The sequence below is a fragment of the Ailuropoda melanoleuca genome, chromosome 8 (genome assembly GCF_002007445.2).
Source record: "Ailuropoda melanoleuca isolate Jingjing chromosome 8, ASM200744v2, whole genome shotgun sequence".
Taxonomy (NCBI): Eukaryota; Metazoa; Chordata; class Mammalia; order Carnivora; family Ursidae; genus Ailuropoda; species Ailuropoda melanoleuca.
Genome location: NC_048225.1, coordinates 100,205,352 through 100,268,251, shown reverse-complemented (window position 1 = coordinate 100,268,251; position 62,900 = coordinate 100,205,352). Strand labels below are relative to the sequence as shown.

Below are 62,900 nucleotides of genomic sequence, written 5' to 3'. Positions count from 1 at the left end.
ATTAGAATGGTCTAACTCCCTTACCTGCTATTTGAACTGGCTGAGCCTCTGGAGGGACAGAAAACAAAAGAAGGGTGTTGAAATGCAAATAGATAGCTCTAAATTCCAGTCCCAGGCTGCCAAAATAAAGCCAAAGCTGAAATGGAGGGTCTCCACAGAGGTCTGTGGAAAGGCTCTCGAAAAATCTCACAAGATGAATTTCTTTTCGTGGATTGGAGTCCTCTGGTAGGTAAGAAAAACAAAAACAAAATAAAAACAAACAAAGGATTTCATACTTGGAATTTGCTCAGTGCCAGTTGAATGGCTAATTGTTTCTTATCCACCCCCCCCTCCGACTTTTTTTTCTGCCTGAATAGATAATCCTTACAAAACATCCATTCATTCTACAAGTGAAAATTTCAGGAATACTCGACACTGGCCTTGGCAAGACTAATGGACCGAGATTGAGTGATGGATTTGTGTGTGTTGTGGCTGACACACGTTTTGGTGTTTTGTATGCTAGTTTAAGAATATTTTAGCATTAGAAGATTTATGACATTTTAATTAATGAATACGATGAAGGCTTAAACTTGTAGATGATATTATAAGATGCATTATTTTTGTAGCTCATTTTTGAGCACAAACTTGATTGTTTTGTTGCTTTAAGAAAGGACCTGCTGATAATTAATATTAGCTTTCTTTTCTGTTCAGTGTGACCAGCTTAACTGATATGTAAACAACTTCTTTTTAAGGGAAATAAAATAAGGAGGCAATACAGCCTAGTGAAAAGGACTCACAATATCAGATTCTTAATTGCTAAATTAAATTTGGGCTCTTATTTGATTTCTGCTATGAACTGGCTGCGCAACTTTGAATAATTTATTGAGTTCCCCTTTAAAAAAGTATAAATTGGAATGAGAAATATGTGATAGTGAAAAAACATTCGTGAAAGCGTTTTAAAGTCCCACGAGGAAGCACAATCAGAAACCACAGTTGGGTTGGCCATTCACTGAAAATATCTGATCTTGTCGGTAAACCTAAATTTTAGTATATTAGTTTATTTTTTTAAGCCATTTAATTTAAGATGCTTAGGAACTCTTCAATTTGTTAATGGAAAGAAATGCCGTATACACTGGAAGGCTACATAGCAACTTTATTCTGGTAAAATAATCTCTTAAATCCTTGTATACACAGTCACTAACTGTTGGCTTTATAAGGTCAGCGCAAGCATACCAGCCCTGTGGCTGTTAGGAGCTCAGCGCGTCCAAGATAGCACTAACTCGAACAAACACACAAAACAGCAAATAGTTTAAACAGTGCCAGTTGATTCGTATGTAACCCAGTCTGAACAGAGGATTCTAAGGAAGATTCACCAGCAAAGTTACATTAGTTATGAAGATTGTTAGGTTGTATCGGTGGAGGTTAGCTATGCCTTATTAAAAAGCAAAGGTTAGAAAGTGGAATCTTGAATTCAGATACTCTTAAACTATTAAGGACTACAGCTGGCAGGCCAACTTTAATTTCTGACTGCTGACTACTTTTGAAGGTATTCCAGTTCCCAGGTCCTCAAAGAAGCGTAGTCTAGTGAAGTTAATTCTGCTGGGGTTAGCAGAAGGCTCCTGGTTTTAGGAACTAGGGATGCCAGGCTCCCCGGTTCTGAGTTCCAATATTGACTCTGTCCCTGAGTCACCCTGACCAGTCACCCACTGTCTTGTGTTTCCCTCTTTAGAGAAGAGCTAAGACTATTGACTTTTTTTTTTTTTAAGATTTTGTTTTTAAGAAATCCCTATACCCAACATGGCTCAAACTCATAACCCTGAGAGTCACATGCTCCACTGACCGAGCCAGCCAGGCGCCCCAGACTATATTGACTTTTTCAGAGGTTGCAAAACACATTATAAAAGGATAGGAAGGCACTAAACAAACACGTAATTATGAAATATCAGAGGGGGTGCATTTTAATAAAGGTAAGTGCATTCTTTTTTTTGAAAGATTTTATTTATTTGAGAGAGAGGGAGGGAGGGAGAGTAAGAGCAGGGGGAGGGGCAGCAGGAGAGGGAGACGCAGACTCCCTGCTGAGTAGGGAGCCTGATGACGTGGGGCTTGATCCCAGGACCTGGAGATCATGACCTGAGCTGAAGGCAGCCGCTTAACCACCTGAGCCACCCAGGCGCCCCTTTAAGATATTATTTTTAAATAATCTCTATACCAAGGTGGGGCTTGAACTCACAACCCTGAGATCAAGAGCTGCAAGGTCCACTGACTGAGCCAGCCAGGCGCCCCTACAAAGGTAAGTGCATTCTTTTGATAATTCGGAGTTGATAATCTTTATGCAAGAGTAGAGAGTTTGATGTCAAAATAGAGTTTTATGTTTGAAATCTTTTATTTGAGCATTGCAAATTTGGGTCCTTTTTGGCTCTGTTCATCTATGTTGCTTATTGAGAGGGAACTGTTAACAAGTTGCTTTACTGGAGGTGTTAATAGTTATCAGAGATCAGACCCCCAGGCTTTCTAGAAATGTATATTTAAATTTAGTAACCTGACTTTCAAAGAGGGAGACTAATATTCAAGTACGGGGCACTGTGCATGGGTTTCTATACATGTTGTAAACAAACGTCCAGAGTGAATTCTCTAGAGACCTTAAAAAAGTTGTTTGTTTTGAAGGAAATTGATTGAAGCACCCATCTTATTCCTCGCTTTCCCAGGACAGCTGTTCAGCACCAACTTGGGCTTTTTGAATTCTGTCTTCTTGTTGGACACCACTTAGATACTTAGATGCCTCATTAACATAGCAAACCTTTCAGAGATGGAACTCAATGTTTGTTGTTGTTGTTGTTGTTTTTAGATTTTATTTATTTGACAGAAAGAGAGAGAGAGAGAGAGAGAGAGAGACAGAGAGACAGCCAGCAAGAGAGGGAACACAAGCAAGGGGAGTGTGAGAGGAAGAAGCAGGCTCCCAGCAGAGCAGGGAGCCCGATACGGGGCTCAATCCCAGGACCCTGGGATCATGCTCTGAGCCGAAGGCAGACACTTAACGACTGAGCCACCCAGGTGCCCCTCAATGTTTGTTTTCTTAATGGTGCCTCTCATCATTAAAAAAACATGTATAGTTTTTAACTCTCATCCTTTCAGTCTTCTTTAGACTCTCTACCAATGTAGACAGTCCTGAATTCCTTTCAGTTTTTCCATCCGTGTCTAGCATCCCTCTTCTGATTCCCAGTAAAAACTGGACTAGATTCCCATCATCCAAAATGAACAGTTATTATTTTTGTCCTGTTTCATTTTTTTTAATGACATAAAACATTGGAGATAAGGTCGAGTTGTCCTGGAATACTAATTCCAGTTCCATTTTCTCCTTCTATCCTCACCTCACAGAGCCCCTGTTCAGTTTGATATATGCTTTAAAAATATTTTATATATATTTTACACATACAAATAATTAATAGGTAGTATTGTTTTATGAGTTTAAATATCTAAAAATGGTTCCATGTAAACCTATTGCTCTATGATTTGCTTACTTTCCTGGACATTCTTTTGACCATGTTTATATATATATATATATATATATATATATATATATATTATACATACGTCCTCATTATTTTTAATTTCCTGGTATTTTATGGTACAGATAATACCACATTTTATTAGTCAGTCCATTAGTGGATATGGATTGTTTTAAAATTTTCACTAACATAAACAATGCTTACATTATTTTTACCTATGTCAGATATAGGTATTAGTTTCTTAGGCTAGACCCAGGATGCAGAATTGCTACATTTTAAATATGCCCAATTTCACTTTGAAGAGATATCACCAAATGGATTTGCAGCTGTTTGAAAACTGTTCCGCAAATACAACACTTTTCAGACTTTCCATGACCCCAAGATTAAGACCTGAGCTGAGCTGAGATGCAGAGCTGGACGGTCAACCGACTGAGCCACCCAGGCACCCCCAGATTTATTTTTTAAAATTTATTTAAAACAACTTTCTTGTGATAAGAACTCTTAGGATCTTTTAAGCAACTTTCAAATACGCAATACAATATTGTTAACTATTGTCTCTATTCTGTACATCCCCATCAGGCTTCTTAATTTTCGCCAATTTTAGTGGTAACAAATGGTTTTCCCTTGGGTTTTCTAGCTTCGTTTCAGTTCATTATATTCACAATCCTTCCCTAAGGACAGCTCCTTTCCAAGTGCTCTCTCCACTCTCTACTCGATCCAAACTGTGGCCGGCCATACATCGCCAGGTCCTCTGCAAGCTGCCTGTCTAACCTCCTCTCTGTGTCTGGCTGCACCAAAGTGAGCTACTCACGATTTTCTCAAATTCGGCTTCTATTTTTTGCCTCAGCAACTTGATCACACACTTCTGCGTTACTTTACTGATTCAATAAATATTGAGTAAGTTCTTTACTTCCTGCCAGGTGCTGAGAATGTAAGAGTGAACAAGAAAGACAATATCTAGGCATGCATGGAGCTTACCATTTTTAGCTGAGGATGGGGAGTGGCAGAAAGAAACCAGTAAAAATATAAACAAGCTAATTTTTCATAGTTGTAGTTACTATAAAGAAAGCAAAGGGGCATCTGGGTGGCTCAGTCAGTTAAGCATCTGCCTTCAGCTCAGGTCATGATCCCAAGGTCCTGGGATCTAGCCCCGAGTTGGATCCCCTGCTCCCCTTGGGGTAGGGGGGTGGTCTGCGGCTCCCTGTCCCTCCGCCCCTCTCCCATTTGTGCTTCCCCCCCCCCAAAATAAATAAACAAAATCTTAAAAAAAAAAAAAAAGAAAGTAAAATGGAATGGTAATTTGACTTCCTATGGTGTTGTATGGGGAGGGTGGTGTCAGGGGATGTGGGCATATCCAGGTGGGGGCCTTGGAAGGGCAGGTGCTCAGGGAAGGCTTCTCCTGAGACCACCATGTGAAGCTCATTCACAGCCCAGGAGCGTTGCTAAGCTGGAGCAAATGTAGCTGCCTCTATGCAGGGATGGCCTAGGCGTCCTGAAGAGCAGGGCTGCCCTTGTGGCTGGGCGGTCGGGGCTAGGAGATTGGTAAATGCAATAGGAGACACAGACAGGCAGAGCTGTGCCTCTCAGAGTCTTGCTGGTGCTCTCTTCAACAGTAGTTTGTTATTTATTTATTTATTTATTTATTTAGTAAACTCTACCCCCAACATGAGGCTCAAACTCATGACCCTGAGATCAAGAGTCACGTGCTCTATCAGCTGAGCCAGCCAGCTGCCCCTGTAGTTTGTCCTTTAAAGCCACGATCAAATCCTCTTTTTATAACCATCCCTGAGCCTGCCAGCTGATCACAACCCTTCCGGTCCACCGTGGCAAGTGGTGGTGCCTCTTATGACACTGTATGTGGCACTTTGGGATCTTGGCATCTGTTCTTCTGAAGAGCTAATTTGCTTTCATTTGTCATTTTGTGTCTACCTTGTAAGGGGCAATATTTTATTTTATTTTAAGATTTTATTATTTTTTTAAGAATCTCTACACCCAACATGGGGCTCGAACCTACAACCCCGAGATCAAGCATCACAGGCTTTACTGGCTGAGCCAGCCAGGCACCCGCCAACACTCTATTTGAGAATGAAGCAAGTCGAGGGAGAAAAGGCACAATGCAGGAGAAGCCTATCACTTTGGAATGAACTGAGTTTCAGTGATGTATCCAAGCTAATTTTCACAGCGGCAAATAAGATTAATTTTCTTTAATAATTGGTAAGACCAGTTGTAGTTCCTAAAGTGACTTTTTTTACCCCACCCAGGTTTTTTTCTCAGAATAACAATTAGTTATTGCTATTAACAATTAATAGTCATTAACAGTCTTAGGTTTTTTTTACTTTTTAAAAAAGTCATCTTTACACCTAACATGGGGCTCAAACTCATGACCCCAAGATTGAGAGTCACGTGCTCTACTGACTGAGCTAGCCAGGCACCTCCCCAGCAATCTTGCTTTTGATGCTGGGCCCACTCTGAGCTTTAGCTTTTTATGAAGACGTGATGGTGTGTTCTGTGCAGTGGGGACCTTTCTCCAGCACTGCCAGCTGCTGAACGTGTGCTCGAGACTGTGATACGGGTTTTCATGTGGTTATATCCCTTTATCTTCAGTAGAATCTTTGAGTTGTGTGTTAGATTTATCTTCTAGATGAAAAAAACAGGTTCGTAGAGGTCATTTTTAGTCCCCATCTTATAGAATTAGCAAATAGTGAGGCGACATTTAACCACTTCTGTGTGAAGCTGTCATGCTTTAAATAATAATATAGCAAACACCAACCACTTGCTATTTCCAGACACAATCTTAACCACTGTGCTGTTCATCTCTTCTTCCTTCTCTCTTATTTTCTGCAAGCATGTATCAGACAGTGAGAGGCAATTCATGCCGTAGGTAAGAGATGGCCTCTCTCTCGAGCTAGATTGCCTGGGTCAAGGGCTTTTCTACCAGCTCACTGGCTATGTGGGCAAATTACTTAACGTCTCTATGGTTTGCTTTTCTTATTTTTAAGGGGGTAATAACCGTATTACCTCATTGGGTTATTGTAAGGATTCATAGGATAATGCAGAGAAAGGGATTAGAAGCAGCCTCCTGACCCCTGGAGCTAACATGGGCCTCCCTCAGGCACTCCACACCTCTGCCCTGCACCCTGCCTACTTCTCTCCGTGGTCTTCCCAGGTCGGATGGACTGCCTTATTTCCCTGATGGCAGTGCGAGCTCTCGGTGGGAGGGTCTGCTTTTTCAAATCTTAGGCTCCAGGGCAGTGCCTGGCCTGTAGTTGGCTCTCAGTGTGTATTTGTTGAATGGCCCCGTGTTTCCGATAACCCTGAACCACAGCTTCTGTGTTGAACAAAATAATTGCTACTCTGGTTTCCCGTCAATATGCCCTTTAAATTAGTGTTCCCTGAAACTCCATTTCCAGGGCTTCGAATACCTCAAATGACTCATGAATCTGTTCTTCTAGTTCTGACCATTTTTAAAATCTGTTCTCTCCAGCTAACTATTAATAAAAGAAAAGCCTGCATGCATCCCAGACTCAACATATTTAAAACCAAACTCACTGCTGTTTCTTTCAAGCACAGCTCCTCTTCTGGGTCCCTAGCCTGGTTGATGATGTGTATGCCTTCCCCTCGTCCACTTAGAGACCTTGGAGACCTCCTGTACTCTTCCCTCTCTTCCCACCAAAGTAGAGCCCAAAACCTGCCCAGGAGCCACCGCCAGAGGCCTGGAGCCAGTACTCAGCCACCTGACTCCAAAGCTCTCGCCTGAACCTGAGAACTTTCTCCCGTGAAGTCCCTCCTTTGACCTCAGGATCACGGCTTTAGTTTGGACTGGATCTGTTCCAGCATGTTACCACAGCCTTCCACCTGTGGAAGCTCCTTCTCCACCCTGTGGCAAGCATTATCTTTCTAAAATACAAAAGATATAAAATCAGTCCTACGACTTGGCTGCATTCAAACCACTGGTGCGGGACCCCTGGGTGGCTCAGTCGGTTAGGTGTCTCACCCTTGGTTTCGACTCAGGTCATGATCTGAGGGTCCTGGGATCGAGCCCCACATTGTCGGGCTCCCTTGCTCAGCAGGGAGTCTGCTTGTCTCCCTCTCTCAAATAAAAAAAGTAATTAATTAAAAACAACAACAACAACAACACTGGTGGTTCTTTTTGCATGTTTGAAAGTCTAAACTCCTCACATAGCATAAAATCGCCTTCTTGGTCTTTCCCGAGCTTACCTCCCCCTCCGTTGCCTCTACCCTCAGCTGCACCTTAGCCTCAAGGGCTCCTGCTAGACCAGGCAGGTTCTGCAAGTGCTGCTCTGGGCCTAGAACACCCTTTCTCCCCTTCGCTTAGTGAAGTCTTTTTTATCCTTCAACGTTTAGCTCATAAGCCACATCCTCTGTGAAGGCTTTCAAAGAGAGCCCCAGACAGCCCCTCCCACCAGTGTACCTCTCAGAGCCTTCTGAGCCCATAACTGGGGTGAACACATTTCTGAATCAAAAGTGCAAATGTGACAGTTCACACAGCAAAGCATGTGCTCCTGGAGACAATGGGACAGATAATTGAACAAAATCCAGAAGACCCTCATGGAGATTATTCCTTCTTTCTCTCTTCTACCCTGGGAGAGGGCCAGGGAGGCCCTTTTGCTGGCAGGGAGCTGTTCATATCTCTTTGTATCTGCCCAGCGCCTGGCACGGTGCCCAACTCAATCAGTGCTGGCTGAATGTACCAAGATTATACCAGGCCTGAGATTCTTTAAGAGTTGAACAGATACAAATCTCATGTGTAAATTCCCCCGAATAACCAACCAGCCAAACCAAACCAGTAAAAGCCATCATTCCTAGCTTGGCTTTATCATGAGAACGATTTACGGTCTCCTGGCCTCCGCGTCCTCATCTGTGAATTAGGGATAGTAGCGGCTACTTGTCGGGGCTGCTGTGAAGATTATGTGAGCGAACTGAAGGAAATCAGCAAGCACGAGGTCTGGCGAAGGAGTCTTTGTGTCAGGCGTAAAGATATGTGCAGCTCATCACTATAAACAGGAACTGGGAGGCAAGGTCATGTCCTAAAATAACTTTTTAAAGTTAGGATTTCATTGGGAATTTTAAAAGTTAAGACAATTTAGAATATTACTAATATTTACGAACAGCGAACAGCGTTAGCGTACGAAGATGCAGTCTCCTCAATTTTAAGGTGACCTTTGACTTTTCGCCCATACAATTTACAGTTGGGCGGGGGGGGGGGGGGGGGGGGGGGAGGTGTGATTCACCATTTGTTGCCCTGCACCTTGTTTGTCTGTTTTGTCTGCCCAAACCTAGCCATGCAAAGGAATCACTTGGGTGAGTGTTTTTACAGATTCCTGGGCCCTACCCCACACACCTACTGAATCATAATTAGGGGCAGGAAGGGGACTGCAAATCTACATTTATAAAAACCTCCCCTTGTGGTTTGATAATCTGCAAGTTTTGGGAACTACTAAAATATATGACACTAGAAAAGCAGAGTGCTCAAAATTCTCAATTTCTCAGCTTTATCGTCTTTATAATTTTAAAAAATGTGTGAACTATCAGCTTTCTTAATGCCTCTTTCACCTTCACCGTGGTCTGTTCATCCTGCCGGTGGAAAAACTGGCTCGGGTTAAACAATAGGAGAAAAAAAAAAAGGTGCAAACGTTACCAGCTTCCCCACCTTCTTAGCATCAGTGAGGTATTTCCCCCTTGTCCTACTGGGGCAATTTAAATGCTAATGTGTTAAGTACAACAATCTCTTTAGCAATCAGATAGAACTGTTTTTCTGCCAATTTTACTTCTCTTTATTTTATATTTGTTACTTCTTTCACTCATTCATTGGATAGAGAGGCATATGTTTAGAACCTTCTACCTTTCAAACCTTAAAAAAAAGAAAAGAAAATTCCATCCTGGTGTCTTCTTCTCTGCAGTACTTGCAAGACGAGAGGAACACATCCATCCTCTAAACCTGAGATCTGCAATTTGAATGTGCTGAGTCACCACCTCGTCTTTGCAGGGTCAAACATTTTGCACCTTGGAAAAGTACTGCAGAAAATCAAACTGTGAGCAGCTAGCTGGTATGTTGTTATTTAAATACGAATACGAAGACTGGGAAGGGGATAATGCATAAATACGTTGTAACTTATTAACTTTTAAACTTGTTTTCAGAGATTTCTAATAGTCTGGTAAATCCTCTTTCTGTTTGATAATTTGTTGGTGAAATTCTTTAAATATTTCTTCCTGTTCCTAGAAAGTGAAAATGAATATACACGATAAAGCAGTTGTCTTACAATGTTTAGAAAAAGGAAAAAAAAAAAAAAAAGGTCATTGCCTTTATTCTGAAGTTTTGCATGATTAAGCTTCTTGAATTAACTTTCTTTTAAAGAATTCATCATAAAAACCTAACCGTAATGAGCTGGATATCGAGAGCTGATGTCTAACTTTAGTTGAACTTTTAGGAAGTCTGTTTTCCTATTTGATCATGTAGTTTACGAATAGACAGTGAGGAGATGTTACTGCAACTGTATTAATAGGGGAAGTGGCAGGAAGCTAGAGTTTCCTTAGAATCAGAAAGTTTATAGAAGTCTTGCTGGGAATGTGGATTATAGATAAAGATAAAACTTGGAATAATTTATATTTAGAGTTGCTATTTTATTTTTATAATATAAAAGTGGTTCCCTTTAAAGTAAGTATTTGGGACTGAAGAGAATGCAAGCATTCCTTCAACAAGGAAGTCAGAAATTTCTGTTTACTAGTATTGACAAACACCCTAAGGTCATTTCACCAGATGGACATTGACTATAGAGCCAGGTAAGACGACTGTCCCCCAGAGTGTTTTGAGTCATCAGTGGGGAGCGGTAGCTTGAGCCCTTTGTGGATGGAACAGTGGGGACCAGTGTCCCCAAACCAGCACCTGCAGGGAAATAGCAAAATACTGACCTCTCAGCGTTCCCTTCCTCTGTGCTAAGTCCCTCCATCCCTCCTTAGAGTCACCTAGAAAGGACGAACTTTTATTTTTAACAGCTTAAAGCGGAGTATACTAAAACTTAGAGACTACATCATTCCCATCGCACTCCCAGTCAGTGGCCGAGGGAGAATTTGAGCCCGGGAGAAGGATTCTAATGCCCTGCTGTCCCTGTGGAGGGTGCCTCTTAGCTCATAAAAATGACTGCTCACCGGCAAGGAATGTTGAATATGGAAAGAACATCATCAGTTGGTTGGTCAGAGTTCTTGTTTTCTCTCAGAGAACAATTAAGGTGGGGGGGAGGTTGTGGGAGAAAGAGAAGAAAGGGCAGAAGGACTGCAGATAGCCCCCCGGAGCCCAGTCTGACTCAGAGCAAGATTCGAACTTAGTACAGCTTCCTGCTCAAAGCTGTGTGGCCCTAGCACGCACAGGTGTACGTGCAGACGTGTTGCGGTCTGTGTGTTTGTCTCCAGCTTGGATGGGTAGGCAGCATGCGGTCACTTGGCGGTGAAGGAACAGACAAACCCAAAACCCTAACGAAGCTTACTGCCTCTGGTTTGGCTCTCTGGAACTGGAAGTAGGCTGACATTCCACAGGTAGCGTGAGGGCCTGTGCTGGGCAGGCAAGGACGGGGAGCCTCTAGCATTCAGCAGGTGGTCTGAAGAATGGGTGCAGCGCAGGCGTCAGGCAGACAGGGCTCAGAGCCCTATGAACTCAGGAGGCCCTATGAACTCAGGAGGCCTCCTTTTCTTCACAGGACCCAGCATGGGACTTGAGGAGAGACTCCGCAAAGTGAATTTTTTTATTTTCACTTCCTCAGAGGCCCAGGTACAGCTAGTTCTGAGATGGAGTATCCCGGGAGACCATGTAGAGGTGTAGGGAGGCTCTGGGGTCAGGTGGCTTGTGTCTGAGCCTCAGCTCAGGTCAGGGCAATTCTCATGGAGAAGATGAGATGTGAGCATAGATTGGAAGCTGCCCAGTGAGTTAGCCAGGTGCGGATCTTGCTGGCAGAGGTTTCTGGGCAGAGAAAATAGCTAAGGCAAACAGAAAATTGCCTGCTGGCAAGATTTAGGAATACAAAGGAGTAGGGCGGGTGGAACGGAGTGAGGAGGGGGGAGTAATAGAAGGTGCAGTCAGAGGGGCACCTGGGTGGCTCCGTCCGTTAAGCATCCGCCTCTTGATTTCGGCTCAGGTCATGATCTCTGAGACATGGGACTGAACCCCTGGTGGGGCTCTGCGCCCAGAGGGAGTCTGCTTGGATATTCCCTCCCTCTGCCACTTTCCCTGCTCCGGTGCTCTCTTTCAAATAAATAAATACATTTTTTTTTTTTTTTTTTAAGGTGAGGTTGGAGAAGTAAGGGAGTCGGTGTTCGGTATTATCTTAAGGACTTTGAGTTTTACTATGAGAGAAATACGGTTTTGAGCAGAGGAGGACATGATGTGACAGGTTTTGAAAAGATCATTCTGATTGCCATCCTGAGAGTAGACATGTAGGGGCAAGTTGGAAGCAGGGAAACCAGTCAGTAGCCCTTGCGGTAATCCAGACAAGAGAGGGCAATGGCTCTGACCAGAGTTCGTGATGGTAGAGGGGATAAGAAGTGATCAGATTCTGGTTATATTTTGATGGTAGAAGCAATGGCATGGGGAAGGACATGGGGAAGGACATGCAGATGGAACAGATTTAGGGGGAAGACTAAGACTTCATATTTGTCCGTGTTGAGATGTTCACTTGATCTCCAAGTGGAGGTCAATAAGTGGAAGGAGAGCTATGATCTACTGACACATATTTGGAAATGATCAGCATATACATATTGAAAGCCCGGTGACCTAGGGAGATCCTAAAGGGAGCGCTGATAGAGAAGAGGAGGGGTCCAAGGACTGAGCTTTGGGGCACTCCAACATGGAGAGTTCTGGAAGAAGAGGAGGGATCAGCGATAGAGACTTGAGACAAGGCAACTAGGGAGGCCCTTTGGAATGTGGCATTCACCACGCAGATGGTAAGGAAAGAATTCTAGCTGAGGGAAAGGGCGAGAGCAAAGACCTAGGGCTGTGAAAACCTGATTTGGGAGTGAAGGCGAGGAGCTCAAGTGTGTGGCATGGGGAATTTGTGGGGGAGGAGTTTGGGAGAGACTACAGGTGAGGCTGGAAAATGGGCTTCCCCAACTTGTAATGGACTTGGACTCTCAAATTAAGACTTTGGTGGTTTATTTTGTGATGATGGTGGCTAGGGATTCATTGAGGCCTTCCTCTGATTTAGCATGTATCAGGCACTGCGGTAAGCACATTACATGCATCTCATCATTTCATCTTTATACCCACCCTTAAAGAAAGACAGTATTATTATCCTGTGAAGATGAAGAAACTGTCTCAGAGAGGTCAAAGATTTCACCCAAGGTTACCCCTGGAGTAGCTGCCTTTGACCCAGGCAGTCCCATTCCAGAGTCCATCCTTTTAACTACTAACCTGTCCTGTCCCCCAGAGGCCTGGCCCTTCTTAACTGGGTGTTAGAAAGTCAGAGGCTTGAGAGCTTGCATCTGTTTCTTTGGAGAAGATCTGGCTTCACTTTGTCTCTTGGAGGAGAGGCATGACATGCAAAAGTTCAAGGTAGATCTGGGGCGCCCATGAAGGATTTCAAGAAGGGCAGCGACTTGATCATAGTAGCATATCGTAGTATCCTGATCTAGTGGCAGTGCCGGGAGCAGAGCGGGTGAGGGTGCCTGGGGATACGGAGAGGAAGACAGACTTGGAGATGAGCTGTCTATGGGACTCCTGAGGGACCTGAGGGCTGGCTGAGCAGCACACTGCAGGCTGAGGGTCTAGGGCTCCGGGAGGCTGAGCTGCAGCTGTGGAGTTGAGAGCAACGCCATCGAAGGAAAGGAAATCACAATCTGGGTGAGGGAAGCAATTTTCAGGTGTTCATCGTTCATGTATACACCCTTTTCTCAAATGGATCCCCCTGAGAACAAGTCAGCCTCCCACTTTCAGGGAAAAGGCACATCTCTTGCCTTTCCAGCATCTTGCTATGAGGTGTTTGGGGAGTGTGTAAAAACCTGGGCTCCAAACAAAGGGGCCATTCTCAACACTGATGCAGGTGTAAGAAAGTGAGTGACTATGGAGGGGGGCGACACTTCCTTTTACAAATCAGGTGGTTCGAGCTGTTTGTTTTCAACACTTCTGGAGGGAGACCTAAATATAATTTTGATGATAGAATACAAAGTAATTGTGGGGCTCTGGCATGCCTGGACGTCAAAGATTTGAGTAACACTGCTGTAAGTAGAACACTTCCATTCCTTCGCTTGTGTATTTTACAGCGTTTCTCAGTGATTGTCTCAGTAAGAGGGAAGGTAGTAAGATGTAATTATACCAAACTGCTTCAGTGTAATAAGAAGGCATCCACAGACCCATGAACTAATAATTGGAAAATAAACCCAGTTCATCTCTATTAAGGGAAATCTTTCCAATAAAATTTTACTTTTTGTGTGTAAGAATTGTCAAACTTTGTAGGGGCGCCTGGGTGGCACAGCGGTTAAGCGGCTGCCTTTGGCTCAGGGCGTGATCCCGGTGTTGTGGGATCGAGCCCCACATCAGGATCCTCTGCTATGAGCCTGCTTCTTCCTCTCCCACTCCCCCTGCTTGTGTTCCCTCTCTCGCTGGCTGTCTCTCTCTGTGTGTCAAATAAATAAATAAAATCTTAAAAAAAAAATTGTCAAATTTTGTAATATACTTCTGCTGCTCTGATTGGTTTTGTACTACTAATAATTGGAAATTATTACTCAGTCCAGAATTTTTGTGTATATGGTGAATTATGGTCACAGAAACTTTATTTTCATTTTTATTTCTAAATTTTTTATTTAATTTTTAATATATGTATGTAGTTTGTGGATGAGATACATGAAAAGTTTATTGATGAAAAACTTTGAAACACAGATATAGGGGCAGCTGGGTGGCTCAGTCGGTTGGGCTTCTGACTCTCGCTTTTGGCTCAGGTCATGATCTCATGGGTCGTGGGATTGAGCCCGGCACAACGGAGCCTGCTTTGATATTGTCTCTCTCTGTTCCTCCCCCCATTCACTGGCATGCTGTCTCTCTCTCTCTCCCATAAATAAATAAATGAATCTTTAAAAAAAAAAAAGAAAAGAAAAGAAAGAAGAAACATAAAAAATCAGGTTTAAAATCTGTGGGTAACACAAATTTGTATGTGAATGTTTATAGCAGCATTGTTCATCATAGCCATAAAGAGAAACAACCCAAATGTCCACCATCTGATGAATAAACAGAAGGTAGCACATCCAGATGAGGGAATATTACTGGATAATAAAAAGGAATGAGTACTGACACGTGCTACAACATGAATGAACCCTGAAAACATTATGCTAAGTGAAGGAAGCCAGTCACAAAAGACCACATATTGTATGATTCCATTTGTATGAAATGCCCAGAGCAAGCAAACCTATAGACAAAGTCGATTAGTGGTTGCTTAGGGCTGTGGTAGGGCAGCGGGGAATGGGGAGTGATTGCCAATCCGTATGAGGTTTCTTTTTGGGGTGATGAAAATGTTTTAAAATGCATTGTGGTGATGATTGCACAACTCTGTGACCATGCCAAAAACCATTAAATTGTACACTTTCAGTGGCTGGATTATATGATATGTGATTGATACTTCAGTAAAGCTAATAAAAACATCTGTGTGGGGCGAATGGAATGGAAATAGGACTTAAAACAGGAAAAGGAATGATGCGCCATTTCTGATACTGAAGATGCCGTGCGTACACAGAACACCGTAAACTGGATTCTGTGCAACCTTTTGAACTTGGGTTAAAATTTGAATGTCAAATTAGACCTTGCATAGGGGTATTTAGATTTTATTTTAGGGGATTCATGAGCAAAAAAGTTTCAGCCCGGTCCATGAGATGTGCTAAGGAGAATGGTTAGCTTAAGACAACAGGACTACAGGAGAGAAATTAGGAACACCAACATTTAAGGAAAAATGGAGGCAAAACTAAGAGGTAGGAGGAGAACAGAGAGGACTGTTTCCAGGTGGAAGGAGTGGCAGGCATCACCTGGATTGGGCCAGTGAAGGACTCAGAGCCATCCGTTGGATCCAGCTGGCGATTATGAGGTCATTGACTTTGGCACCCTCCTTTTGAATAAAGGAACTGCAGTGCAGCACAGAGGCCGGTGGCTGGAAACAGAGTCGAGGGAGGCTAGAGAAGGGAGAGAGCAAGAGGGAGGAAGTGAGGACACGACTGCGGCTGCTCTTGGGTTGGAACACAGAGATAATGGGGCAGCGGTTTGCTAACTCTGGGGAGAAGTGGTGTAAAGGAGGTTGTTGCTACTGTAAAATGCAATCAGTTGGGGCATGTTTGGGGACAAAAGGTAAGAAGCTGGGGACTCAGAGAGTTAAGACTGGATGTGAACATCAGGCCTCTGTGGCTGAGGCCTGAGGCCCAGGGAGGCCAGGGGACGGCTCCTGGCTTACCTCAGCGTGGTGCCTCCCTCCTGCAGCCAGCTGGGCATGTCCTCACTCGGCGGCTCTGTGGGACCTCACCAAGTCCTAGCTCAGGCCGCGAGCCCCTATCTTGAGATACTCGGTGTCCTAAACCGCTTATCTCATGTGTAATGTTGCAGATGTTTAGGCCTCGAAGGGGTATGGGGTGGGTGTGGATCGACGGGCTTGCTCAATATTCTTTTGAATTTGACTGATTTGGGGAAAGAGTGGCTTCCAAATATCTTGGGTGGGAGTGAAAAAAGAGGTTTTAAGGTAAGAATGTTTAACTCACCTTCATTCGTGTGAACTCTGCTGAAGTTAAGAAACCTATCCTCCTTCAACGCTGGAGGAAATGGGTCACAGGGTGGGAGGCGAGGAGATGCCTTTTCCTTTTCTGTGTTTGGCCTAAGCCGGCGTGCACCAGCTGGGCCCCAGAATTCATGGTGGAATATGCAGCATCAGACCCGAGAGGGTCATGTGAAAATTCACAGTGAACAGGGTTTTTCCCCACTGGGTGCTTCATTGTCTCACCAGTTCACTTGAACCTGTTTCATTATTTTTACACCCTTACGAAACGCTCGCAGCAATAACTGCAACAGTAAAAAGAGAAGAAAGGAAGTATTTAGTAATATTAAGAGAGAGGCAAGTTGGGGACAATGCATCTTGCATTATTTGCTGCTGCAAAGGGAAGAAAAAGACTGAGCCAAGAGAATTTCTTACATTCCTCATGTATCTAGAGTGACACCGTCCCTGTGAAGGTCACAGCGGACGGACACAGTGAGGTCATGGTGGGGGGGGGCTGACTTTCTGCTCTAAACCTCCTTGATCTTTATATATTCTCTTTAGATGGCTTAATGTTAATGCTTGGAGAACTGAGGAATATGTTAGAAGGGGGCCAAAGGCCCATGTGATTCCAGGTGGATGTACCTGAAATTCCCTGGCACTCGGTGAACAATTTTCCAGGATATAGTTTGGTGGAAGCCTACTAGTCGTAATGGTAACAGGTATTAGCGGGAGAAATTATTTATCTCTGTTTTTGATCTCATACTTAATATTGCCATTGTGACCATTACAGTGTTTCGTGGCTGTTACCCCACCCCCGTGTGATAAGAGCACTGAGAACACAAAGATAAATGGCCCACAGCCTCGCTAAAGAGCCGTTCTTTCCAGGTGTCCATGGATCCGTGTCCTTGGGTGGAATTCAGGGGCTTTGGGAACTTGAATGGAGAAAAGATCACATTTTCAGTAACCTCTAACTGCAACGCAGCATTTCCCTTAGAGAGAAATGGTGATGGGAAGCACAGAGGTATCAGCCGCACCTGTGACTGTCACCAGGCGCACGCGTATTTTCATATTGTATCTCCTATCACAGCTGTTTGCCGCTCTCTTGAAATATTGCGTCTACATGTCACTACTTTGAAATAACGGCTGTTGTTCGGCCTACCACTGGATATCGTCATTTCACACCCCAGTAAAAAGGCACATGTGTTCTTACATCAAATACAGGTTTTGCTAGTTGGCCGCCCGTATTTCATAATATCGTTGACTGCATATGCCTGCGTATCTTACCTTATTCTGAGAAGGATTCACAAGGCTGCCAAAGGTGGCCGAGGTACCAAACGTCATTGAGAACCCCGTTAACTGTACAGTTTCGGGGGGAGCTGCGAAGCCTAAACATAAACGTCAGTCCAAAGTGGTGAATGGCAGCCAGGGATACACCCAGCAGCATAGGAACCCAAGGAGGGGATTGACTCAGCTTTGGAGATTCCTGAGCTGCATCTGGAATGAAGCCTGAAGAGGAGGAGAGAGAAGCGGGAGGTCACTTGCCGAGAGGGACCTGAAGGAGCACGGGGCCCCGAAGCCACCAGGCCTCTGTGGAAGTGAGGAGTACCGAGTGTGAAAAGCTTCCTTGCTGTGCTGAGTCCTGGGGGTTCAAGAATGAATCAGCGACAGTCTACATGGTCAGTAAGCTCACTTTTGGGAACAGTTTTTTGGGGGACAGGGTAGACAAGATTCAAGTTCCTTGAAAAGAATTCAGTGGTATAATACAGTTTGCAAAATCGGAATTTCGTGGTGTATCCTTCTGATACAATAAATGCAGATACGTGGTACGTTTTGACGTGTGCCTGCGTTGTGAAAACGTCACAGGCAAGAGAGGGAATATCTCTGTCACCCCTTCCCCTTAAAGTTTCCTAGAGCCCCTCCTGCCCTACCCCCACCCCCCTGCTCATCTGTCATGGAGAGTCATGGGCTTTTCCAGACTTTCATGTGAATAGAATCATACACAACGTACCCTTTTTGATCTAGCTTCTTTTATTCAGCGTAATGCTTTTGGGATTCATCCATGCTGTTTGTTACAAATCAATAGTTCATTCCTTTTTATTGCCGAGTCGTATTTATTATAGAAGTGTGGACTTTGAAAACGGGGGTGGGGGGGGAGTCAACCCTTGTGTTCATGATACAAAGTTTAAAGAGGGAGCGAGATTTCTAATGCTTATCAAATGGGAATATGGGTTAAAAATTGAGAAATGCTGCTCTGGAGTGTGGTCAGAGCGCATTCCAGCCCAAGGTTTTTCTTACCGTCGATGTTAAACTTGGGCACATTTGGAAATATTTTAGACCTGAAAGAAAGCATCGGGACATCAAAACGAGCACTACAGCTGAGCGGGCCTTTGCGGCCACAGGCTCACTGATGAAAAGATTTGTGGAGACTGCCTAATGAAGTGTTCAGAAAGCATTCTGTGTGTCATCTGTTTTCCTGACGACCTCCTCATTGGGTAGATAAGGGGCAAGAACTATTTTCCCGTGTTGCATAAATAGGAAATGAGGTATAGTGAGTTTGAGAGAATTATGACTCAAAATAGAAGTGAGTCAGGGGCAGATTGAGGACTGCGCACGACCTCGTCTGATCCCCTAATCCTAGCCTTGCTGGCAGGCTGGGCCTTTGGTTTTAAAGAAAATATGATGATTTCACTTTCACTTTTGCTCTTACGTGGGTTGTGATAGAATCTTTACATTGGAGGAGGTAAGGGTTTGTTTTCTGTTTTTTGTTTTCTCCTTTCTTTTTAAAACTTTCCCCTTTCCACTTGGTAGATGCCAACATCCAGGTTGACTGCTTTCAGTTGAATTCAACAACCAAATGCCTGTTTTGTGCAAGGCTCTTTTCCAGGCACCGAGGAAGCAGCAAGCTGGATAAATCCTGGAGGTTCCTCCAGCCGGTGGGACAAAAGAACCAAGTGAGAATTGAATGGTGTTTCTTACTGTCTTTTGGCTGATGGAAAGTTTGAGAATCTGATGAAAGTTATGAGTCCCCTCTCTCTCTCAAAAAAAAAAAAAAAAAAAGCACGTATGTGCGCACACACGCAGTTTTGCAATGATTTTGGAGTATTTGGAGATCTCCCTCCATCCCCCACCAAGTTTGTCCATAGAATGACCTTAGGGTGAGTATTTTGGGCATGAAATGTAATAGTAATGCCTTGAAGGAAGCACAAAGCCATAGTCACTGACTAGAAAGAGAGATTAGAGATAAGATCCAGGTGGGTCAGAGGGGCCGGTGGGGTTGGTAGGATAGGTATGTTTTGATAGACAGGCCTGTCTAGTTAGAGGTCAGGTATTAGTCTCTGGGAGGCAGCATTCCAGCAGACGAGAAAGTCTGAGAAAGGGAAGGAGGGTAGGAAGTAGGAAAACTCAAACAATCCGACAAGCTGAGTTTGGCAGGAGGAAGGTTACATGACGAGGAATCATCGGAATAATTAGAAACAATCACAGAAAGGCAGAGGTCATATTTTGAGTGACATTGGAAGCAAGGTGAGGATTCTCCCGCCCCTCCTCCCCCAGTAAAATATCTGTAATTCCTTTTATTTAGTTATTTTCTTAGGTAAGGGTTTTGGGGTATGATTAATACATACTCACTGTAACGAATTAAGGAATAACAAAAATCAGAAATTCTCATATAACTTGATCTCTGTTAATTGTTGGTATATTTTATTCTAGTTTCTGAACATCCTCATTCATCATCACTGTCCCAACTCAGACCCACCACCCTTGTTATAAAATAGTCCTGTAAATTTACCACAGTTTTTATAACTCTTCTCCATGTTTATGTTTATTTAAAGCATAATAAACATTTCATACAAATACTGTTCTTAATTTTTTAAATGATTTTTTTATTTATTTGAGAGAGAGAGAGGGAGCAGGAGCGAAGGTCAGTGGGAGAGGGAGAAGCAGACACCCTGCCGAGCAGGGAGCCGGATGCAGGGCTCCATCCCAGGAACCCGGGATCATGACCTGGCTCGAAGGCAGACGTTTAACTGAGTGAGCCACCCAGGCGCCTCTTATTGTTCTTAATTTTTTTTTTAAATTATTATTTCCTTAGGATAGATACACAGAGGAGGAATTATTGGTCAATGTGTATGACCTTCTTTGGAAGATAGTAGGCTTCTGTTAGTAAGCAGCTTTCTGAATGGTTATCTTACTTTCTTCTGCTTATTTTTTTCTTTCAGTATCCTTTGCTCCTAAGTCTGTTTCTTAAATACTGGAGTTCCCCAGAGCCCCACCCCTCCTGGGCCTTTCCTCACTGAATACATTCCCCTCTTGATTCTCATTCACAATAAGCATGTGTTGAATGCCTATCATGTACCAAGCATTGTGTTTAACATTATGACGTGTAATTTTCACCACAACCCTGTCACATAATGATTAATATCTTCATTTCACAGACAGGGAAACCAGAGAGGAAAATTACTTTCCCAAGGGCATAGCCCCAAAGGTTCTTGGGGAATGTTTCTACGTCCATCACCTGAAGTCTGCACCTTCAGCCCCCAGGTCTCTGCTGAGCTCCCGAGCAGCACATTCCTGGTGCACATTTCCATTTGGGGTTCCCACGGATGCTCTAGACTCAATATGTCAAAACTCAGCTTCTGGGGCGCCTGGGTGGCTCAGTCAGTTAACGTCTCTTGGTTTTGACTCAGGTCATGATCTCATGGGTCATGGGATCGGTTGTCCCATGGGGCTCCATGCCCAGCAGGGAGTCTGCTTTAAGGTTCTCTCGCTCTGCCCCTCTCCCACTGGCACACATGCAGGCACATGCTCGAGATCGCTCGCGCTCTCTCTCGCAAATAAAAAACCCTAAAAAAAAAAAAGCTCAGCTTCCAACCCTTATCTTCAAACCAGTTCCCTCATTGCATTAGTAAATCCCTAATCCACCCTTGACAGTTATCTGCTCTTACCTATCCCTAATCACCCCACCCTGGTTTGATGCATGAATTCAATGCTGATCACTGTATCCTCCCAACCAGAGAGAGATGATTTCAAGACATTTAGTGCAACTTACTCCTTGGTCTCCCTGCCTCCAGTTGACTTCCCTCTTGCTGTTCTCGCTCCTGGCAAGTTGAGCAAACTTACCATGTCATCTCCCCACCTTAAAAACTTTCAGTGGCTCCCCTCTACCTTCAAAATAAAACTCAAATTTCTTAGCATGACCTCTCACTGCGTGGGTTGCCATCACCTTTCCCTCTTCAGCACCACTCTTGTCTGCTGCTTTCCCATTTTTGTGCTCTGGATTCCAATTCCAGGGAATTACTTGAAGTCATAATGAATGGGATCCTGGCTCCATCCTTTCTCCTTGACCCTGTCAACTCCCATCCCCCACTTCTCCTGGCTGATTCCTTTTATCTCTCAAGATCTGGCTTTGGTGGTAGGAGCAGAAGGCCTTGGATCCCTTCTCTTTACTCACCCTCCCCACCGCCTCTAGCATGCCTGACTCCTTCACAGAGATTATCAGATTTTATTCTAATCCTCTGATTACTATTGTAGTTTTCCATTTCCTTGAGTAAGAATTTTGGGAGCAGAGGCTGAGTTATTTTATCGTCTTTGTCTTCCCATAGGCTCCATAGACGCTCAGTAAACGTTTGCTGAATAAACTGGTGTTTCCCCCAAGCCTCAGCGCACTTACTGGACCTCCAATAATGGTCCTGTCTGTCCTACAAGGCAAAGAGAACTGAGGCTTTGCAGATTTGACTTTATAAGAATGTCCCACGAAAGTCCCTGAATAAGAATTTGTTAGACAATAGTGTTTTGAACTGGAAAACTTGCCTGTTTTAGTCAGTTAGCTTTTGCTAATGAAGCTTCCCCACCCCCAATTTAGTGGCTTAAAACCACCATATGTATAGTTCGTGATTCTGTGGTCAGGCGATTCTGGTCTGGGCAGCTCAGCTGATCTCTTCTGGCCTCGCCGCATATCTAGAGGCCGCTGATGGCTGAGATGGTGGCCAGAGGCAGGAAGGCCCTGCTGATTTGTCTGGCGGTTGGCCAGGGAGCTGGGTGTGTCTCCAGGTTTCTTCTCCTGCAGACGAGCTCAGGTGCATCCACAGGGTGGTGTGAGGGCCCCAAATCCAGCAGGAGGGGAAACCCTTACACGGGAATGAAAGCCATTGCTTGCGTCACATTTTTTTCCCACAAGTCACAGGACCAATTCCGACACAAGGGCTGGGGACATAGATTTTACCTTTTGATGGGAAGTGTGATATCGCACTGCAAGGATATGGACGTAGGAGGGGAATTTGTGGTCATTTTTACAAACACCTCCCAGGTCCCCGAATATATCAATTCCACAGTATCTGATAGCTACGGAGCACTTGATAAAAATCTGGGTTGTTGGATAAATTAGTGGCCACATAGATACACATATGTATGGACTATGTTTATTTGGCAAATAGGGTCGAAGTGTGCCTAGGAAAAATTGAGTTCCAGTTCATTTTATTTTTGGATCCTTGATATTAATGTTATACAGAGTGCAAATAGTGCAGAGCTATTAATAAAATGTTAACGTCAATACCTCAAATGCATTTTTGGAAAAGGGAGTTATTGAAGAATATTGAATTCAATGTAGAGTTGAATTAATTAAAGATGATGGCCAAAAGCCTGATATTATTGGACTAGTGCCTGGTATGGATAAAAAGCTACAGGAAAGTTTGGTTTGCATTTTAGAAATATCTTGTGCATGAAGCCACTCCATATCTTTATGCCTCATTGTCATTTCCATGCAGAAAATCCACCTACTAGAATTATTTCAATTTCTAAAGTTGTTTTCTTTTTTGGTCAGGTTACAGCTCTCGCTGCCTGACATGATTACAGGCACACTTTGTCTTATTGTCCTTTGCTTGGTTGTGTTTTGCAGATGTTCTGTTTTTTTACAAATTGAAGGTTCTGGACTTCAGTGGGAGAAGTAAGTGCAGATGTGAAAATTAGCAAGAGAACTGGAATTAGCAGTGGAGCTGGAAGATGGGACTGAATTGTTCTGATGACACGATAAAACATGAACGGATGAGGGGTTGTTTCTTAAGAATGAGCAAAGAAAGTAGTTTTTTGAGATGGAATCTACTCCTGGTGAAGATGCCCTGAAGATTGTTGAAATGACAGCAAACGATTTAGAATTTACATGAACTTAGTTGAGAAAGCAGAAACAGGGCTTGAGAGGATGGACTCCAATTTTGAAAGAAGTGTTAGTGGGGGGAAAATGCAGTCAAACAGTATCACATGCTATTCAGAGAAATCATCATGAGTGGCGGAGTCAAACCATGTGGCAGACTTTACTGTCTTATTTTAAGAAATTGCCACGGCCACCCCACCTTCAGCACCCCCCACCCAGATCAGTCAGCAGCCACCCACACTGAGGCGAGACCCTCCACCAGCAAAAAGATGATGTCTCTCCAAAAGCTCAGATGATGGTGAGCATTTTTTAGTTAAGTATTTTTTAATCAAGGCTGTACATTTTTTAAACATAATGCTATTGCCTACTTAATAGAGCACTGTATGGGGTACACATGGCTTTTACATGTTGGAAGCAAAAAATATATATTTGACTCACTTTATTTGTAATATTTGCTTTATTGCAGGGCTCTAGACCCAAACTGCAGTATCTCTGAGGTATGCCTGTATCTTCCAGACGAGCAAGCTGGATTTGGGCTACAAAACAATGGAGGAAATAAGGAGTAAGGTGAATGGTGCTTATTATTCTTGCATACAAGCGTCCATCCATCCCACTAACACTGAGGAGACACCACTTATCCGTCAGTCATTGCAAGAGGAAGAAGAGTCAAACAAAATTCCCTGCCTCCAGAAGTCCAAAGTTGGTGTTGGAGAGAGAGATACTAAGTACAGTTTCAGAGACACATGCTAATAAAATCTCACCTGTTATGCAATGAAGCCGAGGTTTTTACTTCTTTTTTTTTTTTGGTCTCAGGAGTAGAATTTAGTGATTCATCACTTACATATAACACCCAAAACATTGGTTCTTAATGTAGCAGTGACAAAGCTAGCAAGTAACTCCAGAATTTTTATCAAGGACATCTACCCAGGTATTATTCCTGGAGATTTTTTTTTTAAAGATTGTATTTATTTATTTATTTGAGAGAGGGGGCGCGAGCTGGGAGAGGAGCAGAGGGAGAGGGACAAGCAGACTTCACGCTGAGTGTGGAGCCTGACAAAGGACTTGATCCCATGACCCTGAGAGCGTGAGCCAAAATCAAGAGTTGTATGCTTAACCACTGAGCCACCCAGGCACCCCTACCCCTGGAGATTGTTATTCATTAGGTCTTAGTGGTGCCATGGCATTTGCATTTTGAAAATACACAGGTGGTCTGGTTGGGGGGACTCATACTTAAGAAAAATGTTTTATAAAATGTTAGTGCACAGTTTAGGTATGAGAATGTTTTAATTAAGTTTGGAGAGGGATAGTGGCCACATCGTTTACTTCTTAGAATAGACCAGTGTCATCAATGCATGGGCATCATTATTACAAGGCAATGCACACTCTAGAAAACGTGTAAAATGTATAATTGTACAAAAAGAAAAAAAAAAACTAGTGATAACCCTCCCACCCAGGGATGACCACTATTAACATTTTCAAGAAAATTTTTTCACTTTTTTCCTGAAAACGTATCACAAATGATCATGCTTTTATGAACTGCCTTTTTTTCATTTATCTTTAAAAAAATAATAATTATTTGGTTAAATAATCTCTACACCCAACATGGGGCTCGAACTTATGACCCTAAGATCAAGAGTTGCATCCTCTTCCGACTGAGCCAGCCAGGCGCCCCTGCTTTTCTCATTTAATATATTGTGATCATATTTTCAAGTTGTTAACGAATCTTTTATGGTATTTTAAGCAGTTCACTAGTATCTGTTGTACATACTTTAAATTACATTATTTCACTAGTATCCCATTCTTGGTGCCGGAGATCGGCAGATGAGTAAGATACTGATATTGTCCCTTACGAGGTTACGGTCTAGTAGAATCAGTCAACTTATCTTGGCAAATCCGGATCTGCAGAATGTCCCTCAATTTGGCTTTGTTTCCTTATGAGTAGATTCAGCTATGCATTTCTGTTGAGAAACTATGCAGGTGAGGTTGGGTCCTCTCAGTAGACTGCTACAGATGACGTCAGTGCAAGGCCTGATCACTTGGTTTAGAAGGATTTCATCAAGTTTCTTTACTGCAAAGGTACTTGTCCCCTTTGTAATGAATAAGTAATCTGTTGGAAGATACACAGAGTCTGTGTGACTGTCCTTTCTTCCAGTGGCCTTTCACCTGGTGGTTTTAGCCTGAGTCCATTGTTTCACTGGTGGCTACAGAATGGTGCTTTTCCAGCAGATTGTTACGTCCACATTTATTTGTTTGGCAGACTGTGACTTCAGGTAGCCAAGAAAAGATAATTCAGCAATTATCTGAACCTGCAAAATGTTACCTTACTTGGAAAAAGGGTCTTTGCTGATACAGTTAAGTGAAGGATCTTGAGATGAGGAGATGATTCAGGTGGGCCCTAAATTCAGTGACAAGTGCCTTTGGCAGAGGCAGATAGGAGACAGGAGAACGTAGACAAGGAGGCGATGTGCCCATTGAGGCAGGATTAGACTGAAGCAGTCACTAGGCAAGAAATGCCAAGGAATGCTGACAGCCAGCAGAGGGGAAAGAGGCAAAGAACGGCTGCTCCCCTGAAGCTTCTGTAGAAAGTGCTGCCTGCTGACACCTTAATTTTGGACTTCCGGCCCCCAGAACTATGAAAGAATAAAATTTCTGGTTTTTTAAGCTGCTTGATTTGTGGCATTGCGTCATGGCAGCTACAGGAAACTAACACAAAGATAAAAAGGGTTGTCTTTGCCCCACTGACATGGTCTATTTCATTACCCTGTTCATTTCCTCTCTACCAAGTACCCAACCTGAGATGTCTTGTTTGTTATGTGGATCCCTCGCTTAGAACATGTGCTTCCTAAGGGCAGGGATTTTGCTCGTTTCCCTTCCCTGCCGCCTCCTCAGCAGCACTTGGCATAGTCTCTGTCAAACAGTAGATACTCAAGACCTATTTTGTTGTCTCCTTATTTCCTCGTCTACTTGCCTCTCACATTTCCTAAAGCTGAGGGTGTCAGACTAGCTCAAGGGTCAAATCCGGCTGTCGCCTGTTTTTAGAGGATTTGTGAACCAAGAATGATGTTGATGTTTTTTGGATGGTTGAAAAATCAAAAGAAGAATACTTTGTGACATGCAAATTATACACACTTCAGATTTCCGTGTATGAATATAAAGTTTGATCAGAACACGCCGTATCCACGCATTGACATATTATCTTACGGCTGCTTTCAGATTACCCTGCAGAGTTGAGTAGTTGCAAGAGAGTTCAGGTAGACTGTAACACCTAACATACCTACTATCTGGCTCTTTACAGGGGAAGTGTGCCCAGCCCTGTCCTAAAGGATGAATGGAAATCGCTTGGATCCTGGTAGTCTCTCTGCCTCTTTACCCTCAGCTCTTCATGTGCATGTGTAACTCTTTCACGCACGCATTTACTTCTTCAACAGATATTTATGGGTGTGTCCAGAGCACTGGCCCCGGTGCTGGTGACTGAATTTGTGTTACTCCCTCAGCTCTTACTGCGCTGTTACGGTGGCAGATGGCGGCTGTCAGATGGGAAGAAACCACGTGGCCCTGAGGGGGCTGGAACCCAAGCGTCTGGCACAAGCGGGATTGAAGGCAGTAGGCATTGAGGTCAGGCAGGCTCTCATAGATGGACACCTGGTCCTTAGATCAGGGTTTTCTAATCCTTTTCAGTTTGGGACTCACCTGTTGCTTTGAGAGGCTCAGGAGCTCTCATCTCTGCATTTGCATCTCCGTCTTCTCCTGCTCCTATTGTAAGCACGTGGAAAATATTCACAGATGCCCTTTATCCTTTTCCACCACGCTTTCCTTTTCCTCTGCTCTGTCGCAGCTAGTAAAACTACATAGTTAAGGAGGAGGGTCAGAGGAATGAAAAATAATCACAGAATATTTATTAAGTGCACAGAACAAGAATTCTTAGTGCTTTTGCATGCATTGTCATTTTTTATCTTTTCTTTAAGAGGTTGGTACTTTTATTGTTCTCCCGTTTTATAGATGAAAAACTGAGGGTTGGAGATGGGAGGCAATTCGCCCAAGGTGGCATCGCTGTAAAACAGTGGAGCTTGAAATTTGAACCCAGCCAGTCTGATCCCAGAGCTCAAGCTTTCACCTGCTGTGGTAACAGGACAAGCATATTGGCATATGGCAGGACAGCAGGGTGCGTAGAAAATGTGGGTGCCTTCCTTTTTTTGTCATGGCATTTTCAGTAACTCTCTCAGGTCAAACCATGAGCCCTGCATCTCAGGCTGATCATTTTCTTCCAAAGGGACTTGAGAATCCTAACAGACCAGAAAGTGAATGAAGGACAAAAGAACTGATAAATGTGGGGCGCCTGGGTGGCTCAGTCGTTAAGCATCTGCCTTCGGCTCACGGCGTGATCCCAGGGTTCTGGGATCGAGCCCCACGTCAGGCTCTTCTGCTGGGAGCCTGCTTCTTCCCTGCTTCTTCCTCTCCCACTCCCCCTGCTTGTGTTCCCTATCTTGCTGGCTGTCTCTCTCTCTGTCAAATAAATAAAATCTTTAAAAAAAAAAAAAAAGAACTGATAAATGTGATTTCTGCTGGTGTGGGGATCGCATTACTTTGCAAAATTCAAACATCTCGATACACCAGGCTATGTCTTTTTTTTTTTTTTAAAGATTTTATTTATTTATTTGACAGAGATAGAGACAGCCAGCGAGAGAGGGAACACAAGCAGGGGGAGTGGGAGAGGAAGAAGCAGGCTCATAGCAGAGGAGCCTGATGTGGGGCTCGAACCCATAATGCTGGGATCACGCCCTGAGCCGAAGGCAGATGCTTAACCGCTGTGCCACCCAGGCGCCCCCAGGCTATGTCTTGACTCAAACCACGATTGTCCAGAATATCAGGGGCCATAAATTTAGCAGAACTGACCAGACCAGTAAGGCCTGAGGTGTCTGTGGAATGTTAATCATGTTACTAGGAAAAAGGAGTGGTCAAATAAGGACGGGGAATGTCGAGTTAAACAAAGTGGAGAAGGATTCTTGACAGTAGACCTCTGTGACTCTCCAAGGGGGGATATTGTACGAAGTAATGACTAGACTTGGGCCACATGCCAATGACCACCTCATCGGACAGGTGTTCTGGGGAACTTGTTTGGGTAACGATGCCTTAGGCCTTGCTTTTTCTCTTTCCAGTTCAGTTTAAACAATCCCAACGCTTCAGTGACTACAGAAAAGTCTGTATTTTGTGTCCTTTTACTGCTATTTCTAAGCTAGGAAGAAAAAAAGGGTAGCACCATGTATCCAGATATTAGACAAACTTTGTTAGAAGGGATGTTGAAATAAATAATACAAAATTAGATTAAATGGTTTTTGAGAGCCTTTCAATTATTCAACAGTGGTGTCCCAGTTGAAATCAAAAGTAAATCTGAACCTTTCTCAAATGTTAATATTTTTTACATATTTCAGTTGGCCCCAACGTTTATATGTTTCTTAAACACTGAGCGAGACCTCGGAATGTAAAGCATGCTTAGTTTCAAATGACATATGCAATACACATTTGTGTGACTAAGATGTAGGAATTGTAGCCTTTGTGCTCTGGTAAAGTCAGCATGGAAATATGTGGAATTTTCTAGTAGTTTTCAGGAAATAAGGTGTCATTGTTAGGATAGTTTCCTGTCATAAAAATTTCTGTAATTCGGTTTTAAAATAGCAGTCTTAGATGTTGTTTTTGACTCAGAAATCTATAGGAAATCTAAAATTGAATGTTTGTGTGTATGTGTGTGTGTAAAAGAATTTTCCATATTTTCCACAGACAAGAAATGAGATGTTTCTATTCCTGGTTGTGCACAATTGTAATGACGTAAGTATTTACAACACGCACATGTGAAGGCGCCCTGACATTGAAAGTAGGGAAGCTCTGTGTTGATTTTGGCGATGGGCTACGCATACAGAGAGCCATCCCTCTCCTACTGCCATTCCCACAACTCCCATTCCGGAGAGCTGGTCACACCAGCTGGCTTAACGATAAGTCATTAAGCCGTCAAATGGTTTTTTACCTGAAGCTTCTTTGGCGTGGACCCTGTTACAAGCTTCCACTTAAAAACAGACCTAAAACATTTCTGGTTGGATGGAACAATGACTTATTTTTATGAGCAAAGAGTAGTTTGTCTTTAGTTCCTTCACATAAAGTATCAGGAAAAGTCTTTTCAGTGTGATGAAAGCAGTTAAATATTGAAGACTAGAAACCTCATTAGAGAGTTCTTGGAAAAAAAACAAAAAGAGAAAGCCAGCTGGGGAGGAAGTACTGCTGCTTGCAGGAAGAAGAGCCACAGGCGGGTGCGTTAGGAAGGGGGGCGTGGTGCTGGTGCTGCCCGAGAGGGGCCGCTTCAGGAACCCACGTTCTCAGGGTCTCACAGCCCAGTCAGCTTCTCTTCTCTCTTCCTTTAAAAAATTGTGGCACAATGTCTATGACAAAATTCATCTGTATAACCATTTTATTTTTTTTAATTATTTTTTCTTACGTTTTATTTATTTAGGTATTCTCTACATCCAGCGTGGGACTGGGATTAATAACCCTGAGATCAAGAGTCACGTACTCCTGTGACCAAGCCAGCCAGGCACCCCTCAATTTAACCATTTTATTATTTTATTTTATTTTATTATTTTATTTTATTTTATTGTTTTTAAAGATTTATTTATTTGAGAGAGAATGCGCATGAGCACTGAGCTGGGAGTCCAAGGCCGGGCTTGATCTCAGGACCCTGAGATCATGACCTGAGGCGAAATCAAGAGTCTGACAACCGACCGACAGAACCACCCATGCATCCCTCAACTTGAACATTTTCAAGTGTACAAGTCGTGGGCATTTAGCACATTCACAATGCTATGTGACCACTGCCATTCTCTCATTCCAGAGCATTTTCACCACCCCTGAAGGCCCCCTGTACCCCCACTCTCTCCTTCCCACAGCCCCTGCTTCCCTTCTCTACAGACTTGCCTATTCTGGGCATTTCATACACATGCGATCACACAGTAGGTGGCCTTTTGTGTCCGGCTGCTTCACTCGGCGTCACGTTTTCAAGGTTCCGCCATGTTGTACCAGGTGGCAACGTTTTGTTCCTTTTACGGCTGGATAATGGACTTTTGAACCGTTTCCACCTTTGGGCTGTTGTGTGTCATGCTGCTCTGAACGTTCATGTACAAGGTGTTCATTAAAAACCTGTTTTCAGTTCTTCTGGGCATATATACCTAGGAGTGAAATTGCTGGGTCATATGGTCATTCTATGTTTAACTTACTGAGAAACTGTCACACAGTTTTTCTCTTGCCTTCTAAATGCTTTTCTAAAAATAAAAATTCACCACGAAATTGATATTCCCAACTCAATTATTGTACAGTTTAAAGAATGCCTATATTTCTAGGATAAATATTAAAAGTCTAAGGATTTTCTTTGTGTACACAATTGCTTCAGAATACTTTGCTAAATGAGCAAGCAAGCACAAGCCACTTATATTTATTTACTTCCTGCCATAGTCGGCTTTTTCCTGAAACATTCGGCCTTCTACAAAATTCAGTATCTCTTAAGAGGATGGTTATAAATAGATTATACTGTCACTGTCCACTTTGGCTTTATACTTTTTTTTTCTGGGTCAGATGGAAGCTCTCTAATCTCTTTTGTGATTTGGTTAAACGTAGAGTAATCCAAGGGCAAATCCGAGTTAGCTACTCTCTTTTTTTTAATGTTTACTTTTGCTTAAATTTCATGGTTGCCCAGAGTAGGATAACAAAAGTAAAATGATTACAGATAATGCTGATAATTTCTCAACATCAAATTGGCTGGTGACTATCATTGTCCCAGCAGAAAGTGAACCTAATGAAGAATGGGGCTTTAGGCTGCCACGGACACAGTCAGCTCCACAAGAGGGTTCTAGCCCATTCCTGGATAGACAGCTCTCCAGCCCTCATCTCTCCCCTGGTGGCCCAGCCCCCCCCCCAAATATTTAACAATCAATATGGTACAGGTATCAACCAGTCTGCACAGAGGGCATGGACCATTATATGATGTGGGAGGTTCTGGAAGCCCCCTCCCCCTGTAGGTCAAACTTAATGCTGTGGTTGCTGGAACTTGAGACCGTCTCAGGGTACTGGTATTGGGGTTTGGAGTCACTGGCCCTGGGAGGGAGTTAGGGTGGTAACTATTTACCAATGGAAGTATTTTAATAGACAGTTAGGCTGTACTGTTAATCAAGGATTCTGTTACTAGAAGCTATGATTATATTCCTTCTTCCTTACCATCCTTCCAGAAATCTCTGTCTTACCCTACTCTTTTGCCACAAAAAAATGGTTACCACTGTTCCGACCAGAGAAGGCATTATTCTGCTTACTCACCTCAGCTTCTGACAATGAAGAGATAACCATTCTAATCAAATTGGTCTAGGAAGCTTACTGTCTTGACCAGCAATTCCTTGTACTTTGAGGAATTCCCTCCTTGATCTGTTTTACTTGGTATGACCACAGTCTTTTTTTTCTAAATTCTCAGTTTCACTTAATACTCGTCTTGTTCAATAACCATCAATGTTTTTTTCAATGCCTAGAAATAACCATGCACACCCCTGCCCTCACCAAGAAAAAAAACACACAGCCTTAGAATGGCATTCTAGGCCCCAATCTCATTTCCAGTTTCTTTTTTGATTACAATTTCTTTTACATACCCTTCTTCCCACCTATAGAAGGGTGTTTTCTACCCCAAATATACCTTTTCATCACTGTCTCCATCTCCGGATTCCCTCCATGTCATCATTTATTAAAATCCTATCATGCTTACTGATTATTCGTTCAGGGTCACATCCATTCCTTTTTTGGAAACTAGAGAAGGGGTATGTGACCCAAGCTGAGTAACCAGCCTTTTTTCGGGGTTGAGGTAGGCACCTGCAGAGAGACCCTGACCATCAGCTCCAAGGCTGCCTGAACCTGGAGCTGTCATGGCCATGGAAAAACCATCTGAGAACAAACTCAACATGGGAGCAGGGCCAGGAGATCAAGGGATGGGAGAATGTGCCCTGATAGGCATCAGCTGAGCCCTGGGCTCACTTCTTGGGCTTCTCTGCTGGTGGAGACAACAAATTCCCTTTTTTGCTTAATTTGTCACTTACGAGAGTGAGGAGGCATATCTCCCAAGGCGCAGGTCATACGCCAAGTCCTCTGTGTTCTTTTTCAGTTCAAATAATCACCTGTCTCCCCTGCCTCCTCTCTCCCTGGCTCTTTATTTGTGCTGTTTGTCATTGCTTTGGGGTGTGCTGTTTGAGGGCATGCTTCATCCTGCTAGAAAGTTAGGGCCCTCAGGAGGACAGACCCCTGGAGGTTCAAGTCCATACTATGTGGCATTAATTAGGGGCAGTGACTGGTGAGGCACTGAGTACAAGTTGCTCTTTTGTGAGATTAGGCAGGGAGAGAGAGGAAAGGCTGGTAGGATAGGGGGTGGGCTCTGGAGGCCTCAAGAAAGTTCAGGAAAGCTAAAGAAGAAGAAAAATTCAGCCCTGGGTATGAGCATTCATGTTTAAAAGTGAAAGGAGCCAGGGAAGAGGGAGGAGGAGGGTATGAAAGCAAGAGGGCTAATTGCCAGAACGCAGGCACAGGGTCAGCAGGAGGGCTGCGATGAAGAAGGAGAAGGAAGGGTATTTATCCAGAGACACAAGCGGGAGAAAACAGAATGTAGTAAGATATGGTGACATTTTAATATGGAGAGGAGTTGAAGGAGTACACACTTCGTGATTTTAATCTCAGTAAAGCAGCAAATCATCAATTTACTGGACATATTGTTTAAATGTTTTAATTTAAGATTACTGTCCTTAAACCTGCCTTGCGGATTAAACAGCCATGTCTTTATTTGCCGTCTAAGGGTGTCCTTGTCCATACTCTTCTTTCCACACCAATCTGTACTCTTTCCAGTGTCCAGGACACAACGTGCCAGTCGTATCTCGTCACTTCCATTCTTGAAACAGTGCAAATGCTTCCCAGAAGTTCTAGAATGAACTTTCTAGTTTTTAGCTTAGCACATAAGACCTTATATTCTGTCAGAGCCTAGCACCCAGCAACATATGTGACGGACGTGTAGGCCCTGCCTCCCTGTTCAGACTATCTTCAAACACTTCTTACCTGCGCTCCCAACCTCCTTGTCCCTGACGCACACGTAATACTTCCGCAGTGCTGAAGTTACTTGGTATTTCCTGCCAAAACTTGCGTTCTTTCAGGCCTCTAGAACTTTCTACATACGGCTTCAGCTTCATTCAGGAGTATCAGTTGAGGGCGGAGAGGTGCCTGATGCTGTAAGCTTACCCCAATGGGTTTACCAGGCAAACTCCTCCAATGAACATCTTCTCAAGCCACTCTTCCTTGGGGAGCTTTTCTGGAACCCTTCAGAGAGGAGTCTCGAAGCACTGATCATACAGTAAGATCACATCCTATGTGAATACAACGTAATTTACTTCAGTAATTCAGCTCTGCATTTTTCCTACAACAGGGACTCAAAATAGGAGCTAACGATCTCATCTGGTAGTCAACCATAAAATATGTTACATACCCTTTTTTTTGGTCTGTTTTTTTTTTTTTTAAGTAAACTCCGCCCCCAACATGGGCTCAAACTCACAACCCTGAGATCAAGAGTCGAATGCTCTATCAGTTGTGCCAGCCAGGTGCCCCAACATACTCTCTTTTGATATTTTGGACATTACTGTATATATATATATCATTGTATAGGGATGTATGTATCAACATTGTATGTTACGGGCAATTCAAGGGATTTCCCAGGGAACAAATTTGAGTATACTTTAGTTTCACCTTCTCGCTGATTTTAGAACTTACACCTTCCTAAGATTCAGTTAAGGTATGAGGTGAACGTTGCATAAATCATACTTAAAAATGTCTTCAGAAGGCATTGGGTTGGCTTTTGCCGCAGGGCTTTAGCTGAGCATGAGATGAAGCAGTTGGCTTGTGTCCGGGGCCTGGAGTGTCTTGAAACCCTAGACTCTGGCTGGCGCTCACCATTGCAGAGGCATTTACGGAATGAGATGTCCAAGGAAACCACAGAGTAATGTTCACTATAGGCCAGGCCCTCCTTTTGTGGAACGGCCTGGGCTATTTATAATGTTTTATTTCTCTCTTAAAAAAACTTACTGAATGGCTATACCTGAATTCACTTAAGTCAAACACGGGTATGATGTGACCCCTTGTACTGGTCTGAGTTCATGAGAGAATTCTAGTCTGGGAATGTGTTTGGAGGAATAATCTGTGTGTAGGTAGTAGCCGAAGTTGCGTGTCTGGCTGTGTTTACCAAGGGGAGCTTATGTCAGAGGGAAGAGTAGGCAGCCAAGGGCAGAGCCTAGGTGAATGCTGATGTTTATGGGGCAAGACAAGGAGTGTCCGAAAAGGAACTTAGAAAGGTGTGAGACTAAGGGCGCTGGGTGGCTCAGTTGTTAAGCGTCTGCCTTCAGCTCAGGTCATGATCCCAGGGTCCTGGGATGAAGCCCTGCATCAGACTCCCTGCTCAGCAGGGGAGTCTGTTTCTCCCTCCCCCACTCCCCCTGCTTGTGTTCCCTCTCTCATTGTGTCTCTCTCTGTCAAATAAATAAAACCTTAAAAAAAAAAAAAAAGAAGAAGAAGAAGAAAGGAAGGAAGGTATGAGCCTAGAAAGTGACTTGGAGGCCAAGGGAAGGAGTTTCAAGAAACAAGAGAGTGGGGAAAAATGTCTGATGCTATAGGAGGGCACTCCCCTATCTGAATTAGTCAGATAAGGCTACAGGGTGTCCTTTGGATTTCACTACTTCTCCAAAGTTGCATTTGCTACTACGCAGTTGAGAGGCTCGGTGAGGGTAGAGGTGAGATTGCAGGGCAGGAAGGTGGGAATGGGACCCTTGCATTTTCAGTAATGTTGTCTTGGAGGGTTGGGGGCAGGTGTGGAAGTTTACTAGAGAGGGGTGAAGGCTAAGAGAATGTTTTAAAATTCAATGGAATGGAAATTCTTGAGCCTGTTTTATAGTGAAGAGAAGAGGCCGTTGAAAAGAAGAGATCAACGATATAAGGGCATGGCGGGAGGATTTGGGAGGGGATGCTCTGAAGGCCAGATCCAATATTTGACCTTGGACAAGGGGAGGGGGAGGAAGAGGAAAAGCAAACTTTCTGCAAGTCAGGAGTATGCCTAATCTGTGTCCTTGCCCCATGTGCCTGGTGCCTGGCACACAGCGAGGCTCGGAGGGAAGGTAGGGAGGTGCAGATAATGCCAGGCTTCAGGCTCAGGGGTTCCAGGGGTGGGAACAAGAATTGAGAGTTCTGGCCCTTCCTTGGTTTCCAAGAGAAGGAGGAGGCAAGACCATCTGTTGAAGGTGTCAGGGGAAGCGGTGGGATTTGGAAAGGAAGCTATGGTTTGGGAGGACCCACGGAAACAGGTGGAAGAGGAGAAGGAAGAAGCCGCCATGGTGCCAGGGAGGCCCACTGAGGTCAGGGACCTTGAAATTAGAGGCCAAATCTGTGGGATCATGGAGTCTTCTCCAGCAGCATACAGCTGCCCATAGGTAGGAGCCAACAAGGCTGGGCTGATCAGGGTAAGTAATCTAGGTGTCAAGAGGGGAGGGGACACTCTCAGTTTTCTAGCATTGGCTTTCCATTTCTCTACCTGAAAGCTCAGCCCTTGCCCAGTCCTCAGACACAGGGACAGTTAGCAACCCCGTGCTAACCATGGCCAACCCCTGAACAAGCCTCAGGGGCCCAAGTTCCTGATCACTGGGCTTCTGGGCTTCTGTACTGCCCAGTTCCACTCCAGCCCTCCTCTGCCTGCCCTTGTCTTGGGAGTCCTGAGCCCCTTATCGTTGTACAGGTGGGCCTTTGCTCTCGTCCTATTTTAAGTTTCTGTTCTAGCAACCTCAGCCCTTCTGAGATCTAGGGCCCTGTCTTTTATGTAGATGTATGTTGACAACATTTATCATTTATTGGGCTTTTTTTTCCCCAAATGATAAGTGTGATACATGCTCACTGTAGAAAACTTGGAAAATACAGGAGCAACTAAAAAAATCACCCATCATCCTACCTCCCAGGGATAACTACTACTAATGTATAGAATTTTTCCAGTCTGTGTATTTTTGTATAAAATAAGATAATATTCTTTATGTAACTCTGTCTTTAATATTAATTTGTGACTATTTTTACATGCCATTAACCATCTGTTGAAAGCACAGTTAGCGGCATTGCTGCATCTTATGGCTGTAAAGAAATGTCTTTGGTCATATTCTCTTCTCTGCTTTGCTCTAGTTTGTCCCTTCCCTGTAGGTTGGCACTGCCCCCTGAAGCGTAATTTGGGCTTTGGGACCCTCCACATGTGGGCCTCTTGGTGCCAGTCTGGATTCCTCTCTTCCTATAGATTGGTAGGGATTAGATTTGGCTGGCGCACCCCTCCCTCCCACCTCCTCCCTCATGGGCTCACACTAAGATGCTCCCGAGCCTGGGAGAGCCACCTTGTCCTCTCTTTACTTCCGCAGTTCGTCTTACCCCCTCCGTGTATGTCCTGCTGAATGCCATAGCAGCTTCTGATGTCCTGGATCAGGACTTCTGAGCACACAGCAGTCGCTTAAACTAGAAACAGGTGTTTTATTTTGAATGAATCCTGATTAATTCCATGTTTTAAAAAGTGCACTTTTGTCCTGATTCTAGAAAGAAATAATTGCTCATTATGAAATAATTGGAAAATACAGAAGAGAGGAGGAAAATAAAGAAATAACAATTCCACTACCCAGAGATAATCACTGTTACAAGTTTGGTGTATTTTCTTCCTGTTTTGAATAAATAATTGTATGGGCTTGCATATATAGGAGTTCATATAATTGGGAGAGGAATAGATATATATGTATATATGTTATATAGAGATTTACATACATTATAAATGTACCTATATTTACATATATTTGCACATTATATACACATATATTAACAAATATTATATACATGCATTATGTATTTACATATGTATTATATACACAAGTACATATTTACATGTTATATATATACATACACAATAGCTATGAATACATATATATTACTACGACAGGTGCTACAATCTTATCAGCCGAAATTATGTATGCCCTATTACCTTTGCCGTGTTCTATTGGTCAGAAGCAAGTCACAAGCTGTGCTTATTCTCAAAGGGCGGGGATTATGCGTGACTCCAGAAGGTGGGCTCATGGTGACTAGAGTCTATCTGCCCTAGTAGGAATGGTCAGCTCCTCTTGCCATGTTTCAGATGGAGCGGACTCTACTCCCTGAACTTGGCTAAGCCAGTCTTTCCCATTCCTTTTCCTGGCCACACTGATTGGATCAAGGTTGGGCACTCAACCTGGGTCAAGCCAGTTGAGGCCCATGTGAGCAAATGTGTGGCAAATGGAATGTTGAACCATCAGTAAAGCAGACCCATCCTTCCACCGGACAGGGAGGGAGGGTTCTGGGAAGGAAGGCAATTCAGAAACAGTGGAGCTGGGACATAACTGCATTCTGGTTTGCCCAGGATAGCCCCCGTTTAGACCTGTTGTCCCAGTATAATTATTATTAGCACCCCACTTTTGCTCTGTATAGTGTCAGGTTTGGAGAGTAAATTATGCGATTGCCCTAGTTTTGAATTATCTTTCAGATTCACTTGGAAAGTCTTGGGGAAGGCCATCTCCAAGAATAGCCTGTCATCCCTTGACACTGAAGCTCAGAGGGACAGCTGATTGGGAGAGACGTGTGCCATGTATAATTATTAAGATTCTGTGTAGAAAAAGTAGGGATACTGACTGAATATGCACCCAATTTCATAATAAAAGAATTATAGGCATTGACCTGCCATTTAGCTGCTTCTAACATGGGCACCATACCTCGTGTTCTTGGAATTGAAGCAGCAGGCATTCGAGTACTGATGGAGTCGCTGGTTTAGTCAAGAACTCTAGCTCTGCTAGTGAGTGAGAAAGGGGTCAGGGAATTCGAATTTGGAGACCTATTCAGAAGCAACAGACAAGAGGAAGTCTGTGAATGGCAAGTGGAGAGCAAGGATTAGGAGCAAAGCCACTGGACATGGAACTTTGAGGGAGGTGTGTAGACATCTTAGGTGCCCTTCAGATTCTTCCTTCCTCTCCTTCAGATCTTGGACTGAAAACTGCCCGAGAGGGGAAAAGAAGGGAGGGATGGTATAGTTTAGAGTCTTATGAGCACCAGCTCTGGAACCAAATTACCCGGGTTTGAATACTGGCTCTGACCCTAGACAGTTGTATGTGCTTGGACAAGTTGCTGTGCCCCAATTTCATCATCCCCAAGTAGTTGTATTATACTAAACTGTGAGGATTATTATCATTTTAAAGAAAGAGGGAGAGAGAGAGAGAGAGAGAGAGTGCGTGCGTGGCGGGGGGGAGCAGAGGAAGAGAGAGAATCCTAAGCAGGCTCCACGCCCAGTGCGGAGCCTGGTCTGGAGCTGGGTCCCAGGACCCTGAGATCATGACCAGAGCTGAAATCAAGAGTCGGATGCCTAACTGACTGAGCCACCCAGGCGCCCCTAAGCGGTGAGGATTAAATGACCTAATAATACATGGGACGTGACTAGCATAGTCCCTTGAACATAGTACAGTCTTAGTCAAGATGAGCTTCCATTAATAACGTTTGTCGGCCTCCTCTGTCTCAGGTATTTTTAATAGACATATTACCCAGTTTCATGCAATGGACTAGATATGTCCTTCATTTTATAACTGAGGAAACTGAGGCTCAGAGACGTTATAATTTGCCTTGTTGGCTAGTGAGAGGTGTAGCAGCATTTATGCTCACTGAGGCTGTATTTGATGTATTTGGTCCACCGCACCAGGCTGCCTGGTCTGTGCCATCACTGTACCCCCAGAGCCTAGAACACTGCCTGGCACACCAGTGCCCCATGAATATGTGTTGGCTGGCTGCATGAATGCCTTATGTCTCCTCACCGTGACGGTTCCTTTGTTCCATTTGCTGGGCAGTGGAGTATTTGGCTCGCATTGTCCTCCACTCCCCTCATTAGTATGCTGCTTCTTGTCTTTAAGCCTTTGTTTGGGTGTAGCCAATCCCTTGGCCAGACGGGGAATCTTCCGAAAGCCAGGGTTGCCTTGCATTTGTTAATGCAGGATCTAAGCTCCAGTGCGTTAGAGCCCACTTGCACTTTGCAGAAAGATGGTTTTGAACATCCAAGGATGGAATTTCCTGACTTTTTTTTTTCTTTGGAAGATTCAGATATCAAATGCACACTTGGCTAGCGGAATCTTAAGTAAGATCAAATGGATGAAACTCTGCTCACATGGGCAGCTCAGCCAAAAACGAATCATTTGGCATGCATAAGCCGCTGTTGCCACTTTTGTTTTTGGAGGCTGCGTGGTTCAAAGGAAAGAGCACCGGACTTGGGGTTTGTGTCACTTAACATTTTCGGCCTCTGCTCCCTCACTTATAAAACCGGGATGATAATGCACGTCCCCCACCTAACTCAAAGCTTGGTAAAGTCAGAAGAGACAAGGTGTCTTCAGGGCATTATAACTGTGGAGTACCAGTAAAATGAAAAAGGACCCTCTATAGGGTTTGTTAGTGAAAAATAGGAGTTGGTACAGAGCCAGAATTGCCCAATTTAATATGCAGAGTTTCAAAAGATTCTGTACAATAAAATTATAGGTTTTTAAAAATAAGATTTTCTTTATTTAGAGAGGACGTGTGCGCAAGCAGGGGGAGGGGCAGAGGGAGAGGGAGAGAGAGAATCTCAAGCGACTCCGCGCTGAGCCGCTGGACACGGCGCTCCACCCCACGACCCTGCGATCATGACCCGAGTCGAAATTGGAAGTCGGATGCTTGACCAACTGAGCCACCCAGGCGCCCCCAAATTCTAGTTTTGCTATCTTTGGGTGATGAGATTCTGGGTAATTTTGTCTTCTCAGTTTTGCCTATGTGCATTTCCTAATTTTGCCATTATAAACTTTTTTCTCTAGTTTTGGCTTGGTTGAGTTGTTTTTAAAAATCTTTAAAGATACCTAATAAAAAGGTTGTAACTTCACTTAGATATTTAGTTGCTATGTGGGGATTATAAGGCACGTGCCTGATACCGTACAGTCCATGTAGCTCAGTGACAACGTAGTTAATGCGCGATAACACGGTTATTATCATTGTTTTTTTCTGTCACAGTCTGATAGGTGGCTTGGTTGCTTCTCCAGCCTGGCTTCCGGTGTGGCTCATGGTGGGACATCAAGCCTGTGGAAAACAATGTCCTGTGAGCTCTAGTCTTCTCCAGACTCCTAAGTTTGTATCAAGAGAGATGATTATAATAAAATAAGTTTGTGGGGTGCCCAGCGGGTTCAGTCTGAAGAGCATGTGACTCTTGATCTCGGGGTTGTGAATTCAAGCCCCACGTTGCGTACAGAGATTACTTAAAAATATAATCTTTAGGGGCACCTGGGTGGCTCAGTCGGTGAAGCATCTGCCTTCGGTGCAGGTCATGACCCCTCTCCCTCTGCTGCTCCCCCTGCTTGTGCTCTCTCACTTGCTCTCTCTCTGTCAAATAAATTATTGAAATAAATAAAATAAATTTGTAAGTTCACTTGAAGCCTAGATAAATACATTACACAGAACTACAACAGATTTAGAAGAAAAGCAATGTGATCTGTGACCTTTTGGTCTTAACAGCTCTAGGGACTCCTTCGTGCTCTTCTGAATTCGGCCTTCTCCATTTATGCTTATTATTTAAAAGATGTCACTTCAAAATTATTGAAGAATAACCCATATTAATTGTTCTTTCCGCTTCTTTGAAACCAGTGGTTATACAGAGTCACCATGTTCAGATATGATGTTGACGTTGCCTTTGTGACAGTCCAGCTACTGTCTTCAGATTCTGTGGGTCCCAGTCATCCCAGCAGATGAGGTTGAGAGGGACGAGCCCCCAGAAATCTGTCTCTGCTGACATCACACTTGCCATGAATGTTTTTATTTCTTCTAAACTTGGTGGCCTTGAAATGTGTTTGCCCGTATATACTTCTAAAAATAATCCTGAGTGGCATCTGGGTGGCTCAGTTGGCTAAGCGTCTGCCTTTGGCTCAGGTCATGACCCCGGGGTCCTGGGATAAAGTCCTGCCTTGGGCTCCCTGCTCAGCGGGGAGACTGCTTCTCCCACTGCCCCTCCCCCTGCTCGTGCTGTCTCTCTCTCTGTCTTACAAATAAATAAATAAAATTTTTAAAATATAATCATCATTTTGAAAAATTATGTTCTTTCTTGCATGATTTTTAGAGGACATTTAACATTTTCCATCATAAGTTTAAATAAATTTAAAAAAATATATGATAAGTCTCTTATAACCCTGACTTAAGGGTTCTCCACCGGCAACAGTTTTGCCCCCTCAGGAGACATCTGGGCAATGTCTGGTGGTCACAACCGTGTGCGTGTGTGTGTGTGTGTGTGTGTGTGTAGACCAAGAATGCCCCTCAGCATCCTGCAGTGTAACCCGTGACAAAGAATCATCCAGCACAAAATGTCAACAGTGCTGAGGTTGAGAAACTGGTTTGAATGTATCCAAACGAATATAAAAATCAGGTGATTTTATACTTACTAGCATCCATTTAAAAAACACTCAAACTCTTCTAAAGCATTTCTCCTTTTCTTTCTGAAAATTATATTTCCATTCTCTTTCCCCCACAGAATTTTATCTTAATGAAATACCATTATATTTGAAAGCTTTACAACTACCATACAATTTTCTGCTACGAGACTACATATGTGAATGGAATTTTTTCAAACATCCTACTTCTATAGGGTTCTAAATGCTCACATGTTCCTTCCTGAATATGGAGGTAGCATTAGAAATTGACCAAACACCAAAAATATATTACAACATTTGATAGATGTGTTTTAGACACAGAAACCTTTTGGTTGAAACGCATCTCTTCATGGGATGTTTTGGGGAAGAAACTTCAGGGGCCTGATAACCAGTTTTTGGTGACAATGGAGATTTCCTACTTGGGGGGAGGGTGAGAGTCTAGGATGGGAGAGGGGTGGCCTTTGAAGCAAGGTTGGAGAGCTGGAGTTGTGAATGATGGTAGAAAATTAGAATTGACGTGATCTGTTCTCCGGTGGATCAATTTTAGGAAAGAAAACATATGGACAGCAAGGATTTTGAAATAGATTTCCTTAAAATTATCTATGCCCGCATACCCTCTGGAAAGTCTTCCAGACATTCTGTATTCGTACATCGGTTGGATTTAACTCACTCTGGCTCTCCAAGTGACTAGTAACTCTTTTAATGATTCAGACTGTTTGCACACACAGCTAATGCATGTTAAAGAAAGCTAAGCCAGTGTATATTATAAATACTTTATAAGTCAAGCAAGTACAATTTCTCACAGGAGGCATAATTATCGTGGAGGTGGGATAGCCTCGTAGCTGAGAGTGCCGGTTCTAGAATCAGACCCGGTGTCCATTACTATTCTCCATCATCACCAGCTGTGTAACCTGGAGGCAAATCATTACTAGGTCTGGTGCACAGCTTTCTCACCTGGAAAGCGGAACTAAAAATAGATTTCTCACTGGGTTATTGTGAGATTTAAATGAGGTCATGCACGCAAAGCACTTCGGACAGTGCCCTATAGATACGAAGCACCAGGTAAATAACAGGTTTTGTTGTCTTCAGATACTATAGCGCTTGCCTTAAGGAATGAGCTCTACAGAGGCAATGGGATCGTTATTTCAGTCTTACTTCTTAGGTCATGGAGCTTTTGTGCACAAGTTATCGCACCCAACTGCCGCTATTCTATGGACAGCTTAGATCTTTGAGATCCCGGGGGACCACGAGTCCTACAAGCCTGAGCTCAGCGCTGGAGCCGCAGCCGGGCCGGCCCCACCAGTGGTGTACTTGTTTTCCAACTCACCAAGACTAACGTAAACTCTCTAAGAACTCCTACTGGAAGTGTGGACCTCTGGATGCCTACAGTTTTTTTTTTTTTCATATTCTCAGAACAGGGTCTAGGCGTCGCATGATGTGGATGGACGACAGGCAGGGTCCCCTACGGGGTCACTTACAAAAAAAACCTATGCGAAGGCATGACTCCCAGGAACAATACCAAAGTACCTTAATCCTTGTATCGACAACTGTTCTATTGGGTTACACAGCTTTAATCCCAGAGGAGTTGTCTCTTGACATTAAACTGTCCAAACAGTATTTATATCTGCGGCTGCCCTGCAAGACCGCTTAACCCTGCACAGCCGTTTAAAAGTAGTTAATGACAGAACCGGCATGACTTGCCCCTTATGAATGATCACATAAGTTCGACCTGTGCTGTCATGGTTTATGGAGGAAGGCAGTTTGTCCATAGCCTGCTTCAACCACAGCAGGTAATTTGAAATGAAATGAGACAGTTTCTACAAGCAGATTGATTTGGGAATCTCGCCTGTTCTTCCCTTTGACCCTTGACAAGTTGACACTACAAAGATTGTGACTTTAAAAAATGATTGGGTGCAAATACATTTAGGTAGATGATTTACTGTGTGCCGAAGCAAGGACAGAGCATTTCGGGTGTAGCTGGGAGGAAAGGTGATTGTCAACTTTAACAACTCGTGTTTTATGTTTCTGTATCTTATTAATTATCCTACCAGCAGATCTACTAATAACCCTTAATCAAGTGCTTTAGACTCCTGGTGACAGACTAGGTACCCAATCTCAAGATTAAGAGATACAGTATTTATGATAAACTTATTAAAAGTACTGATTCAGTTTGTTACGTTGGTCGAAAGCCACAGCTTTGCACGTAAGAGTAAGAAATTGAGTTCTCGTTCTTGGATCTCACTTCTTTCTTTCCTTCTTTCTTTTTGTAAATATGGTTAATCATATGCAGGAGGAAACACTGTGATTAAAAGGCTGATAGGTTTCATTTTTGATAATCAAAGAGTTACCAGAAATATCAGAAAAGAAAATCCCAGCTTTGCATTATGAAATGCTTTTTTCCCCTAATCCTTTGTAACCACATGAGATTTTCACACCGAATAGGAGGTGATATTTAAACATATTTTTCATATTATTTACTTATTTAAGGTTTTTCTATCTTATTTTCCCCCCAAATTTGTATGTAAATTCTAGTTAGTTAACACACAGTGTAATATTGGTTGCAAGGAGTAGAATTTGGTGAGTCATTTTAACAAGTGCCCTCCTTTGTACCCATCCGCCATCTAGCCCATCCCCCATCCAGACCCCACCGTTTCCATATTATTTTGACTCTATTCTCCCGATGCAGTCTTTTTCTTTCAGAGGGGATGTTCTGTCACGAATAATGTTATCATACACAGAACTGAGATATCAACTGTTTTCCAAAACAACAGTAAAAACGACCGTCAGGAAGGTTATTTTTAAAAGATCATTCAGTTCACAATTACGCACTATTTCTGCCTAGATTATTTTAAATGAACTTCGCAATAGAACTGTTGATTTAGTAACGTTTGGATTTGCGTTGAAGAACCCACTCTCCTTAGCAATTTGCCATAGAACTTGGGCTCTTCTCTGCAGCTTTTGTGTTTCTCTCTATTCTAACCACTTTGTTTGAAATATAATTTTGAAGATGCTAGTAAAAAGTATAACAAATTCCCTATTGGTCTCTGTTTAAATTATTTACTACCCTTTTGAGCCATATCTTCATTGAACTATGTTAAAAGTATTTTGCTGGGATGTTTCTTTATGTTGTCCATTGGGTTTAATAGACGTGCCATTTAATAAACTCTCCACCTGTAAGGATAGGCTATTTGACCTCTGTGCCCTGCCACTGGTAGACATAGTGTAAGATTGCTTTGTGAAATAAAGCTGTCGGTAACATCAACAAAATAAAAAATGATCGTATTCCAATACTCTCTGCTGAGTACTATGACAGCGCTGAAATATGGAATAAAATTGAAAGTAGATTAGTTTTGGGTCTTAAGTCATGTTTTGACAAGAAATAAGAGAGGAGAACATATCTTTGAACTTTTAGTTTTAAAGTTTTTTAATGAAAATATTTATCATTTTGCAAGGTTCCTTCTTTCTTTATCACATCTAGGCTGTATAGCCTTAAAACAATCCGTTCTCTTATTGTGAGGGATATAAATACTGTTCTACCTTTATATTAAATACCATAAAGGAGACTCGCGCGGTGCGAGATGACTCGGCACTTGCAAGATAAGGAATGTCATGCTAATAAAAAAGCTTACTGAGGAGGTTGGAAAATCAGTCATTAATAAGCTACATTATTTTGAAGGTACGTAAAGCATGTAAATACTGTAGACAAGCCGGCTGCTTTTGTTGTATTTTTTATTCACCTTTTGGAATGGTTTGAATCTGAAGAGGAAGAATAAATATGTCAGGGGGCCAGCAGCCTTGCTGGTGATTGCTTTCTACCTAAAGGAATTTGAAAATTGAGGCGACATGCTCTCGATTGTGAAATCCTTTCTTTCTCCTCTGTGGTTATGTATTAATTAGATGAAATCACAACTAATACACGGTGTTGATCGCAGCAGAGAGTGTGGGCTGAGCGGGGGTAAGCCTGCCCTCCCGGAATTTGCAAACATCCTGTGTCGCCAGATGTGAGATTGTGAAGTTCTTAAAAGCACAGTGCCTACTTGCCCTTCGTTCCAAACGCAGAACAATCGCAAAAGGGTGCGGGTTAACTAGCGTTCCCTGTTCCTCTCTTTTCTCGTTCTTTCCCTTTAAAGCCCAAGATGCAAAAGCCTGACCCAGGGCTGGGGCTGCCTCACTTTCTCCAGCACCCACAGCAGCACAAAGTCAGGGTTAGGCTCATGTCAGGGAGCCTTCTAACCACGGCTTCTTTTTAAAAAGATCTCAGTGAACTTTTTTCCCTTGACAAATGTGATTGACATGGCAGCATAGGGCTACAACTGGTCAGACTCTTGTGGGATCCTGTTTTTAGCCATGGAAAAGGTTGTTGTCTTAATCTTAGTTTCTAGCATCAGAAAATTTAAAAGTAAATTGGGGGGGGGTCTGGGTGGCTTAGTTGGTTAAGCATCTACCTTCTGCTCAGGTCATGATCCCAGCGTCCTGGGATCGAGTCCCATGTTGGGCTCTTTGCTACGTAGGGAGGCTGCTTCTCCCTCTCCCTCTGCCCCCCATCCTCGGGCGCTCTCTCACTCTCTCTCTCTTGCTCTCTCTCTCAAAATAAATAAATAAAATAAAATAAAAAAGAAAATTCAAAAGTAAATTGAAAAAGTAAAGATTGTATTGGCTAAAAGTTTTTTTTTTTAATTTTATTAATTCATTTTAGAGAGAGAACATGAATAGAGGGGAGAGGCAGAGGGAGAGGAGAAGCAGGCTCCCCACGGAGCAGAGAGCCCAACACAGGGCTCACAGGCCTCGATCCCAGGACCCTGAGATCATGACCTGAACCAAAGGCAGACGCTTAACTGACTAAGCCACCCAGGCGTCCCTTGGCTAAGTGTTCTGAAGAAGTTTTCACAAGGCTTTAAACAATCTCTCCTGAGATATTTTAAAGCTGCAACAAAGAAAAAAAATTTAATTTAGATGAATATGAATAGATGTTTCTTAGTAGTTGTATATGCCAGTCCTCATGGTTCTGTAATATCATTCCTTACTTTGTTCCATGATGTGGTTTTAACCTTGACTTGGCTATAATATCTTTGACCAGGACAGTGAAATACTGTGGTCATAACATTGGTGTCATTTGTCATCATCGGTCTAAGCTCAACTCCTGAGAATGAATGTTGTTAAGTATTAACTAAATGGGTATCAGGAATCCAAACCAAATTTCCACATGTGTTTTATTCTTTTTTTTTTTTGTTTTTTGTTTTTTTGGTTAAATATCAAGATGCAAGAGGGGCCCTGAACATCTGAGAGGGGTCAGAGAGTGTGTCGCAGATTTCCAGAGGGCTGGGTAGCCACACCCTGGAAAACGTGTCCTTGGCCTGTGAAGGTCACCAGAAAAAGAACAAGGCTAGGAAAGAAGGTGACTGTAGGTAACAAAAATTAGAGGTGAGAAAAAGGAGGTGAGGTGAGAGGAGAAGTAACAAAAATTAGAAGTGAGATCAATTTTCGTATTCCAGAAGATAGGAGAGAAGGGAAGAATGGAAAGAAAATTAACAATAGTTACAGCACACGGTAGGAAAGGGATTTGGGAGTCATTCCACTGTGTGGAGCTACCTTTTGGAACAGATGAGGGGACAGGTTCCACAGTGGCATTCTCTCTGATGAAGAAGGATGCACTTAAATGTCAGCCTGGGGTTCAGATATTAATTATGCCAGAGAATAGCTGTGGTACCTTTAGCAAAAGAGGTGAACCTTCTTGGCATCAAGTTTTTAGTCTGTCAGATGGAGATGAGATGGAGGTGGCTGGGCTTATAGGTGAATTAAATGAAATAACCAGCTCACAGTAGGTCGGCAGCATGGTGGCTGGCACGCGGCAACTGCCCAATCATTATGGGTGGCCTCCTCTTCCGTCTTCCCAGTTCTGTACTAAGGATGTGAACCTCTTTTTCCCTTCACGTTGCATGAACCTGATGAGGTCCATTCCATTTTTGTGAATGGAAGTGTTCTAGAAGTTGACTCACCTTCAGTAAACCAAAAATTCTTATTCCAATGTCAGTTACTCCTGTTATTTGGTTTAAGAAATCCAGACCAGAGTCTTAATGCTGTTGCCTTTTAGAGGTGATGTGTGTCGTGGTTTTGTAACATTATCAACCTTGTCATGACCTCCAAGGGCAGAAACGGCCAGCAAGTTTAAAGTTCTAGAAGGAAAATCGGATGACTCTGAAGAAAATAAAAGGAGAGATACATTTTTAAAATGGGGTGGACAAGGATTTTGTTGGAAAGGAGTTTGTTGTTTATCTCAAGATCTATAAAAAGACTTATAAGTGCTTTCACTGGGGAGAGGGAGGCATGATTTGAGTTTCACTGCAACATGGAAGATGGGTTTGAGATGGACTGGAATGGATGTGGGGACCATTGCATGCCCCCAGGTAAGATATGATGCAGCTCAAAACAGGGTGTGACAGTGGATGTGGGGACAAGTGAACAGACCCCACAGATACTTAGGAAGCGACAGCAACAAAACTTTGTAAGGGATTAGAAAGGAAATGAGGAATGATCTGCTGGGTCTTGGTTTTGGTAGGTAAATGATGGCGGGGCCATCGCATGTGATGGGAACACTGACAGAAGACCATGGTGGTCTCATTCTGGACAAGTATAACTTGGAGTCTTTGTTACCACCATTTTTAGTGATGCAAAGAATAAAATCAAAATGTAAATATCTTCGGATGAAATTTTACAAGAACCAATGCCGTGTTCAACATGGCAACAACTGTTTTCTTAGGAAACGGAGTTTTATATGAGCGCGTTCATTTTATTCCTTGTAGAGTACCACGTTATGTTTATGAACAAATGCATTTAAAATCATCTTTTGGAACAAATCTTGTTACTAAAGAGAGGACTACTCTGCTATGAGTATAATTGCTTCTCAAATGTCTACTTGCAGACAGACTTGTATAAGCCATCATTAATTCTTTGTATAATTAATGTATAAAACACAGAGTTTCTATTAATGGAAAAGAAACTCAAGCATCACACCGATTATATCAATAACATGCATTTATAATCACATACTGTCGATAACTGTAAAAGCTACACTTTATTACATTAATAAAATGTAAGAACTCCTGAAGCAACCCGGAGAAGGGCAGCAACCACACTACTAGGGCTCACTGCTTCATCAGTTAGGAGTCTGTCAAATCGCTGTGAGCTGGTTAGTAACACTCGAAGTGCATTGGGGAACCTTCTCCCCCCATAAAATAATGAGCATTTATTTTTCAAGATCAAAAATTGCAGGTTGGTGAAATAGTATGCTATGTAAGAGTAACAATGCAAAGATAAAAATCAAACCCAATGAGAACAAAAATGGAATGGGAGAACTTCTTGTTCCTCTAGATGGACTGAGCGATCAGGTTCTGCCACCACAGATGTGAAAAACCGCTTACTCCCCAGGCACGCTGCAGAGACAAGGGGAACTCATAAAGGGAGTGTTAATTTCATGGAGGGAAAGTGTATAGGGTTCTGAATGTTCCTGGGTTAATACCTTGGTCACACTGACAGGTAAGAAAACCAGTGTGTTGGACTGACCGGTCCAATCGATATCTCTTTAGGTGTCTGCCAATCACTCCATTAGGGAGCAAGACTGGGTGGATTAGTTCAAGCAGCTTCTCAGATGCTCTTAGAACTAGGCCAGTCTCTCTTCCCTAGGTAGGAAAAGGGAGAATGGCTTCATTTTGAGAAGGATCAAGGAGGCCTCCAGATCTGGAGGGCTCTGGGAAATGCTCAGAACAACTCAGAGGCAGCCAACCACTCTGCAACTCGTGCTGCAGAAATACTCATAGAAACACAGAAGACATTTCTAGAAACTAAATAAATAAACAGACTACGTGCAGCAGACAACATCATGTGATCCAAAACTCAGCTGGGGGAGGATTTAAGATATCAACACTGGAAGTGTCAAAAGCATAATGTTTCTGTTGGTGATAGCCCCCAGAATTCCCAGCGAGTCCTTCACATCGATGAACTTTGAAACGGAATCCAAACTTCCTCGGCTGCTGGGAAAAGTTTATTTTTTTTCTTTTTCACACTACCTAGCAATTTTGAACTAAAAATCATTTGATGTCAAAATTTTTCTTCTGAATCTTGCATTCCAATCATCCTCTCAGAGTGTTCACTTTCTCGCATTTGACAGAATTTTTGTCACGGCACAAAAAAATGAGTTGCTCTCCTGAATGTGTAATCTAGAAAGGGATACATGGATGGGTTTCTGGTTGTCCAGATTTGTCTACGGAAGTTTTTTGCGTGTGTGCTTTTTCCAGGAAGGGGTGTCCAGGGGGTTTGTAATATGCTCCAAAGGGTCTGTGAGTTCCCTTCCCGACCTTGAAGAAACATTTACTGACCCTAACATAAAGACACACACAATGGAGTTCTCTTTCCCTCTCCCTATGATGTATTTCCTCACAAGGCCAAGAGGTGGCAGCATAAACACCAGCCTGCAGCTGTCCCATTTTCCTGACCAGACAGAACTTTCAAGGGTAAAATGTAAGAATGTGAAAGCCTGTCCGCAACCTTGCTTTGGTTTGGACAGATTGTGGGGATATGTCCCATCAAACCACCTTAAAATATTCCTGGAGGAGTGGACCGAGATGGAATGAGCAGTCCTGGGCTTTAAGGTCACATAACATTGAAAGACAACCTGTAGTATACTTTCGTTTGAGTCCCATGCCGGAAAGGCACACAGCTTGATCATTGATTGAATCAAAAGCACATACTTTATTTTTTTATTTTTTTTAATGATTTTTTTATTATATTATGTTAATCACCATACAGTACATCCCCGGATTCCGATGTAAAGTTCGATGCTTCATTAGTTGCGTATAACACCCAGTGCACCATGCAATACGTGCCCTCCTTACTACCCATCACCAGTCTATCCCATTCCCCCACCCCCTCCCCTCTGAAGTCTTCAGTTTGTTTCTCATAGTCCACAGTCTCTCATGTTTCATTCCCCCTTCTGATTACCCCCCTTTTCTTTATCCCTTTCTTCCCCTACCGATCCTCCTAGTTCTTATGTTCCATAGATGAGAGAAATCATATGATAATTGTCTTTCTCTGCTTGACTTATTTCACTTAGCATTATCTCCTCCAGTGCCGTCCATGTTGCAGCAAATGTTGAGAATTCGTTCTTTCTGATAGCTGAGTAATATTCCATTGTATATATGGACCACAGCTTCTTAATCCAGTCATCTGTTGAAGGGCATCTCGGCTCCTTCCATGATTTGGCTATTGTGGACAATGCAGCTATGAACATTGGGGTGCATATGGCCCTTCTCTTTACTACGTCTGTATCTTTGGGGTAAACACCCAGTAGTGCAATGGCTGGGTCATAGGGTAGTTCAATTTTTAACTTTTTAAGGGACCTCCACACTGTTTTCCAGAGTGGCTGTACCAACTTGCATTCCCACCAACAATGTAGGAGGGATCCCCTTTCTCCACATCCTCTCCAACAATTGTTGTTTCTTGCCTTGTCTATCTTTGCCATTCTAACTGGCGTAAGGTGGTATCTCAGTGTGGTTTTGATTTGAATTTCCCTGATGGCTAATGATTTTGAACATTTTTTCATGTGTCTGTTAGCCATTTGTATGTCTTCATTGGAAAAGTGTCTGTTCATATCTTCTGCCCATTTTATGATTTGTTTATTTGTTTCTCGTGTATTGAGTTTGAGAAGTTCTTTGTAGATCTTGGATACCAGTCCTTTATCTGTGGTGTCCTTTGCAAATATATTCTCCCATTCCGTGGGCTGTCTCTTAGTTTTTTTGACTGTTTCCTTGGCTGTGCAGAAGCTCTTTATCCTGATAAAGTCCCATAAGTTCATTTTATCTTTTATTTCTCTTGCCTTTGGAGATGTGTCGTGAAAAAGGTTGCTCTGGCCGATGTCATAGAAGTTGTTGCCTATGTTCTCCTCTAGAATTTTGATGGATTCCTGTCTCACATTGAGGTCTTTCATCCATTTGGAGTTTATTTTTGTGTATGGTGTGAGAGAGTGGTCAAGTTTCATTCTTTTGCATGTAGCTGTCCAATTTTCCCAGCACCATTTATTGAAGAGACTGTCTTTTTTCCACCGGATGTTTTTTCCTGCTTTATCAAAGATTAGTTGCCCAAAGAGCCGAGGGTCCATTTCTGGGTTCTCTATTCTGTTCCATTGGTCGATGTGTCTGTTTTTGTGCCAGTACCATGCTGTCTTTGTGATCACAGCTTTGTAGTACAGCTCGAAATCCGGCATTGTGATGCCCCCAGCTTTGTTTTTCCTTTTCAACAGTTCCTTGGAGATTCGGGGCCTTTTCTGGTTCCATACAAATTTAAGGACTATTTGTTCCAGTTCTTTGAAAAATGTCCTCGGTATTTTGATCGGGATAGCATTGAAAGTGTAGATTGCTCTGGGTAGTATGGACATTTTAACTATGTTAATTCTTCCAATCCATGAGCATGGAATATTTTTCCATCTTTTTATGTCTTCCTCAATATCTTTCAAAAGTGATCTATAGTTTCTAGAATATAGGTCCTTTACGTCTCTGGCTAAGTTAATTCCAAGGTAACGTATGGTTTTTGGCAAAAGCACATACTTTAAATCGAATATACTCTCCCCACCTGTGATTAGTACTTTATTTTACTACGTAGTATCATTGTTTACACACTATACAAACTGCCTTAAGAAATTACTGGGGCACCTGGCCGGCTCAGTTGGTGGAACATGCCACTCTTGATCATGGGGTCGTGAGTTCGAGCCCCACGTCAGGTGTAGAGATTATTTTAAAAATAAATAAGAATTAAAAAAAAATTACTTAGTCTGAACAGAAAAATAGTTTATTTGAAGCAACACCAAAAGACCACTTTCAGTTCTACTCCTTGGGGGGTTGAAAATAACAGAAAAGGGGAAGTTGTCTGACACATGCAGATTCAGATTTTTATTTTGATAATTATCACTTTCATTTTCTGTGAAAGTATGAGATGCACGTTCTTTGCTACAAATTCTTTTTTTTTTTTTTTAAGATTTTATTTATTTATGTGACAGAGAGACAGCCAGGGAGAGAGGGGACACAGCAGGGGAGAGGGAGAGGAAGAAGCAGGCTCCCAGCCGAGGAGCCTGATGTGGGACTCGATCCCGGAACGCCGGGATCACGCCCTGAGCTGAAGGCAGACGGTTAACGACTGCGCTACCCAGGCGCCCCTTTGCTACAAATTCTATTTTTTTTCTCTTTTTTTTTTTAATATATTTTTTAAAGATTTTATTTATTTATTCGACAGAGATAGAGACAGCCAGCGAGAGAGGGAACACAAGCAGGGGGAGTGGGAGAGGAAGAAGCAGGCTCATAGCAGAAGAGCCTGATGTGGGGCTCGATCCCATAACGCCGGGATCACGCCCTGAGCCGAAGGCAGACACTTAACCGCTGTGCCACCCAGGCGCCCCTGCTACAAATTCTTAACCTGATGCACACTGGATAATTTCTCTACTTTAAACATATCTGGTCAATTTAAATACAAGCACTTTAGGTAGCAGATTCTGGGTGTTAGTATGGCCGAATACAATGAAATTTCTCAGGATAGACCCATGTGTTTAATGGTATATGTGATGTGATCCTAGTAATTCTTAGTGTTGAAATTAAGCTTGTGCTTCTATCTTCAACAAGTCAAGCAACAAACCTTAAAAAGAAATCATTTGGTAGGCTTAGATGAAATATATTTTGCTTATTATTTCTATTCCCTTGAAAAGTTTCTATAAAATTTGCAATTATTAGGTAGCAGAGAGCAGATACGCCCAGTTCCTGGCTGTTCTATGTGAGAGAAGATGATAGAAAGGGCCTGGTGGCATTTGACAAATATCAACAGACATAATGCAAATTTTGTGGGTGGAATAGAATTTAAGAAATATTTGCCAGCCTGTTTTGGTTCATTTTTCACAGTCTTGTTTAAACTGTGAGTCTCCCTTGAAATAGAAAATAATCTCCTGGGGTTAAACAAGAACTAAGTGTTCAGGGTATAAGTCCAGCTTTTCTCCGATGATAAGTAACTTTGAAAGGGCCATTAGTTGGTCAATTAATTAATCAATTGATTAGTATTTATGGAGCATCTATTTTTTGTCCAGTTTTCTGCTAAGTGTTGTGAAGACTATGAGACAAATGTAATGCATGATTTTTTAGTTATATTCATATTACCTTTTGTGCCTTAATATGCAAATGTGGGGGAAGAAAGTGCTATGTGGGATCCGTGGGTCATAGGGGTATAAAAGGGCACTTTGTCAAGTGTTTTAATGTAAATGCTTTCTTTCACTTTCTGAAGAATATCTGATTGAGAAGGACTAGATGCAACCCCTTTCATTTGTATGCCCTTCATTTCCTATTAGCCCAGGTGCTTGAAGCACCCGGAGTTCCTTTCATTCTTTAAAAGACGTATTTATCTGGGGCACCTGGGTGGCTCAGTTGGTTGAGCGGCTGCCTTTGGCTGGGGTCATGATCCAGGGGCCTGGGATGGAGCCCCACATTGGGCTCACTGCTCAGGCGGAAGCCTGCTTCTCCTTCTCCCATTACTCACCCCCCCACCCCAACTTGTGCTCTCTGGCTCTCTCTCTGTCAAGTAAATAAATAAAATCTTAAAAAAAAAAAAAGGACTTATTTAACTATTTTAGATAGAGAGTGAGAGAGTGCGCAAGGAGGGCCTCGAGGGGGCAGAGGGAGAGAGAGTCTTACGCAGATTGGGTCCTGAGTGTGGCACCTGAGGCTGGCTGTGGGGGGGGGGTTCAATCTCACCACCCCAAGGTCACAAACTGAGTGGAAACCAAGAGGCGGGTGCTTGACCGCACCACCCAGGTGCCCCTGGAGTTCCTTTTAGGACGTTTTCATTGAACACGAATTGGTCCAGATGGTCCACACTTTGCGGGGCTCTTAGGCTGCTGCTTTGACTGTCTTGTTCTCAAGGATGATGCTTGTTTGGGTGCTTCTGTCTGATAGCTCCACTTAAGGGATAGAGAATGCACGAAAGGCTCGTCAACTCTGCAGATCTTCTGGTAGCACAGATACTATTGGGGTACATGGCTATCTTTGGGGGCAAGGGGGGGTTAAGCAGTAGAACAAGTTTGGACTCGGTGGCCCTTTCTCCTGAGCACTGAATTCACTTCTAAGAGCACTGCAGGAGTCTATAGCTACCAGGGCTATTTTTAAATATTCCCAGTGTGTTGGGACTGATGGAGAGGCTGACTCAACAAATATGGAATCTACCACACTTTGGATTATAGTTCCCGTGGGATAAAAGGGATATTTCTGGAACCTTCGTATTCTGTGTTGGTTCAGGGTTCTCACACAGCCTCTAATCACCTATGTATTTAAGGCATGATTATTTTTTTAACACAGTGGATTTATGAAATTCACAAATAGCAATTAAGTTCAGATTCCTCTTTAAAGAAATTCTTATGCTACAGCTTGACTTATCTCAGTTTTATCTGACCTATAATTATTCCATATATTAGATGGTCTCGATCACTAATTCCCAAAGTGTAATCCTAGAAATAAAAGTTCCACAGCCTATTAATAAGCCTTGTGTTAAAAGGGTTCCACATGCAAATAAATTTGAGAAATGCCTGTCTAAGCCAAGTTCAGCAGGTTTCTTGATGGTAAGACTTAATGTGATTTGTAAACCTTGGATGGGGAGAATGTGAGGCATTCCCCAATTGCACTGGTCAACATTCCAGTGAGGGTCTTGCAGGACCCGTGTTCTAAGAACTTGCCTGTAGATTTGTTCATGTTTGAAAAGACTTTATCCAAGGAAAAGTGGACAAGTTTTACGAAGGAAAAGTAGACATAGGGAAGACAGAAGATTACCAAGGGGGTTATTTTGGAGATTTTTTTTTTAATAACCTAAGACCAAAAAGGCAACAGGCAGGTCTATGGTAGTGAATGAACATATTATAAGATAATACATTTTACAATTATTTTTTAAAAGTGCATTGAGGATTACAAATTGGTGAAAATATAAAGAGGCAGCTAAAATAATGCCATTCTCAGGCACAATTTAGTGTAAGGATCTCATTAAGATTCATGTTCTGAAAACGTTTCATTTCTAAAACAGGCTCGAGCCTTTTATGTATAATTTAACAACGGAAACCATAACAACAATAATGTATGGATAGGAAGAGTTTATCCTCTTGATCGAACAAATTGGGTCATCGTCAAGCAGTTTTATTTAATGGGAATCCCCGCGAGGTACTTTCACAGTGAGAAATGGCTCTTCTCCTGTTAGAAAAGAATGCTGAAAAAGAATCTTCTCCTCCGTTTCACACAAGAACCAGAGTGTGCCACAAGAACTGGCAACGTATTAACTACCCCCCCCCGCCGCCCCCACCACACAGGTGTTGGCTTGCAGCATCCAATCCAGTCGTCTGCGAGCAGCGAGCCCTTGTTCCAGGCAAGGCCACGTCTACAACCTCTCCACTCTGCAGCCGGGGCTAGGTCTGAGTGTTGGAAGAAAACAGCCCCTTCTCGCTTGCTTTTTGCTCTGCGGTTCCAGCCGGATAAGTTCAAGAGACGTCCAGCAAGTCTCTGATTTGGGGCTTTTAAATAAGCGTCCATAATAAGATCATCAACCAAAAAGCGAGAACACTAAGTGTGCCTAAATGTAGGAATTCTTTCTGGTGAGGGTAATAATACAAAGGAAACGGAAGTTCTAATTCCGACTCCGCATGGGTGATGGGCGGCTGGTCTTAACATCTGCCGGGGGCAGAAGGCCAGAGTCTGGTGCTGGGAACGACCTTGGAGACCCACCTCCAACACCTTCTTCTTTCTCCTCGAGCCTGGGTCTGAAACAAGGGGAGGGGGATTTGTTGGTGATGGGTTTCTAGAGCACCACAGGAGGGAAATCCAGAACTTCCTCTGGAGAGATCGTAACCTCTCTAACAGGTGCCATCGTCAGGATAGCAATGCTTTAAATGTGTAAATAAAAGTCACGTTACAGATAGCAGTGCCGGCCGCACCATGTACCTAATGGATTTCTGCAGTATGAACGCGATTCTTCCCGGGCAACCGCGTGTCAGATAAGCATCTGCTCATTTTCGGTTTTCCTTTCGCAAGAGCTCGCCCTCCAGGGGGAGCTAACCCGCCCAGCGGAGCCAGCGGGGCGCGGCGGCTCCGGGGCTCCCTCCAGGGCCGGAGCCGCGGGGACCCCGCGGCCGGGAGAGCGCGGGGCTGCGCGGGCCCCGGAACCGCGGCGCGGAGGGGTTTCATCTAATATTAATTGTTTTAACCTCTGGTGGTTTCAGCGGTTTTATTGGCAGGAAGATGCAGGCCGTAGCGCATTAGGGGCAAAGGCTTCGGATTGTGCTCACAGGGGAAACAATGGGCTGGAATTTGAGAAAACAAACCCAAGATGTTAATTAGCCGCTAAGGCACTCGGGGCACTTTGCAAATATTAACATAGCCTACTTGCAAACTCCCGAGGGCTGGGACTTCGTAATTTGTTTGGTACGCTTTTTGTTTATAATGCATTGTGGTGTCATTTTGAGTTTTAAATGATTTCTCGAGAAAGTGTTTGGGGAACAAGGGTGATCAATAGAGAGAAGGGAAATTCTTTTTCCTTCATCTCACTGTGTTCCTTTCTTCTGCATTTTGCAGACTTGCATGGATCGCAGAGAAAACCATCTATTTTAAAGAGGAACAAGGTTGATCTCCCGTAAGTGATAAGTAAAATGGCACAGACTGACAGAGGGAAGGGCTGCCTCTGATGACTGTCCTTGACTGTTTCTTGTGTTGGAGGCACTGAATTCTTTATTCTGTGTCATCCTTTCCACCACCTGGTAAGGGAGGTGGTGTTCTCACGGCGCTGCAGGTGGGTAAGTGTTCTCCCCCCCCCCACCGCAGGCTGACTGCAGAGGGGCCTTCAGACTCAGTCTCTCTGGCGGGGACCTCGGGGTTGGGGGGGAGCCTGTGGCCGTCGGTGCCCTGAAGCGTGGGTCCGGAGCCTCAGCAGCCTGCCTTGGAAACCTTGGGCCGTGTGACTTTGAGCGGGTTATTTCCCCCGGCTCAGCTTCCGTCCATACCTAGCTCCTGGGTTTGCTGGAAGACTTCAGGCCGCTCACCCGGAGCCAGGCAGGGGCGGGGGCTCAAGGAGTCGAAGGAATGCACGGTCGCGGGAGCCTGAATTCTTTATCTCCCAGTGGGTGGTGACTTCTGCCCCACAGCCTGCAAATATGCTGTCAAAACTGTAGTAAACAGGTAGTTGAATTAGCCGCTGAGTTTGGATGGGGAAAAGGTTCAAATCCTAGCTCTGCCCTGCTGATTGTGTGACCTTAGTCCAGTTAATTGACAGCGGATGCCTCAGTTTCCTCCTACGTAAAATGAAGATAATAAGGTGGCCATGAGAATGAAGGGGCATGCTTGAGAAGCCCTTTACATGGAGGCATAGCACCTCCTGAGAGCAGAATCATTGTCTGATATTATTATTTCCTGCAGATACCAAAATGGAGCGTTTTCTCGTCCAGGTTCATACCTGATGGCTCCGGAAGAGAACTGTTAGATTTCTGTCTTACTCTTCTGCTGTTTACACCTCGATTTCTTTTCCCATTGACACTGTTTCACTTTTTTTCCCCTTACTGGTCCCAGATATTGTTTCATAATGTGCTTCTGCCTCTTTTTAGCCTGAGGGAGACACTGGACCCCTAACTCCTATTGCATTCTCACACCATTATAGTGAGCCCTGTGCTGTGGGGGTGTGTTAGGGGGGTGAGAGGGGAGGACGCAGGGATCCAGACACCATAAAGAAGCTGGCCTGTCCTCAAGGAACTCCAAAAGAAAGATGAAAAGACAGGGAATAAGGATTAAAAACCCAAGGCAGGGGGCACATGGGTGGCTCAGTGGGTTAAGGCTCCTACTTTTTTTTTTTTTTTTTTGACAGAAAGGAGAGACAGGTCGAGCACAAGTAGGGGGAGCTGCAGGCAGAGAGAGAAGCAGGCTCCCCGCAGAGCAAGGAGTGGGATGGCAGACTATCCCAGGACCCTGGGATCATGACCTGAGCCAAAGGCAGACGCTTCACCAACTGAGCCACCCAGGCATCTCAAAGCCTCCTACTCTTGATTTCAGCTCAGGTCATGATCCTAGGGTTGTGAGATCAAGGCCTGCCTCCTGATCCGTGCTGGGCATGGAGCCTGCTTAAGATTCTCACTTTCCCTTTCCCTTCGGCCCCTACCCTCTAAAACATAAAGAAAATTAGAAGAAGAAAAAGAAGAAGAAGAAGGAGAGAGGAGAGGAGAGAAGAGAAAAGAAGAAAAGAAAAGAAAAGAAAAGAAAAGAAAAAAGAAAAAAGAAAAGAAAAAAGAAAAGAAAAAAGAAAAGAAAAGAAAAGAAATCCAAGGCAGAAGGAGATGAGTGCAGGTGAGGAGCTGGCCAGGTAGACTGCTCTAGGAGATGTCAGAAGTGTGGTAGGATCTGGGATGGGTAGACTCCCTGGAAGGATGGCTTGGAGAGAGAGAGACCCAAGAGAGAAGGCAACAGCAGCCTGAGCAAAACTGTGGAGGGGGGACAGCGAAAGGAGGGTTTGGGAAGGATATTTTCCTTTCAGAGATGGTTTAAAGGAGCCATAAAGGATGGAGCCAGGTCTGATGCTCAGTAAAGGGAACAGGTGGTGGGGGTACCAGGAACAAGATGAGGTTTCCCAGGGTCAGATGAGGGTGAAGAGCAGTTTTATTAACGTTTTGGTAACGTGTGAGAGGTGAAAGGTCGGACATGGTGGCTGCCTGGGCTCTGGGTGGGGACGGACGTTCCGGGGACGGACGTTCCAAAGGGCACCCAGGGGGCTGCTGGGATGCTACTCCCTCTGGGCTGTGGCCAAAGGGGTGATGACAAAAGGAAGGGACAGTGAGAGAGTGAGGAGGGACTTGTGTTTTCATTGCTTCGGGGCTTCCTGTGCCCTGGAACCTATTTTCTCAGAGAAATGGTATTAGACAATGTGTCCAGATTCTAAAGTGAACTCATAAAGCCCATTTAATCCACAATGTCTCACATCATATCATAGTACATAAAGCCCATTAATCCACAGTGTGTCATAGCATACCACAGTACAATTGGTATGAATTACCAAGACCATGTCTTAGAATTTAATGTCTGTGGGAAAGTTCATGGAAATTCCAAGTAATGGGCTAGGAACATGATGGTCAGCTGGGGACTCGCTGATATGAAACAGTTACACTGTGTGCCCGGGGAATGTTTACCTGGGGAACACCTGTTCTGTTGCAAACGAGCAGATATCATTGGAGTTGGCAAATGAGAAAAGAAATTTCTTTCTAGTAGCTTATGTTCTATGCTTTTTATGATTTGGAATTGAAAAGACACAGCAAGGGGCACCTGGGTGACTCAGTCATTAAGTGCCTGCCTTCGGCTCAGGGCCTGATCCCAGGGTCCTGGGATCAAGCCCTGCATCCGGCTCCCTGCTCCGCTGGGAGCCTGCTTCTTCCTCTCCCACTCCCCCTGCTTGTGTTCCCTCTCTCACTGGCTGTCTCTCTCTTTGTCAAATAAATAAATAAAATCTTTTAAAAAATAAAATAAATAAAAGACACAGCAAATATTATTGTTCTGTTACATTTGCAAATAATAAATTTTTATCCTTATAACTGAAGAGAGAATATACTTCCTTGACAGCATTTGTCGTCAATGATGGTTGTTGATCACCAGCCTTTTAAACTAGTCCTGGGATGGTTTTCCTGTCCTGGGATTTTAGAATCAATGACTAGTATGGTTATGAGAGGTCACTCTTAGACATCTGTCTGGATAAAAACTGCAAAGAGCTCAATCATGGAGTATTTTAAAAAGTGAGTCCTTTCGAATAGATACAACATGTTATTTCTTACATTATTGTCATCTTTGTCATTGTCATTATAATCAACAATAACATCATCCATTTATTAAATGCTTACTGTGTGCCCAGGGCACCCTTTGAGAACCTCTACCCTATAGCACCTATTACCATTTTGCATCAAAAACTACTTTCTGCCAAACAATGCCTGGGAGAACCACATTAGCCATCATCTAAGATTTTTTTTTTTTGGTCAGTCAACAAACATGGACCAAATACTGTGCCTGACACTGGGAAATCAATTCTGATTAAAATGAATCCTGGTTGTCATAGAACTTAAAGTCGGAAAGACACATAATTAAGCTAATAATTGAGTAAATCATTCCAGGTACACAAAAGGCTATGCAGGGGTATTGCAGAATACAGAAGCATATGGGAGGGGATCTGTTCTCAGGGGAGAGTGGTCAAGCAGGGTTTTTACAGACAAGATGGACAAGGCAGATAAGCAGGTGAAAAGAAGGCATGTGAGCTCACAGAGGGAGTAGAGAGTATGGAGGTTGAGGGGTGGGTGAGAGCATGATGTTTGAAGAACTGAGAGGGGTCAGATACAGTTGGAGGTGAGAAATTGGGAACTGCTGGAGAGGAGGCTGGAGAGATGATAGGAGTCAGGCTCACTGAAGGAGCTAGATCTCAATGCTGAGGGTATGGGGAAGTCATTGAAAATTTTGGAGCCAAGAATAATCAGATTTGCATTGTGTGATCAGATTTGTATTGCAAAAATTGCCACTTTGACAGTGGAGACTGGATTGGAGGGGTCAAGAATAAAGGAGACGAGGTAGATGTGTCCAGGTGAGATGTCTGGACATTGGGATCACAAGGAACTAAGATTCACCACCTACCAATGTTACACCAATTCTAAATGTATATGTGTCCTATTTTCATCTCTGAAATTGTGATAAGGCTTAGATTTGGTGGAAGTGTTGTTTCTTAGAGGCACACAAGACAGTGGTGCACCCAATAATCAATGGCCTCTGCTGTTAGACGAAATGTGGCATGCAGGAGGTCAAACCTGCTGGCTTTGGTGGTGTCGTGGTGCTCACGGGCCAGGTGGTGTGAGCAGCCAGCTGAATGGGGGGGAGGGCTGCAGTTCCGGCAGAGAAAAGGCTTTATAAGTACAGTTGTAATTTTCCAATTATTTTTTATTTTTATTTTTTATTTTTAAAGATTTTATTTATTTGACAGAGAGACAGCCAGCGAGAGAGGGAACACGAGCGGGGGAGTGGGAGAGGAAGAAGCAGGCTCCCAGTGGAGGAGCTGGATGCGGGGCTCGATCCCAGAATGCAGGGATCACGCCCTGAGCTGAAGGCGGATGCTTAACGACTGAGCCACCCAGGCGCCCCTCTGATTCTTTTTCTTTTTTTTAATTTGGCAAAGTCCAAATGAGAAAAGCCATTGGTTAATATATACCAGGAGATGAGTTGTTGATTTTAAAGGTTGTGAAGTAGGCTATCTAGGTTTTAATTGTTGATGTTAAATTGCTTTTGTTCATTGCTTTAAATGCTGTTTTACTAATTGATGGTATTAGACTGGTTTCACGTATAAACGCACCATTTCCCAACTTGATCTCTCTTGATCTCCCTTTAAGGCAATATATTTACATTTTCTGCTGTAGTTAGCATCCCCTTCTGTTTTACTATCTGTCTCTTGAAGACTCAGTAGCTTAATTTGTACATGACAGACCATGTCGTGATACCAAGTACTTGTTGTGTTGGTGTCTTTATGGCTCAGTTGTTCTGGAATGTCCTTTCACTGCCTCTTCACAAAGCAACCACATTCAATATAATTTTTGAAAGGAATAAGGAGTCATTGCAGGTAAATATTGAAAAGATTTAGCTGTCTTCCAGCTTATCCAGCTTGGAGGACATTTTTAGCTGAAGAATAACAGGCCTACAAGTGATAGTTGTTAGTCACCTGACTAGGGAGTTCAGAAATTCTGGAGGTACTGGAGCTCAGTTGGTTAATCATCTGCCTTTGACTCAGGTCATGATCCCGGGGTCCTGGGATCCAGCCCAGCATCGTGCTCCCTGCTCGGCGGAGAACATTCTTCTCCCTCTCCCGCACCCTCTACTTGTGCTCTTTCTCTCTCTGTCTCTCTGTCAAATGAATAAATAAAATCTTAAAA

The 62,900-nt window shown here is 43.4% G+C and overlaps 3 long non-coding RNA genes across 4 annotated transcripts in view; all 3 read left to right on the top strand.

The window, feature by feature from the left end:
- Positions 1 to 2,207: 2,207 nt before the first annotated feature.
- On the top strand, positions 2,208 to 24,124 carry LOC105235523. Of its 2 annotated transcripts, XR_004627331.1 has the most exons (6): positions 2,208 to 2,269; positions 9,407 to 9,553; positions 17,435 to 17,889; positions 19,022 to 19,164; positions 23,106 to 23,655; positions 23,824 to 24,124. It is a non-coding gene; the product is annotated as an uncharacterized LOC105235523 (long non-coding RNA). The 2 variants fall into 2 exon arrangements; XR_002141774.2 differs by lacking the exons at positions 2,208 to 2,269; positions 9,407 to 9,553 and having other exon boundaries at positions 16,411 to 17,889.
- A 2,731-nt stretch (positions 24,125 to 26,855) lies between these two features.
- On the top strand, positions 26,856 to 29,970 carry LOC117803450. The gene is made up of 4 exons (XR_004627332.1): positions 26,856 to 26,972; positions 27,357 to 27,519; positions 29,133 to 29,180; positions 29,857 to 29,970. It is a non-coding gene; the product is annotated as an uncharacterized LOC117803450 (long non-coding RNA).
- Positions 29,971 to 59,163: 29,193 nt separating this feature from the next.
- The window catches only part of LOC117803448, an 18,337-nt gene continuing 14,600 nt past the window's right edge, over positions 59,164 to 62,900 (top strand). Inside the window, exon 1 of the long non-coding RNA XR_004627329.1 lies at positions 59,164 to 59,301. This is a non-coding gene — a long non-coding RNA (uncharacterized LOC117803448). The remainder of the gene's footprint in view (positions 59,302 to 62,900) is intronic.